Genomic DNA, 72,089 nt, shown 5'->3' with positions numbered 1-72,089 from the left:
GAAACTTACTACCAGGAATCAAATTTATAGCACAATCACAGTCCCTATGAGGAGGTAGAGAATTGAGTTTGGGCTCCTCAAATACATCCTGGTAGTCTGACAAAAATGTAGGGACTTCCGAAGGAGTGGACGAAGCAATTGACACCACAGGAGCGTCACCATGAATTCCCTGACAACCCCAACTTGACACCGACATAGCTTTCCAATCCAGGACTGGATTATGAGTCTGCAACCATGGTAGACCCAACACGACGACATCATGCAAATTATGCAGTACAAGAAAGCGAATCACCTCCTGATGAACAGGAGTCATGCACATGGTTACTTGTGTCCAGTACTGAGGTCTATTCATAGCCAATGGTGTAGAATCAATTCCCCTTAATGGAATAGGGAATTTTAAAGGCTCCAAATCAAAACCACAGCGCCTGGCAAATGACCAATCCATCAGACTCAGGGCGGCACCTGAATCTACAAAAGCATTAACCGGGTAAGATGACAGGGAACAAATCAGGGTAACAGACAAAATGAACTTAGGCTGTAAAGTACCAATGGTGACAGATTTATCAACCTTTTTTTTGCGCTTAGAGCATGCTGAGATAACATGAGCTGAGTCACCACAGTAAAAGCACAACCCATTTTGCCGTCTATAATTTTGCCGTTCACTTCTGGTCAGAATTCTGTCACATTGCATAGATTCAGGTGTCTGTTCAGAAGACACCGCCAAATGGTGCACAGGTTTGCACTCCCGCAAACGCCGATCAATCTGAATGGCCAGAGTCATTGACTCATTCAGACCTGCAGGCGTAGGGAACCCCACCATGACATTCTCAATGGCTTCAGAAAGACCTTCTCTGAAATTTGCAGCCAGGGCACACTCATTCCACTGAGTAAGCACCGACCATTTTCAAAATTTCTGGCAGTACACCTCTGCTTCATCTTGCCCCTGTGAGAGGGCCAATAACGTTTTTTCAGCCTGGTTCTCAAGATTAGGTTCCTCATAGAGCAATCCAAGGGCTAGAAAAAACGCATCTACACTAAGCAATGCAGGATCCCCTGGCGCCAATGCGAAGGCCCAATCTTGAGGGTCACCACGCAAAAAGGAAATGATAATCTTAACTTGCTGAACGGCATCACCAGAGGAACGAGGTTTCAAAGAAAGAAACAACTTACAGTTGTTCCTAAAATTCAGGAACCTAGATCTATCTCCAGAAAACAACTCCGGAATAGGTATTCTAGGCTCTGACATAGGACTGTGAACAACAAAATCCTGAATACTTTGAACCCTAGCAGCAAGATGATCCAGACTGGAAGCCAAGCTCTGGACATCCATGTCAGCAGCTGAACTCAGAGCCACACCAAGATTAAGAGGAGGAGAGAAGCTAGCCACAGCAGCTAGACACACGGCAACAACAACAACAAAAAAAATTCTCAAGGCTTCTTTTCTCCTGCTTCTGCCATGCAATTAACACTTTATAGGCCGGCTGTACTGTTATGATCCTTAGTGGCTGAGGATCACGAATAGACCAGCAAGTGAATAAACTAAGGACAAGCTCTAGGGAGATGGTAACTGGACTGATCGCAAATCTGAACCTATCCAACACAAATAGAGGTAGCCGGTGAACGTGCCTAAAAAATTCCTAGACGTCTCGAGCCAGCCTGAGGAACTAGCTACCCCTAAAGAGAAAGAAAGACCTCGCTTGCCTCCAGAGAAATAATCCCCAAAGATATAGAAGCCCCCAACAAATATTAACGGTGAAGTAAGAAGAAGGCACATACGTAGGGATGAAATCAGATTCAGCAAAAGAGGCCCACTAGTACTAGAAAGCAGAAAATAGAGCAGGGGTCTATGCGATCAATAAAAAACCCTTACAAAATATCCATCCTGAGATTTCAAGAACCCACGCACCAACTAATGGTGTGTGGGGAGAAACTCAGTCCACTAGAGCATCCAGCAAGCAAGGAAATCACATTTTAGCAAGCTGGACAAGAAAACATGATAAACACTGCTGATCAAAAAATGAGCAAACAAAACTTAGCTTGTCCTGGATGGACTGGGAGCAAGGTAGTCAGAAGGAATCTGAGTAGCACTGATTACATCGACAGCCGGCAACAAGTGGAAGTAAAACAGAGCTATATAGGAACCTCCCAAAGGATAACGAACCAGCTGATAGCCAGAGACCAGCAGGACAACAAACAAAGCCACCAGGGGGAGCCCAAAGCAAAAGTCACACCATACCACCAGTGACCACAAGAGGGAGCCTGAAAACAGAGTCCACAACAGAGCACTATTTGAATTTTGGAGTGCCATTTTGGCTGGAATAGATGTCATGTCACATTTGAGGACCCCATATCAAAACAACAGAAACCCCAACAAATGACCCCATTTTGGAAACTACCCTTCGAGGAATTCATCTAGATGTGTAGTGAGCATTTTTAACACTAAGGCAGTTCACATAATGGGCTGGGTAAATCCAAAATTACCATTTTTTTCCCCAAAATGTTATTTTGACCCAGAGCTTTTAATTTTCAAAAGGGGTAGTAGAAGAAATTGAAAGGTACAATAAGTTACACAATTTCTCCGGAGTACGCCAATACCTCATATATGGTATAAAACTACCTTTGAGGCACAGTGCAAAGCTTACAAGAAAAGGAGCCCCATCTGGGAGTGCAAATTTTGCTGGAATGGTTTGAGGGTGCCACAGATCACATCAGCAGAGCCCCGAATATGCTTGAAAAGCAGGGCCCCATTAAGTGACCTCATTTTACACACTACCACACTACACCCCTCTATGAATTCATATAGGACTGCAATCATATTTTTTTTAATTTTTATAATGGTTAATAGGAAAAATGGACCCCACAGGTTGTTGTGCAATTTCTCGTGAGTGTGCCAATACCCTACATGTAATCGGGACATACTTTTCAGGCACAGTGTAAAGCTCAGAAGGGAAAACACATAATATTATATTGTAGATTTTGCTGGAATGGTTTGTGGGGACCATGTCACATTGGCAGAGTCCTTAAGGTGCCAGAAAAGCAGAGCCTCCCATAAGTAACCACAAAAAAATTTTTTTTAGCCCCCATATATTTCATTTTTACATTGGGAAATGGGTAAAAATGTGTCACATTTCTGTTGAATGTGGCAAAACTTTATATGTTGCTGTACAGTACTGCTTTGCAGCACAACAAAGACTCAGTAGGGAAAGAGAGTTATTTGACTCTTGGAAAACAAATTTTCATAGAATAGTTTATGGATTCCATTTACAGAGCTTCTAAGTGCCAGAAGAGCAGAATCTCCCTTCAAGTGACCACATTTTGAAAATGACACCCCTCTGGGAATTTATCTACAGGTATAGTGACAATTTTTATTCCATGGGTATTTTCCAAAAACTATCAGCAATGGATGTTTCTGTGCAAAAATTGCAAATCAGCCATTTTAGAGCCCAATATGTTGTATTGCCCAGCTCATTGTAGTGCCTAGTACATCATAGTACCAGTACATTGTACTGCCCACTACGTTGTAGTGCCCATACATTTTGCCCACCTCGTGCTTCTGGAGACATGCACCCCGTAAATTAAACTGACTGATCACAACAGAAATTCCAAATGTCACGATTCTACCCCTCAGTGTGTCTGGAATGCAGTTACTGATGGCTCAGCCGTCCAACCTGGTACAGGGACATGCTGATGCAGTCAGTAGTTTGATTGACAGCTCAAAGTCCAGTCTGTTGCAGTAGCATGCTGAGCTGACGGCATTTTGATTGACAGCTTTGCCGTCCAATCTGAGACTGGGATGTGCTGGCGGTTTCCAATTCTTCATTGTCACAGGTATTGCTCTGCTACTTAGCTGGGCTGTGAGTTCCAGATATCACTAGACATACATTCAGCACTGTGTGGTTTGTCTTTTTGTGCCTTGTGTTCTGCTTGTTAATCTTTTGCTGCTTGACCTTGGACCTCGTTCTGACCATCTGTTTAACCGCTATGCTCTGATCCACCATCTTCCTGGTATTTTGACCTTGGACTGTTACCTGACTACACCTTTGTCTCTTCCCTCTGTTTATGATGTTCCCTCCTGGCTTTTTACCTTCGACTTCTTCACTATCCCAATCCAACTCTTGTCTGTGAGAAATGACTCAGCATCAAACCATACATGTGGACACTAAATGTGGTTTAGTCACACTAGGGCTTAGAATGGAGGAAGACATTTAGATTTGGGAGTGCAAGTGTTAGGGGTAGAGTTCTCGCCTCTGCACAGGGGGAATCTCGTGCCATCTCCGCTGCGGTCTCCCATTCTTCTCCTGCCGCAGTGGAGCCTGCTCAGCGGAGACGTCAGTCCCAGCGTCTTGCTCAGTCTGACTCTGTACAAAGGGTTACTGCTGCTTTTCCAGCTTCTGCTATTGACGTCAGTGCTGGGCAGCGGCGAGCAGACGCTTCTGGGACTGAGTCCTGCTTTTCTCATTCTGAGCATGCCCAGAGTAAGATCTCTCAGTGGAGATCGAGGGTCACATGTTCAGATACTGCAGCTAAATCCATTGGTCCTCCAGGAAGGTCCTGAAGGTGCTCAGGCTCTGTAGCAGCCTCTCATTGGTCCTTGTAGGAAGGTCCTGTACTTGCTGCAGCTATTTAAGGCTCTCATGACCACACGGCCATGCGCTAGTTTTGAATCTGTTACGTGCATGCGCCAGTGTGGTCATTTATGTGTGTTCAGGGACTCGGCTGAAATAAGCCCCTAGAATGCTGGCACCTCCGGCGAGGAGATTGTGTGCGTGGATTTAGGGCCCCAGCTGAAATAAGCCCCTAGAATACCGGCTCCTCCGGTGAGGAGATTGTATGTTTGCATGACCACTGACTGCTCTCTGATGGGCAGTTAACCTGTGCTCCTGTGAAGTCTATCAGGGTGCAGAGCTTTCCTTTCTTGGCTACTCTGTGAGGTAACAGAGCTAGTCTATACCGCCAAATAGTGCCACCATTTACTAGCAGCAGGTTCCCCTGCCTGGTGGACCCCAGGCTGCGAACGCATCAATAATAATAAACATCTATATTTACTCAGTGCGCTACGCTAGCACTAACAGCAAGTTTGCTGGATTTCTTTTCAAAGGGGACCTGATGTGCTTTTCCAGATCCTTTGTGCTACCAGTATTAGGCCAGGGTCACACTTGCAGAATACTAGCGTCAGGTTCTGGCTGGTAAATGGTGGACATACAGCAGTCCTTGCGGTACATCCAGCAGCTGGAGGGTAGGTTGGCGGCTCTTGAGAGCACAACCTCAGCTGTGGATGTTACCGCAGTTGCTGTACAGGCTGCTAGCGTGGCTGCAGCAACCTTGTCCATTGCCACCCCTGTTCCGACATTATCTCACCTCCTGCTGCCAGAAAAATTTTCTGGAGATAGTAAATCTTGTAGGGGTTTCGTGAGTCAGTGCTCTATATATCTCGAGCTTCTGGCTGCACGTTTTCCCACAGAGTGGGCAAAGGTGGGATTTATTGTGTCTCTCTTGTCGGACAGGGCGCTGGAATGGGCTACGCCGCTGTGGGAGCGTGGCGATCATGTGCTGCAGAGTGCTCCACTGTTCCTGAGCACTCTGAAACAGGTCTTTTTAGGACCTTGAGTCACCCATGACATGGTGCTCCAACTGCTGGCATTGACTCAGGGTTCGTCCTTGGTCAGCCATTTTGCCATTCACTTCCGCACCCTAGCATCTGAGCTGGAGTGGTCGGATAAATCCCCATATTTTGGAGGGGGCTGGCTGACCACGTGAAGGACGCTCTGGCCACTAGGGAGATTCCCACCACACTGGAGGAGTTAATAGCTGTCTCCACTCGTATTGACCTCCGTTTTAACGAGCGGAGGTTAGAGCGAGCCCAGTGTAGGCAGAGGTTTTTGCTGGCTCCCACCTTCCCCAGTAGTGTATCATCGGGTGGTTTCGTCAAACTCAATTTGACAGGTGCCCCGCCCCTATCAAAATGTATCAAAATGGTGTAACCCCTCCTCCCCTCCCTGTCAGCCAGCTGTCCCTCCGGCTGGCTGACATTCCCTTTTGATATAGTTGGATATTGTTAATTTGCTCCAGTGATTATTATCCCAGTATTTGTTTTATATTAGATTTTCATATGTAGTTGTTGTGTGACTGCATTCTGTAATCAGGGGGCAGTGTGTTTTATTACCAATGGTATGTCTCTATCAAAAAGACTACTTGGGTCATTGTATGTTGTATTAAGTTTACTCTTATTTGCAAGTGCTGTGAGATTAACACAGGCCATAATGCTCAACATGTGGTTATGTTATGTTATCTCATCTAAACAGACTATCTGTCTATGCCCGCCGAAGCAGCAAAAGCAAATACAGCTGTAGAACTGTACAGAGAGCAGTTTAAAATATTTATTGCCAAACACCACAACTACACAAAGATAAAGAATACATTCTAGCTAGCTAAGTGAGTTGATTAAGTCTGATACTATAACTGCTGACAGTTGCTAAAATGTGGCTCTACTGACCATTAACTAGGCAACCAGAGTTTCTGTATTGGAGATAGAATTTATTGCTGTAAAATAAATACAACTCAAAGACATTTCAATACTATACATTAACTACATGCTAGAGTTTCTGTAACAGAAACTAGTGACCATTAACTAGATGCTAGCAGATGTTAGCGAGCAGTGTGAAGCTGATAGACAAGAACATTTTTTATTAAATTGAGAATTTATTGTTGTAAAATAAATACAGCTCAAAGACATTTCAATACTGTACCATTAACTAAATGCTAGAGTTTCTGTAACAGAAACTAGTGACCATTAACTAGATGCTAGCAGATGTTAGCTAGCAGTGTGAAGCTGATAGACAAGAACATTTTTGATTAAATTGATAAAGCGATAATGTCAGGTGTTGGACATGCATTTATCAGTCTTTCATACGTATCACTGTGTTGATCCTTTTCAGCTCATCACCCTGGCCTCGGTGTGTATGGCAATGTACCTGGTTTATAACACATTCTCACGGGTATATTATGTATATTTTGTGTTTTGCACCATTATTTGATACTGTAATTCTCATTTTATATGAGATTTATAACGCATTCTCATTTTTATATGAGTTTTATAACATTCTCACGGGTATATTATGTATATTTTGTGTTACACATTCTCACGGGTATATTATGTATATTTTGTGTTTTGCATCATTATTTGATACTGTAATTCTCATTTTATATGAGATTTATAACACATTCTCATTTTTATATGAGTTTTATAACACATTCTAACGGGTATATTATGTATATTTTGTGTTTTACATAATTATTTGATACTGTAATTCTCATTTTATATGAGATTTATAACACATTCTCATTTTTATATGAGTTTTATAACACATCACACGCATTTTACGGGCATATTATGTTTATTCTGTGTTTTTGCAGCATTATTTGTTTCAAATTTACAAATCTAAAATGGTCTGTATGTATATGCGCGTTGAAATTGCGGGGCGGCCTTTGATGATGATAAAAATGCTGTAAAACATCTGAACGATCTACGACATTTCATTATTAGTTAATTTTTCAACCAATGGCCAACCAGGCTTAGTCATGTGGATTTAGATTTATTTAACTTCACAGGTGGGGGTGTATGTACACATGCATGATTTAGTTTAAAAGCATATACAGGTAGTTCAGCGATAATGTCAGGAGTTGGATAGGCATTTATCAGTCTTTCATACGTATCACAGAAAGATTCTACTCTTGCAGGATCTTCTAGCGATTTTGAAAACTCTAGCATTTAGTTAATGTATAGTATTGAAATGTCTTTGAGCTGTATTTATTTTACAGCAATAAATTCTCAATTTAATAAAAAATGTTCTTGTCTATCAGCTTCACACTGCTCGCTAACATCTGGTGATCCCTAATAGCATGTCACGGCCGGTACAAATTTTATAGTATTGAAATGTCTTTGAGATGTATTTATTTTATTACATTAAAATCTTTAAAATTTACAATACCGTGTCTTTGCTTTTTAGAAATGTATATTTTATCTGCAATTTTGTACTGTATGATTATCATTATTATTATTATTATTATTATTATTATTATTATATGTGAATACCGACTCTGATAAAAATCAAGAGATCGCTGAAATTGTGGAACATATACCGTCAGGTTATCCCTACTAGCATGTCACGGCCGGTAAGAATTTTATAGTATTGAAATGTCTTTGAGATGTATCTATTTTATTACATTAAAATCTTTAAAATTTACAATACCGTGTCTTTGCTTTTTAGAAATGTATATTTTATCTGTTAACCAGTGTGACTGTGGTTAGCTGGCTGCGCTTTGCATGGACATTATCTGTACAGGGTGGGGCGTTATCACACCTAACACAACCCTGGACACGCTGATTCTAAATATGTAGCGGTCAGCAGAATTGACAACGAAACTCAGCTACACAGAGAACACTGCTTCTAAAATACAGATTACAGAGTTGTTTGTGTTAATCTTGCAGCACTTGCAAATAAGAGTAAACTTAATACAATACATATTACAGAAGCCACAAACAACTGTTTGTATTAATCTCGCAGCTCTTGCAGGGCTACAGCTGTTTGTAGTTAAGTAAGGAATAGATAAGGACTCTGTGTCAATGAGATAATGTGCCCATATGGTGAGACTGTTGTTATAAAAGAAACACGACATACCATTGGTAATAAAACACAGTGCCCTGATTACAGAATGCAATCACACAACAACTACATATGAAAATCTAATATAAAAACAATACTGGGATAATAAGCACTGTATCAAACTATATCAAAGTGTATCAAAAGCTGGCAGCCAGACAAGGAGGGACAGCTGGCTGACAGGGAGGGGAGGAGGGGTTACACCCTTTTTATACACTCTGATAGGGGCGGGTCCACCTGTCAGATTTGAGTTTGACGAAACCACCTGATGATACACTACTTTCGCCAAACCTCTGGAATCTCCGGTCCTGGTCCCGGAGTCACATGATGTAATAATTATAGGGGATAACTCAGGAGACTCTTTTCATGGAACAAGACAACTACAGGACACAGTTTTATAAGTGGTAAAGTCTATACTATCACACGGTGATTCAAACAGCTGCAGAGGGAAACTCAACTTGGTGCAAATAATAAATGCAGCTTAGCAGTCTATAAGAAACTTCAGAGCAAAATGCAATCAAGCAGAAAGTCTATGAAGCACAGTTATTCTTGAGGATACTTGACACGAATAAACACCTTGTCTTAGTCCAGACACAGATAGATATGCTTATAGGCAGTTCAAATCATATCTTAGCTCAACCAGGGAGGCCTGGTTAATAGTCTCAGGTTAATGCAAAGCAGCAGCAGCTTACATGTCCAGCAAATGCAGGTGGAAGTAAACACGAGCAGCAGATGAAGGAGGATTACTGGAATCTTGTGAATGCAGCAGGAACTCAGAGCAGAGTAGCAGGATCACCACACAGGTTCACAGGAGCAGGTGTATAGTCAGGGAGTAATCAGAGGTCAGGAGCTGGATGCATGGCAGAATACTCTAGCACAGACTGAAGGCTGGAGTGGGGTTTTATAGCAGGAAGACACAGTGCACATGAGACCAAGGACGCCATCTTGGAAAAGGGCAGTAATGCACAAAAGGTAAAAAATGTTCAGAGTCCTGACACATGAGGCCATGGAAGTGTCACGAGCGGGATCTAAGTCCCGGACCACTTGTGCACACAAGGTCTGTCATGTTTGCCAGCAGTCAGGACATCTTGCCACCAGATGTTCCCAGCGGTCTAGTGGTAGTAGGTGGAGGTACACTAGACACGGCGACGTTTGCCTCCAAATTGTCCTTTAAGGGGACAATTGCTATAGGCTCATCCACCCACTCGGTGGAGCTCTGCGTGGATTCTGGGGCGGAGGGCAATTTTAATGTCTTCTGCCTTCGCTCAATGTTACGCAATACCCCTGGTGATGCTAACTCAGCCAGTGACGGTACGAGTGGTGAATGGGTCGACACTGCTCTCACAGATAACACACCAGACCATCCCTTTTACTCTGTCCATGTCGCCATCCCATCAGGAGATTATATCTCTGCTCATCATTCCTGAGGGAATTGATGTGGTCCTGTTGGGGATACTTTGGCTATGTTACCACTCTCCTCATATCGAGTGGTCCTCAGGCAGAATTCTGGGATGGGGTGAATCTTGTGGGGGTAGATGTCAGAGGGAATGCGTTCAGGTTGCTACTACTGAGGTACCCGAAGATCTCTCCCCAAGCAATATTGGCCCTATGCGGACTTGTTCTCCAAAAAGGCGGTGGAGACCCTTCCGCCCCACCACCCCTATGACTGTCCTATTGATCTCTTGCCTGGTGCTGAGCCTCCCTGGGGTCGAGTATATCCGTTATCTCTCCCGGAGATGGAGGCAATGTCTCAGTACATTCAAGAGAATCTGGCAAGAGGGTTCATCAGGAAGTCAGTGTCACCTGCAGGGGCTGGGTTCTTCTTTGTACAGAAGAAGAATGGGGAACTACGTCCATGCATCGATTACAGGGGTCTTAACGCCATCACCGTTAAGAATAAGTATCCTCTGCCCCTGATATCGGAGCTCTTTGATAGGCTTCGGGGAGCAAGGGTATTCACAAAATTAGATCTGCGGGGTGCTTACAACCTGATTCGCATCCATGAGGGGGACGAATAAAAGACGGTTTTTAACACCAGGGATGGGCACTATGAATATCTGGTGATGCCCTTCGGGCTCTGTAATGCCCCAGCCGTTTTCCAAGACTTTGTTAACGATATCTTCTGGGATATGCTCTCCAATTAGGTTATTGTCTATTTGGATGATATTCTCATCTACTCTCCAGATATTGACTCCCACCGGAGAGATGTTGGCGGAGTCTTCGACCTGTTACGGGCAAATTCCCTCTATGCAAAGTTGGAGAAGTGTATGTTTGAGCAGGAGTCTTTACCTTTCCTAGGCTATATCATCTCTGCCCAGGGATTAGCTATGGATCCTGCCAAACTACAGGTTGTGATGGACTGGCAAGAACCCCATTCTCTTAAAGCGGTGCAGCGCTTTATGGGGTTCATTAATTACTATCGCCAGTTCATTCCCCACTCCTCCACTTTGGTAGCTCCCTTGGTAGCCCTCACCAAGAAGGGAGCAAATCCCAAATTGTGGTCTGAAGAGGTCTCCAAGGCCTTCTCTTCTACTAAGTTGCCTTTTGCTAGCACTCCCATCCTACATTGCCCCGATGTAGATAAGCGATTTATCATGGAGGTGGATGCCTCATCCGTTGGTGCTGGAGCAGTCCTTTTCCAAAAGCACAGCGCTGCTGAGGTTTAAGTGTATAGCAACATACAGCGTCTGCATTTCTCCGGGGTCTCGGCTACCAGGAGTAGCTGAGACCCCAGAACACATAATTCAGGTCCGTTTTTACTGACCACAGAGTTATGATGGCTGTTATTAACGGTATAACGGCGACTGCAAAAAAAGGTCAGATTTTCCATTTAATTTCTCTCTCCTCTGATGTGATCGCACATCAGAGGAGAGAGAAATAGGGTCCTCCGGTCCTCTGATCATCAACCCCGGTACCTGTGGTGTCCAGAAATCCCCCCATGAAGTCCCCTGGGCCACCGGCATCTTCTTCGGGTAGAAAATGGCAGGCACATGCACAGTGCGCCCGCCGAGATGTGCCGGCCGGCACCAGGAAACAATAGGAAATTTTTCTCATTCGTTCATTTTGATCACTGTGATAGAACATATCACAGTGATCAAAATATAAAAAATTGTAAATAACCCCCCTTAATCACCCCTTTAGTTAGAGAAAAATAATAAAATTAATTATTTGTTTCCATTTTTCAATTAGGGTTAGAATTGGGCTAAAGTGAGTTGGGCTAAAGTGAGTTGGGCTAAAGTTGGGGTTAGGGTTGGGCTAAAGTGAGTTGAGCTAAAGTTAGGGTTAGGGCTAGGGTTGGGGTTAGGATTAAGGTTAGGGCTAGGGTTAGGGTTAGGATTACAATTATGGTTGGAATTAGGGTTAGGAGTGTGTTAGGGTTAGGTTTATAGTAAGGGTTATGCTTAGGGTTGGGATTAGGGTTAGGGGTGTGTTGGGGTTAGGGTTGTGGTTAGGGTTATGGTTAGGGTTGGGATTATAGTTAGGGGTGTGTTGGTTTTAGGATTGGAGTTAGAATTGGCAGGTTCCACTGTTTAGATATATCAGGGGATCTCCAAATGCGACATGGCGCAACCATTGATTCCAGCCAATTTTGCGTTCAAAAAGTCAAACAGTGCTCCCTCCCTTCTGAACCCTGCCATGCACCCAAACAGTGGCTTTCCCCACATTTGGGGTCTCGGCGTACTCAGGAGAAATTGGACAACAAATTTTGTGGTCCATTTTTTCCTGATACCCTTGAGAAAATAAAAAAAAATGGTTCCAAATTAAATTTTTTGTGAAGAAAGTAAAATGTTCATTTTTTCCTTTCACATTTCTTAAGTTCTCAGGAAGCATCTGAAGGGTTAATAAACTTCTTGAATGTGGTTTTACACACCTTGAAGGATGCAGCTTTTAGAATGGTGTCACTTTTGGGTATTGTCTGTTATATTGACCCACCAAACTCACTTCAAATGTGAGGTGGTCCCTAAAAAAATGGTTTTGTAAATTTTAGTGGAAAAAGGAGAAATTGCTGGTCACCTTTTAACCCTTATAACGTCTTAAAAAAAAATTGCTTCCAAAATTGTGCTGATGTAAAGTAGACATGCGGGAAAAGTTATGTTTTAAGTATTTTATGTGTCAACACTCTCTGATTTAAGGGCATAAAAATTCAAAGTTTGAAAATTGTTACATTTTCAAATTTTTCACCATATTTTCATTTTTTTCATAAATAAACGCATGTCATATCGAAGAAATTTTACCACTAACATGAAGTACAATATGTCACGCAAAAACAGTCTCAGAATTAGTATGTCTTCCAATATATACACCACCAAGAGTCCATACTTTCTAGGCTTAACCAAACACAGAGCGAGACACACAGAAAGACAGACCGACTGACACTCACACAAGTCAATCATTGGGCTATTTGTGGCACATAGGACGGGTCCTCCAGAGAGAAATGCTTTTTGTAACCACTTATACTCTCTGACCAAGAGAACAAGATTCTGAACACAGGACTCCTTATTTTATATTAATTAAGAAATATCTAAAAATGTTTAATAAAATAGGTTTCACAAACTGGAGAGTCAGTGAAAAGAACAGTTTTATAGGATTATCTATTTAAATGTGTACCAAGCATTACTGCAATCTTTAGAAGGCAGAATGAACAATTCAGCAGCAGATCAAAGAATTTGTCTTATTTATTTTTACGCCATTCCTCAAGCTGTATAAGTGATGAGGCGACTTCATCCTTTGGGTCGGTGCAATTACAGCGATACCAGATTTATATCAGTTTTCTATGTTTGGCTACTCTTAGACACTATATGCTATATTCTGAGAACTATAGCATTTTTATTTCTCAGCTTATGGAGCGGCAATGGGGGCTTTGATTTTGCAAGACAACATGACGCTTTCAGCTTTTTTTTTTTTTTTAAGTTTACATTTGAGTTTTTGATTATGTTTTATTCCACTATTTGTGGTATGGTGAAAAAGCATAGCTTTTTGCCACTTTTTCATGGTGTTCACTGAAGTGATTGACTAGTGTGACAGTTTCACAGGTTGAGTCATTCTGGACACGGCAACACCAAATAAGCTTTTTTGTTTATCAATAAATACATTTATTGGTAAAATATTTTTTGTTTTTTAATTTTATGATTTTTTTCTATATTTTTACAATTTTAATAAACTTTATTTTACTTAATTACTTTAAGACTTTAACTTTTATTACAAGCCTTGCGATACATTATACCTGTCAGTGCTACTTGCATGGTCTAATAGGCTACCGTAGTTAGCAGATCTGTTGTGAATTAGACTTTTTTGGCTCCCTCTTGTGGTCACTAGTGATATGACTCTGGGATTGTCTTTCCTCAGTTTGGCACCCACCTGGGTCGTTAGTCCAGGGGTGTTGCTATATGAACTTCCTGAATTCTCAGTCTGGTGCCTGGCATCGTTGTAATCAGTCCTTTCTGTTTGCTCCTGTCTGCTGGCCCTGGTTCTTGCAAAATTAAGCTAAGTCCTGCTTTCTTGTTTTTTGGTTATTTGTATTGCTCTTATTTTTGTCCAGCTTGTACTAAATGTGATTCCTGATTTTGCTGGAAGCTCTAGGGGGCTGGTATTCTCCCCCCGGGCCGTTAGACGGTTCGGGGGTTCTTGAATATCCAGCGTGGAAATTTTGATAGGGTTTTTGCTGACCGTATAAGTCATCTTACTATATTCTGCTATTAGTCAGTGGGCCTCTCTTTGCTAAATATCTAGTTCATTCTTACGTTTGTCTTTTCTTCTTACCTCACCGTTATTATTTGTTGGGGGCTTGTATCCAACTTTTGGGGTCTTTTCTTTGGAGGCAAGAAAGGTCTATCTTTTCCCTTCTAGGGTTAGTTAGTTCTCCGGCTGGCGCGAGACGTCTAGAACCAACGTAGGCACGTTCCCCGGCTGCTGCTATTTGTGGTGCTAGGATTAGATATACGGTCAGCCCAGTTACCACTGCCCTATGAGCTGTTTTTTTGTGTTTGCAGACTTGGTATTTATTTCTGAGACCCTCTGCCATTGGGGTCATAACACAGATCCGTAGCTCATCATTTGTCCTCTGGTTGCTATTACTGCCTTTGGGCCCTCGTGATCACATGGCAGGAGTGCCGATCAGGTGGGAGACTCCCTCTCCTAGTCTTCTAAATGTTGCTATTGCTATTGATCAGAGAGTTAAACAGCCGCGGACTGTGCAGCCACTGCCCCTGATTGTGACAGCTGGAGTTCGGTTATCGGTTAAGCCGAACTCCCAGCGGCCTTAGTGTGGGCATAGCTCCTGTGCCCACATGATCGCTAGGACGTGTCAGTACGTCCATTTGTGTGAATGCACTGCAAAATAGGACATACCAGTTTGTCCAATATCGGGAAGGGGTTAACAGAAAGATACCAACAATTTCCATGTATGTATATATTCGTAATACTATTCTAATAACTGAAAGTTTATGTCCAGTCTGGGCCGTCTTCTCTGAGTTAAACATAACAGTAGGATAAATCTCTTCTGTTTAGAGGATTTGCAACAATGTCATATTGGGAATATTTGGGCCCAACAGAGTTAATAATGCTGAGGTCTAATCCAATATCTATCTGCTCTTATTTAACAGAGAATTGTGTAAATTAAAACCAATCATAGCACACCTAGAGCTCTGAGATATATTCTGTTGGTTTTAGTTCACAGTATAAAAATATAAGTATTTTTTCACTGAAAGAACGGATGAGAAATGTAAAAGATAAAGTGTGCATAGAATAAGTTATAAGAATTTTAATTTGAAAAGAAAGTTTTGTTTGCTCTTAATGTTAAAACCCTTCTCGACATTTTGCATTTGTTCAGCTATCCTTCTTAATTCCCCATCTTTAAGACCATTACCTTTTTTTAATTTTTCCTTCCTCAAAACCATTTGAGGGCTTGTTTTTTTACAGGACGAGTTTTAGTTTTAAATGATACCATTCCTTTCACCATTTAATATGCTGAAAATTTCCATGTGCAGTGAAATTGCATCAAGAAAAGCAATTTTGAAATTGTTATTTGGATTTTGTTTTACGATGTTCAGTGCAATGTAAACATGACCTGGCAACATAATCATCCATATTATATGATAACAGTAATGCCAAATTTATAAAGTTTTCTTAATAGAAATTTGGAAACTCTTAAAAAAATAAAAATAAAAAATGACTTGTGTTGCCATGCTCAGAGACTGGTAAAACTTTAATTTTTCCATCAATTGAACTGTGTGAGAACTTGCTTTGCTAGGCAATTTGAAGTTTTATTTATATAATTTTGGGGTAGATACAATATTCTGATTGCTTTTTCTTTTTTTTTTTGTAATTGCAGCTACCAAAAAAATGGAATTCTCTCATTTTTGTTTTTTCTCTTTATGGAGTTTACCAATTGGGTTATTTAGTTTTATACAGACATGGCCAAAAGTATTGGCACCCTTGAAATTGTTCCAGAAAATGAAGTACTTCTCCCAGAAAATTACATAAATTGGTCAATGTATATGAGCCCAACTGCCATAATCAACCTTATAGTTGGGTCCCTGTTCTGGTAAGACGCTCTCTTCGACTAAAAAGCCTACAATTTACAATTTATGGGGCAGGAAGGAACTATGGTAGCTGATCAAAACCATCTGAGGCTGATGGGAGTAGGAATGCACGTGTCACAGGAGTTTGCTACAAACAGAAAAACTGACCAGCACATCCAAACTGGTGTGAACAGGTGCAAGCTAACACAACAATTTGAAGAAAAATAAGGCTGCACTCTGGAATGTTAAGAATGGGAAATGCTCAAAATTGGAACTGCATTACTGCCATAGAAAAAAAATAAGTGCTACATTATGTACATATGGAATTTTGGAAAATTGGAACTGCAATATTGCTATAGGAAAATTTAAACAGGAAAAAGAAAGGTACTTAGCACTAGTGTTGAGCGATACTTTCCGATATCGGAAAGTATCGGTATCGGAAAGTATCGGCCGATACCGTCAAAATATCGGATCTAATCCGATACCGATACCCGATCCCAATGCAAGTCAATGGGACGAAAATATCGGAATTAAAATAAACCCTTTCTTTCCTTGTAGGTTCATTCTACATGAAGGAAAACAACTAAGAATAATGTAGGATGTATTGGGGGACGTGGCGGAGACATTAAAGGCACAGAGGTTTAGCCCAATGTAATAGAATAGCAGGTTTTTTTATTTTTTTATGACGTTCGGCGGTAGAAAGATTTTGACTATGTTAATTTTTTTTTATTTTGTCAGATATTGATGTTTCACTACTTCCACGCCCTTCACCTTCTTTTTTACTTCTCCCACACTTTCTTCTTCATTATCCTCATCATCAGCTTCTTTGACATCAACTTCTTCACCTTATTCATCTTCTTCTTCATCTTCTACCTATTATTTTTTTTATTACATTGTTCATATTCTTTTTATTTTACTATTATCTTCATCATATTCTACTTCTTCATCATATTCTTATTTGTGACAGGCATTCCCGTAGTTGTTATCTATAAAAGTTTGAAGATTACACCTTCCGTTCTGCCTGTCACAAAAGAGTTACATTTGTCCGCGTTCAGTTTGGCCTGCAGCATCAGGCTTTATCCAGGGGCACCACGAGGAGGAACGGACTCACCCCCATACACTGCTTAGTCTTCTTCTGCTTATAATTTAGATAATATTTTTTGCTCTGATATTTAGTGTTATGCGTAATGTTCTTCTGCTCTTTGTTCTGCAGCCTCTTGTTCTTCTGCTTCTCGGTCTTCCAGGTCATCGTCGTCTCCAGGGTTGTCGTCTCCGGGGTCGTCGTCATCGGGGTGGTCTTCAGGGTCGTCGTCTCCGGGGTCGTCGTCATCGGGGTGGTCTTCGGGGTCATCGTCTCCAGGGTCGTCGTCATCACGGTGGTTGTCGTCTCTGGTGTCGTCGTCATCTTAGGGGTGGTCTTCCGGGTCATCGTGTTTAGTCTCTTGAACTTGGAAATGTAGCAGAAGGTACAAGAAGGCTGAGAAAATGCCGAGAACCAGCTGATGGAACTGGAACTCGGATGGCTACCCGAAGGTCCAAGAGCCAATGGAACTACCGAGGACCAGCTGACGTTACTGGAACCCGGTTACTAAGCAGGAGGTACCCGTGCCTGAAAGCACTACCAAGGACCACCTGACGTTGGTGGAACTCGGATACCCAGAGGGAGGCACCTAAGCCAAAGGCTCTGCCCGGAACCAGCTGACGGTACTGGAACCAGGATGGGGAGCAGAAGGTACAAGAGCAAAAGACACTGCCGAGAACCAGCTGACGGTGTTGGAACCCGGATGGGTAGCCGAAGGTCCAAGAGCCAATGGAACTACCGAAGACCAGTTGACGTTACTGGAACCCGGTTACTAAGCAGGAGGTACCCGTGCCTGAAAGCACTACCAAGGACCACCTGACGTTGGTGGAACTCGGATACCCAGAGGGAGGCACCTAAGCCAAAGGCTCTGCCCGGAACCAGCTGATGGTACTGGAACCAGGATGGGGAGCAGAAGGTACAGGAGCAAAAGACACTGCCGAGAACCAGCTGACGGTGCTGGAACCCGGATGGGTAGCCGAAGGTCCAAGAGCCAATGGAACTACCGAAGACCAGCTGACGTTACTGGAACCCGGTTACTAAGCAGGAGGTACCCGTGCCTGAAAGCACTACCAAGGACCACCTGACGTTGGTGGAACTCGGATACCCAGAGGGAGGCACCTAAGCCAAAGGCTCTGCCCGGAACCAGCTGACAGTACTGGAACCAGGATGGGGAGCAGAAGGTACAAGAGCAAGTGTCTGCGTGGCTTTTGCAGGACACGATGCCGGCTGCACAGCAGGGGAACAGCTGGCGGTGCTGAACCCCACTGACACATTGGCTGGTGTTTTTCTCTGTGCAGCTAGCAGTACCGGGCCCCAACTGGCGGTGTTAGAGCCCGGGGTCAGCAGGAAGAGGAGATGGAGCAGAGTGTAGGCCGAAGCCTGCACTGGCGGCAGCTTTGGGTCTGTTGTGCCTGCGTGGCTGTTGCAGGACACGTTGCCGGCTGCACAGCAGGGGAACAGCTGGCGGTGCTGAACCCCACTGACACATTGGCTGGTGTTTGGCTCTGTGCAGCTAGCAGTACCGGGCCCCAACTGGCGGTGTTGGAGCCCGGGCTCTGCAGGGGGAGCAGAGTGTAGGCCGAAGCCTACTTGAACCAATTTCAAAGGTAACCTTTAACCCCCCCTCAGGGGTTACAAAGTAGAAGAGCCACAGCTTATGCAGCAGTAGTGCTGCACAAGTCAAAGGTTGCTCTTTTAATTTTGCTCCTTGCACACGCTGAATGAAACACGTATAACATTTAGCCCTTTATACAGTCAAACTGTGTTGGAGGCGCGAGTTCCCTTTGTAATGAGACGCAGCACAAATGTCAAGAATCACACCTTGGTGCTGGGTGCAGCCTCCTGAGCGTTGTTATTTGCTGTACAGGAGTCTGCGCTGTCGTGTTATCCCCTGGCCTAGCGCTGTTAGCGCTGCCCATCTTCTGACCTCATTTAATGTCGGCCGCTGCGGTTCGCGATGACCATGAATCCCAGCCCCGCGGTGTCTTAACATTGTTAAAACACTGCGGGGCTGTGATTCATGGCCTGGCGCAGCACATATGTTCGCCTCTCGCACTCGGGTCCTTACACCCGCTGCAGACTGTGCGGCGTCAGCTGATCCCTTATCGCATGCCACGGCCATGAAGCCGCACAGTCTGAAGAAGGCGGAAGGAGATGAGGGACAGGCGAACTGATGCACTGCTCATGCCCATCAATCACACCCTCGCAGTCCCAAGAAATAAGACACCGAGGGGCGTTGTGTGGGTCAGGGCGGCCGCAGAGGCGCAGGCAGCCAAACAATGATGCCAGAAGACGGGCAGCGCTACCAAGGGGGTTGCAGCGTGTCATTACAAAGGAAAGTCACACCCCCGGGACGGTTAAATGGTCACACAGAGGACACATTTCAGACGTGTTTTCAGGTCCACATGTGCGAGGAGAATACGTTTATGAGCCACCTTGCACACATGCAGCATTACCGCTGTACAAGGTGGCCTTAAAAACGTACAAACGCCTGGGGGAGGGGGGACAGGTTCCCTTCAATTTCAGTTCTTGTGTCTGCGTGGCTTTTGCAGGACACGATGCCGGCTGCACAGCAGGGGAACAGCTGGCAGTGCTGAACCCCACTGACACATTGGCTGGTGTTTTTCTCTGTGCAGCTAGCAGTACCGGGCCCCAACTGGCGGTGTTAGAGCCCGGGGTCAGCAGGAGGAGGAGATGGAGCAGAGTGTAGGCCGAAGCCTGCACTGGCGGCAGCTTTGGGTCTGTTGTGCCTGCGTGGCTGTTGCAGGACACGTTGCCGGCTGCACAGCAGGGGAACAGCTGGCGGTGCTGAACCCCACTGACACATTGGCTGGTGTTTGGCTCTGTGCAGCTAGCAGTACCGGGCCCCAACTGGCGGTGTTGGAGCCCGGGCTCTGCAGGGGGAGCAGAGTGTAGGCCGAAGCCTACTTGAACCAATTTCAAAGGTAACCTTTAACCCCCCCTCAGGGGTTACAAAGTAGAAGAGCCACAGCTTATGCAGCAGTAGTGCTGCACAAGTCAAAGGTTGCTCTTTTAATTTTGCTCCTTGCACACGCTGAATGAAACACGTATAACATTTAGCCCTTTATACAGTCAAACTGTGTTGGAGGCGCGAGTTCCCTTTGTAATGAGACGCAGCACACATGTCAAGAATCCCACCTTGGTGCTGGGTGCAGCCTCCTGAGCGTTGTTATTTGCTGTACAGGAGTCTGCGCTGTCGTGTTATCCCCTGGCCTAGCGCTGTTAGCGCTGCCCATCTTCTGACCTCATTTAATGTCGGCCGCTGCGGTTCGCGATGACCATGAATCCCAGCCCCGCGGTGTCTTAACATTGTTAAAACACTGCAGGGCTGTGATTCATGGCCTGGCGCAGCACATATGTTCGCCTCTCGCACTCGGGTCCTTACACCCGCTGCAGACTGTGCGGCGTCAGCTGATCCCTTATCGCATGCCACGGCCATGAAGCCGCACAGTCTGAAGAAGGCGGAAGGAGATGAGGGACAGGCGAACTGATGCACTGCTCATGCCCATCAATCACACCCTCGCAGTCCCAAGAAATAAGACACCGAGGGGCGTTGTGTGGGTCAGGGCGGCCGCAGAGGCGCAGGCAGCCAAACAATGATGCCAGAAGACGGGCAGCGCTACCAAGGGGGTTGCAGCGTGTCATTACAAAGGAAAGTCACACCCCCGGGACGGTTAAATGGTCACACAGAGGACACATTTCAGACGTGTTTTCAGTTCCACATGTGCGAGGAGAATACGTTTATGAGCCACCTTGCACACATGCAGCATTACCGCTGTACAAGGTGGCCTTAAAAACGTACAAACGCCTGGGGGAGGGGGGACAGGTTCCCTTCAATTTCAGTTCTTGTGTCTGCGTGGCTTTTGCAGGACACGATGCCGGCTGCACAGCAGGGGAACAGCTGGCGGTGCTGAACCCCACTGACACATTGGCTGGTGTTTTTCTCTGTGCAGCTAGCAGTACCGGGCCCCAACTGGCGGTGTTAGAGCCCGGGGTCAGCAGGAGGAGGAGATGGAGCAGAGTGTAGGCCGAAGCCTGCACTGGCGGCAGCTTTGGGTCTGTTGTGCCTGCGTGGCTGTTGCAGGACACGTTGCCGGCTGCACAGCAGGGGAACAGCTGGCGGTGCTGAACCCCACTGACACATTGGCTGGTGTTTGGCTCTGTGCAGCTAGCAGTACCGGGCCCCAACTGGCGGTGTTGGAGCCCGGGCTCTGCAGGGGGAGCAGAGTGTAGGCCGAAGCCTACTTGAACCAATTTCAAAGGTAACCTTTAACCCCCCCTCAGGGGTTACAAAGTAGAAGAGCCACAGCTTATGCAGCAGTAGTGCTGCACAAGTCAAAGGTTGCTCTTTTAATTTTGCTCCTTGCACACGCTGAATGAAACACGTATAACATTTAGCCCTTTATACAGTCAAACTGTGTTGGAGGCGCGAGTTCCCTTTGTAATGAGACGCAGCACAGATGTCAAGAATCCCACCTTGGTGCTGGGTGCAGCCTCCTGAGCGTTGTTATTTGCTGTACAGGAGTCTGCGCTGTCGTGTTATCCCCTGGCCTAGCGCTGTTAGCGCTGCCCATCTTCTGACCTCATTTAATGTCGGCCGCTGCGGTTCGCGATGACCATGAATCCCAGCCCCGTGGTGTCTTAACATTGTTAAAACACTGCGGGGCTGTGATTCATGGCCTGGCGCAGCACATATGTTCGCCTCTCGCACTCGGGTCCTTACACCCGCTGCAGACTGTGCGGCGTCAGCTGATCCCTTATCGCATGCCACGGCCATGAAGCCGCACAGTCTGAAGAAGGCAGAAGGAGATGAGGGACAGGCGAACTGATGCACTGCTCATGCCCATCAATCACACCCTCGCAGTCCCAAGAAATAAGACACCGAGGGGCGTTGTGTGGGTCAGGGCGGCCGCAGAGGCGCAGGCAGCCAAACAATGATGCCAGAAGACGGGCAGCGCTACCAAGGGGGTTGCAGCGTGTCATTACAAAGGAAAGTCACACCCCCGGGACGGTTAAATGGTCACACAGAGGACACATTTCAGACGTGTTTTCAGTTCCACATGTGCGAGGAGAATACGTTTATGAGCCACCTTGCACACATGCAGCATTACCGCTGTACAAGGTGGCCTTAAAAACGTACAAACGCCTGGGGGAGGGGGGACAGGTTCCCTTCAATTTCAGTTCTTGTGTCTGCGTGGCTTTTGCAGGACACGATGCCGGCTGCACAGCAGGGGAACAGCTGGCGGTGCTGAACCCCACTGACACATTGGCTGGTGTTTTTCTCTGTGCAGCTAGCAGTACCGGGCCCCAACTGGCGGTGTTAGAGCCCGGGGTCAGCAGGAGGAGGAGATGGAGCAGAGTGTAGGCCGAAGCCTGCACTGGCGGCAGCTTTGGGTCTGTTGTGCCTGCGTGGCTGTTGCAGGACACGTTGCTGGCTGCACAGCAGGGGAACAGCTGGCGGTGCTGAACCCCACTGACACATTGGCTGGTGTTTGGCTCTGTGCAGCTAGCAGTACCGGGCCCCAACTGGCGGTGTTGGAGCCCGGGCTCTGCAGGGGGAGCAGAGTGTAGGCCGAAGCCTACTTGAACCACTTTCAAAGGTAACCTTTAACCCCCCCTCAGGGGTTACAAAGTAGAAGAGCCACAGCTTATGCAGCAGTAGTGCTGCACAAGTCAAAGGTTGCTCTTTTAATTTTGCTCCTTGCAGACGCTGAATGAAACACGTATAACATTTAGCCCTTTATACAGTCAAACTGTGTTGGAGGCGCGAGTTCCCTTTGTAATGAGACGCAGCACAGATGTCAAGAATCCCACCTTGGTGCTGGGTGCAGCCTCCTGAGCGTTGTTATTTGCTGTACAGGAGTCTGCGCTGTCGTGTTATCCCCTGGCCTAGCGCTGTTAGCGCTGCCCATCTTCTGACCTCATTTAATGTCGGCCGCTGCGGTTCGCGATGACCATGAATCCCAGCCCCGCGGTGTCTTAACATTGTTAAAACACTGCGGGGCTGTGATTCATGGCCTGGCGCAGCACATATGTTCGCCTCTCGCACTCGGGTCCTTACACCCGCTGCAGACTGTGCGGCGTCAGCTGATCCCTTATCGCATGCCACGGCCATGAAGCCGCACAGTCTGAAGAAGGCAGAAGGAGATGAGGGACAGGCGAACTGATGCACTGCTCATGCCCATCAATCACACCCTCGCAGTCCCAAGAAATAAGACACCGAGGGGCGTTGTGTGGGTCAGGGCGGCCGCAGAGGCGCAGGCAGCCAAACAATGATGCCAGAAGACGGGCAGCGCTACCAAGGGGGTTGCAGCGTGTCATTACAAAGGAAAGTCACACCCCCGGGACGGTTAAATGGTCACACAGAGGACACATTTCAGACGTGTTTTCAGTTCCACATGTGCGAGGAGAATACGTTTATGAGCCACCTTGCACACATGCAGCATTACCGCTGTACAAGGTGGCCTTAAAAACGTACAAACGCCTGGGGGAGGGGGGACAGGTTCCCTTCAATTTCAGTTCTTGTGTCTGCGTGGCTTTTGCAGGACACGATGCCGGCTGCACAGCAGGGGAACAGCTGGCGGTGCTGAACCCCACTGACACATTGGCTGGTGTTTTTCTCTGTGCAGCTAGCAGTACCGGGCCCCAACTGGCGGTGTTAGAGCCCGGGGTCAGCAGGAGGAGGAGATGGAGCAGAGTGTAGGCCGAAGCCTGCACTGGCGGCAGCTTTGGGTCTGTTGTGCCTGCGTGGCTGTTGCAGGACACGTTGCCGGCTGCACAGCAGGGGAACAGCTGGCGGTGCTGAACCCCACTGACACATTGGCTGGTGTTTGGCTCTGTGCAGCTAGCAGTACCGGGCCCCAACTGGCGGTGTTGGAGCCCGGGCTCTGCAGGGGGAGCAGAGTGTAGGCCGAAGCCTACTTGAACCAATTTCAAAGGTAACCTTTAACCCCCCCTCAGGGGTTACAAAGTAGAAGAGCCACAGCTTATGCAGCAGTAGTGCTGCACAAGTCAAAGGTTGCTCTTTTAATTTTGCTCCTTGCACACGCTGAATGAAACACGTATAACATTTAGCCCTTTATACAGTCAAACTGTGTTGGAGGCGCGAGTTCCCTTTGTAATGAGACGCAGCACAGATGTCAAGAATCCCACCTTGGTGCTGGGTGCAGCCTCCTGAGCGTTGTTATTTGCTGTACAGGAGTCTGCGCTGTCGTGTTATCCCCTGGCCTAGCGCTGTTAGCGCTGCCCATCTTCTGACCTCATTTAATGTCGGCCGCTGCGGTTCGCGATGACCATGAATCCCAGCCCCGCGGTGTCTTAACATTGTTAAAACACTGCGGGGCTGTGATTCATGGCCTGGCGCAGCACATATGTTCGCCTCTCGCACTCGGGTCCTTACACCCGCTGCAGACTGTGCGGCGTCAGCTGATCCCTTATCGCATGCCACGGCCATGAAGCCGCACAGTCTGAAGAAGGCGGAAGGAGATGAGGGACAGGCGAACTGATGCACTGCTCATGCCCATCAATCACACCCTCGCAGTCCCAAGAAATAAGACACCGAGGGGCGTTGTGTGGGTCAGGGCGGCCGCAGAGGCGCAGGCAGCCAAACAATGATGCCAGAAGACGGGCAGCGCTACCAAGGAGCTTGTTGCGTGTCAATACAAAGGAAAATCACACCTGAGGGACGTTTTAGTGGTCGCAGAGGACTCATTTTTAGACGTGTTCACTTCAACATGGGCAAGGAGATTAAGTTTCTGAGCCACCTTGCACACATGCAGCATTACTGTCGTACAAGGTGGCTGTAAAACGTAAAAACGCCTGGGGGAGGGGGGACAGGTTTCCTTCAATTTCAGTTCTTGTGTCTGCGTGGCTGTTGCAGGACACGTTGCCGGCTACACAGCAGGGGAACAGCTGGCGGTGCTGAACCCCACTGACACATTGGCTGGTGTTTGGCTCTGTGCAGCTAGCACATCTGGACCCCAACTGGCGGTGTTAGAGCCCAGGGTCAGCAGGAGGAGGAGAGGGAGCAGAGTGTAGGCCGAAGCCTGCACTGGAGCAAGTTGAAAGGGAAACTTTAACCCCCCAGGCATTTGTAGCTGAAAGAGCCATCGTGTACAGCACTAATGCTGGAAAAGGTAAACTTAGCTCTTTTAATTATGGTCCTTGCACATGCTGAACCTAACACTTATAAAAAGTGTCCCCTCCTACCGTGATACCGTCCGGTAGGTGGAACTTTCCTTTGTGATGTGACGCAGCACAGCCGTCATTCTTACCCCCTTGGCGCCGTGCGCCGCCTCCTCAGCGTTGTTTGAATCAGTTCCGGAGCCTGCGCTGTTAGGTTAGCCCTTGGCCATGCACACATTTTGCGCTGCCCGTCTTCTGACATCATTTGGTGTCAGGCTGGCTGCGCCTGTGCGGCCGCGCTGGCCGAGAGCCCGCCTCGTACTGTCTTCTGATTTAATCCCACTGGGGGCCAGAGATCCATGGACATGCGCAGTGCATATCTGAACCTCCACCTCTCACTCATCTCCCTATGGCTTCTTCTGACTGTGCGGTGTCACGGCCGTGGCATGCTATTAGGGACCAGCTGACACCGCACAGTTTGAATAAGCCGTAGGGAGATGAGTGAGAGGTGGAGGTTCAGATATGCACTGCGCATGTCCATGGATCTCTGGCCCCCAGTGGGATTAAATCAGAAGACAGTACGAGGCGGGCTCTCGGCCAGCGCGGCCGCACAGGCGCAGCCAGCCTGACACCAAATGATGTCAGAAGACGGGCAGCGCAAAATGTGTGCATGGCCAAGGGCTAACCTAACAGCGCAGGCTCTGGGACTGATTCAAACAACGCTGAGGAGGCGGCGCACGGCGCCAAGGGGGTAAGAATGACGGCTGTGCTGCGTCACATCACAAAGGAAAGTTCCACCTACCGGACGGTATCACGGTAGGAGGGGACACTTTTCATAAGTGTTAGGATCAGCATGTGCAAGGAGCACCACGAAAAGAGGCACTTTTTACCTTTGCATCATTACTGCTGCACAAGGTGGCTCCTTCAGTAACAAACGCCTGGGGGGGGACAGGTTCCCTTAAATTTAACTTGTTGTGCCTGCGTGGCGGTCGCAGTACACGTTGCCGGCTGCACAGCAGGGGAACAGCTGGCGGTGCTGAACCCCACTAACACATTGGCGAGGTGTTTGGCTCTGTGCGGACAGCACTTCTGGACGGCAACTGGCGGTGTTGGAGCCCAGGGACAGGTGGAGGAGGAGGAGGTAGGAGGAGGTAGGAGGGATTGCCACACACACAGCAGGGGAACAGCTGACGTTACTGAACCCCAATAACAGAGGAGGGACTGTTGACTGTGCGTACAGCACTTCTGGACGGCAACTGGCGGTGTTGGAGCCCAGGGACAGGTGGAGGAGGAGGAGGTAGGAGGGATTGCCACACACACAGCAGGGGAACAGCTGACGTTACTGAACCCCAATAACAGAGGAGGGACTGGTGACTGTGCGTACAGTACTTCTGGACGGCAACTGGCGGTGTTGGAGCCCAGGGACAGGTGGAGGAGGAGGAGGTAGGAGGAGGTAGGAGGGATTGCCACACACACAGCAGGGGAACAGCTGACGTTACTGGACCCCAATAACAGAGGAGGGACTGTTGACTCTGCGTACAGCACTTCTGGACGGCAACTGGCGGTGTTGGAGCCCAGGGACAGGTGGAGGAGGAGGAGGTGGAGGAGGTAGGAGGGATTGCCACACACACAGCAGGGGAACAGCTGACGTTACTGAACCCCAATAACAGAGGAGGGACTGTTGACTGTGCGTACAGCACTTCTGGACGGCAACTGGCGGTGTTGGAGCCCAGGGGCAGGTGGAGGAGGAGGAGGTGGAGGAGGTAGGAGGGATTGCCACACACACAGCAGGGGAACAGCTGACGTTACTGAACCCCAATAACAGAGGAGGGACTGTTGACTGTGCGTACAGCACTTCTGGACGGCAACTGGCGGTGTTGGAGCCCAGGGTCAGGTGGAGGAGGAGGAGGTGGAGGAGGTAGGAGGGATTGCCACACACACAGCAGGGGAACAGCTGACGTTACTGAACCCCAATAACAGAGGAGGGACTGTTGACTGTGCGTACAGCACTTCTGGACAGCAACTGGCGGTGTTGGAGCCCAGGGACAGGTGGAGGAGGAGGAGGTGGAGGAGGTAGGAGGGATTGCCACACACACAGCAGGGGAACAGCTGACGTTACTGAACCCCAATAACAGAGGAGGGACTGTTGACTGTGCGTACAGCACTTCTTGACAGCAACTGGCGGTGTTGGAGCCCAGGGACAGGTGGAGGAGGAGGAGGTAGGAGGAGGTAGGAGGGATTGCCACACACACAGCAGGGGAACAGCTGACGTTACTGAACCCCAATAACAGAGGAGGGACTGTTGACTGTGCGTACAGCACTTCTGGACGGCAACTGGCGGTGTTGGAGCCCAGGGTCAGGTGGAGGAGGAGGAGGTGGAGGAGGTAGGACGGATTGCCACACACACAGCAGGGGAACAGCTGACGTTACTGAACCCCAATAACAGAGGAGGGACTGTTGACTGTGCGTACAGCACTTATGGACGGCAACTGGCGGTGTTGGAGCCCAGGGACAGGTGGAGGAGGAGGAGGTGGAGGAGGTAGGAGGGATTGCCACACACACAGCAGGGGAACAGCTGACGTTACTGAACCCCAATAACAGAGGAGGGACTGTTGACTGTGCGTGCAGCACTTCTGGACGGCAACTGGCGGTGTTGGAGCCCAGGGGCAGGTGGAGGAGGAGGAGGTGGAGGAGGTAGGAGGGATTGCCACGCACACAGCAGGGGAACAGCTGACGTTACTGAACCCCAATAACAGAGGAGGGACTGTTGACTGTGCGTACAGCACTTCTGGACGGCAACTGGCGGTGTTGGAGCCCAGGGACAGGTGGAGGAGGAGGAGGTAGGAGGAGGTAGGAGGGATTGCCACACACACAGCAGGGGAACAGCTGACGTTACTGAACCCCAATAACAGAGGAGGGACTGTTGACTGTGCGTACAGCACTTCTGGACGGCAACTGGCGGTGTTGGAGCCCAGGGACAGGTGGAGGAGGAGGAGGTAGGAGGAGGTAGGAGGGATTGCCACACACACAGCAGGGGAACAGCTGACGTTGCTGAACCCCAATAACAGAGGAGGGACTGTTGACTGTGTGTACAGCACTTCTGGACGGCAACTGGCGGTGTTGGAGCCCAGGGTCAGGTGGAGGAGGAGGAGGTGGAGGAGGTAGGAGGGATTGCCACACACACAGCAGGGGAACAGCTGACGTTACTGAACCCCAATAACAGAGGAGGGACTGTTGACTGTGCGTACAGCACTTCTGGACAGCAACTGGCGGTGTTGGAGCCCAGGGACAGGTGGAGGAGGAGGAGGTAGGAGGAGGTAGGAGGGATTGCCACACACACAGCAGGGGAACAGCTGACGTTACTGAACCCCAATAACAGAGGAGGGACTGTTGACTGTGCGTACAGCACTTCTGGACGGCAACTGGCGGTGTTGGAGCCCAGGGACAGGTGGAGGAGGAGGAGGTAGGAGGAGGTAGGAGGGATTGCCACACACACAGCAGGGGAACAGCTGACGTTGCTGAACCCCAATAACAGAGGAGGGACTGTTGACTGTGTGTACAGCACTTCTGGACGGCAACTGGCGGTGTTGGAGCCCAGGGTCAGGTGGAGGAGGAGGAGGTGGAGGAGGTAGGAGGGATTGCCACACACACAGCAGGGGAACAGCTGACGTTACTGAACCCCAATAACAGAGGAGGGACTGTTGACTGTGCGTACAGCACTTCTGGACAGCAACTGGCGGTGTTGGAGCCCAGGGACAGGTGGAGGAGGAGGAGGTAGGAGGAGGTAGGAGGGATTGCCACACACACAGCAGGGGAACAGCTGACGTTACTGAACCCCAATAACAGAGGAGGGACTGTTGACTGTGTGTACAGCACTTCTGGACGGCAACTGGCGGTGTTGGAGCCCAGGGACAGGTGGAGGAGGAGGAGGTAGGAGGAGGTAGGAGGGATTGCCACACACACAGCAGGGGAACAGCTGACGTTACTGAACCCCAATAACAGAGGAGGGACTGTTGACTGTGCGTACAGCACTTCTGGACGGCAACTGGCGGTGTTGGAGCCCAGGGACAGGTGGAGGAGGAGGAGGTAGGAGGAGGTAGGAGGGATTGCCACACACACAGCAGGGGAACAGCTGACGTTACTGAACCCCAATAACAGAGGAGCGACTGTTGGGACTGTGCGGACAGCACTTTTGGACAGCAACTAGCGGTGTTGGAGCCCAGGGACAGGTGGAAAAGCAGAGGAACACAATGTAGGCCGAAGCCTGAGAAAGTCGAAAGGGAACCTTTAACCCCCCCAAGGCGTTTGTAGCTGAAAGAGCCAGCTTGTGCAGCACAAAAGATGCAAAAGGAAAAGGTGGCTCTTTTCATCACGCTCCTTGCAAACACAGAACTAAACACTTATAAAATGTGTCCCCTGAAACCGTGAAACCGTCCCGGAGGTGGGACTTTCCTTCGTAATATGACGCAGCACAGCCGTCATTCCTACCCCCCCGGCGCCGTGCCCCGGCTCCTCAGCGTTGTTTGATTCCGTCCCGGAGCCTGCGCTGTTAAGTTATCCCTTGGCCAGGCACACTTAGCGCTGCCCATCTTCTGACATCATTTGGTGTCAGGCTGGCTGCGCCTGTGCGGCCGCGCTGCACGAGAGCCCGCCTCGCAGTGTCTTCTGATTTTATCCCACTGGGGGCCTGGGATCCATGGCCATGCGCAGTGCATATCCTCGCCCCTCACTCCCCTCCCTACGGCTTCTTAAGACTGTGCGGTGTCACGACCGTGGCATGCTATTAGGGACCAGCTGACACCGAACAGTCTGAAGAAGCCATAGGGAGATGAGTGAGAGGTGGAGGTTCAGATATGCAATGCGCATGTCCATGGATCCCAGGCCCCCAGTGGGATTAAATCAGAAGACACTGCGAGGCGGGCTCTCGACCAGCGCGGCCGCACAGGCGCAGCCATCCTGACACCAAATGATGCCAGAAGACGGGCAGCGCTAAGTGTGCCTGGCCACGGGATAACATAACAGCGCAGGCTCCGGGACGGAATCAAACAACGCTGAGAAGCCGGGGCGCAGCGCCGGGGGGGTAGGAATGACGGCTGTGCTGCGTCATATTACGAAGGAAAGTCCCACCTCCGGGACGGTTTTACGGTATCAGTGGACACATTTTATAAGTGTTAAGTTCTGCGTGTGCAAGGAGCTAAACCAAAATAGCTACCTTTTCCTTGTGCAGCATTACTGCTGCACAAGGTGGCTCTTTCAGTAACAAACGCCTTGGGGGGGGGACAGATTCCCTTACATTTCAGTTGTTGTATCAGCGTGGCGGTCGCATGACACATTGCCGGCTACACAGCTGGGGATCAGCTGACGTTACTGAAACCCAATAACACTGGGTCGTATGTTTTGACTGTGCAGATGGCACTTCTGAGCCTCAACTGGCGGTGTTGGAGCCCAGGAATTTAAGTTCAGGTGGTAGAAAGATGAACACAACAGGAGACCTGGATAACGTATACAGTGACCTAATTATTTAATCAGGAGGAGGAGTGGCAAATTCCTGCGAGATCCAGGCCTTGTTCATTTTCAGGAAAGTAAGCCGGTCAACGTTATCGGAGGATAGTCGCATGCGACGGTCAGTTAGTACACCACCTGCAGCACTAAAGACACGTTCCGATAATACACTGGCCGCAGGGCAAGACAGCACCTCCAATGCATACTGGCTTAGCTCTGGCCATGTATCCAGCTTTGAGACCCAAAACTTGAAAGGGGAAGAGCCGTCTGGGAGTACAGCAAGAGGGCAAGACATGTAGTCTGTCACCATCTGACGGAACCGTTGCCTCCTGCTGACTGGAGCCGTCTGTGATGGTGTAGACTTTTGTGGGGGGCACAGAAAACTGTGCCACAGTTGGGCCATACTGGTCTTGCCTTGGGCAGAGGCACTGCTTCTGCTCCCTCTTTGTGCAGAGCCTCCACCACTGCCTGGACACACTGAGCTGCTTTGGAATGCACTAGCAGCACTTCTCTCAGTTGGAATGGAGAAGATGATGGAATTGACCAGTGTGTCTTGGTACTCCCGCATTTTTCGCTCCCGGTTCAACGGTGTGATGAGGCTTTCTACGTTGTCCCGGTAGCGAGGATCGAGGAGGGTGAACACCCAATAATCAGACATGTTGAGAATGTGGGCGATGCGGCGGTCGTTTCTCAGGCACTGCAGCATGTAATCCACCATGTGCTGCAGACTGCCAACTGCCCAAGAAACGCTGTCCACTGCTGGAGGCGTGGTCTCTGCCCGCTCGTCATCACCCCACCCTCGCTGTACACACTGAGTACTGGACAATTCGGTAACTCCCTCCTCTGGACGGATGTCTTCCTCCTCCATTGACTCCTCCTTATCCTCCTCACAAACTGTCCCCTGCCTTTGTGAGGAACCACGTGGCGCTGACTGTCCAGAAGATGATGGAAATGGTGAATCCTCATCCTCCACCTCTTCCACAACATCATCCCTTAGCGCTTGCAGTGATTTTTCAAGCAGGCAGATAAGGGGGACAGTCATGCTGACTAGTGCATCATCTGCACTCGCCATCCGCGTGGAATAATCAAAGGGACGCAAAACCTGGCAGACGTCATTCATAGTGGCCCACTCTGTGGTTGTGAAGTCTGTACGGCGCTGACTGCGACTTCTTTGCGCCTGAAGCAGCTGGTACTCCATTACAGCTTGCTGCTGCTCACACAACCGCTCCAACATATGTAACGTGGAATTCCACCTGGTAGGTAGGTCACATATGATGCGATGTTCCGGCAGGCGGTGTCGGCGCTGCAGAGCCGCAATGCGCGCTTTTGCCGTGCTGGAACGCCGCAAGTGAGCACACTCTAGGCGGACCTTGTGCAGCAGTGCATCAAGATCCGGATAGTCCCTCAAAAAGCTCTGCACGACCAAATTGAGCACATGTGCCAGACATGGGATGTGAGTGAGGTTGCCGAGGCCCAGAGCTGCCACCAGATTTCGGCCATTATCACACACTACCATGCCTGGCTGGAGATTCGCTGGCACAAACCACACATCGCTCTCCTGCTTGATGGCATTCCAGAGCTCCTGCGCTGTGTGGCTACGATTCCCCAAAAAAATTAATTTCAACACGGCCTGTTGACGTTTGGCCACGGCTGTGCTCATGTCGGTCGTAACAGGTACACGTTCATCACGGGTCCATGTGGAGGTGGACTGTGACGGCTCCTGCAGCGATGATTCTGAGGAACTGGTGTAAGAGGAGGAGTCAATGCGTACAGAATGGATTCCTGCAATCCTTGGAGTGGGCAGGACACGTCCTGCGCCACTCGCACGGTCTGTACCCGGCTCAACGACATTAACCCAATGGGCAGTGAGGGAAAGGTATCGCCCCTGTCCATGTTGACTGGTCCACGCATCGGTGGTGAGGTGGACCTTGCTACTGACGGCGTTCAGTAGCGCGTGTTTTATGTGTCCCTCCACATGCTTGTGCAGGGCAGGGACGGCTTGCCTGCTGAAGTAAAAGCGGCTGGGCACATTGTACTGTGGGACTGCCAATGACATCAAGTCACGGAAGCTGTCAGTCTCCACCAGCCTGAATGACAGCATTTCCAGTGAAAGAAGTTTGGCAATGCCTGCAGTCAGAGCCTGTGCTCGTGGGTGGTTTGACGAGAAAGGCCGCCTTTTCTCCCATGCCTGTACTACCGATGGCTGTAGAGTGGGCTGGGAGTGTGTGGATGACTGGGAAAGTGGTGCTGCGGGTGGAATTACAGCGGGTCTCTGGACAACAGGGCCAGAGGTTCTTCCACGGCGATCCTGGGAGGAAGCCGAACCAGCTGCGTGTGAGCTAGAGGAAGAGGCAACACGAGCTGAAGAGGTGGTAGCTGCCGCTGTTGGTTGGCCTAGCTCTTCAGTGTGTTTTTCTAACTCCGCTGGGTGCCTGTTGCGCACATGTTTCCACATGTTGGAGGTATTGAGGTTGCTGACATTTTTCCCTCTTTTGACTTTTTGATGACACACCTTGCATCTGACATAGCAAATGTCATCTGCAACTGTGTCAAAAAAGGACCAGGCACTGCAAGTCTTGGGAGCGCCCTTTTTGGCTTTTGGAAGAGACATGCTCCTAACGGGTGCCAAAGCGGAGGCTGCAGGATCCGCAGTCTTCCCCCTCCCTCTCCCTCTTTGGGCCGTACGGGGAATCTCTTCCTCAGAGCTGCTCCCACCACCTTCCTGTCCCTCACGCCAAGATGGGTCAAGGACCTCATCATCTACACTACCCTCTGCCCCCAACTGCTCCTCCTGGGTAGTCTCAGCAGCAGAGCACGCACCAGTAAGTGGCACCTGAGTGTCATCATCAGCTGATGCGGCCTGCGATGTGGTAACCGGAGCCACTGGCCCACCCGCCTCTTCAGAGGAAGAGAGAAAAAGCTGTTGGGCATCACTGCACCCTGCCTCTTCTTCCATTTCTCCAATGCTGCTTGGCTGGCCCCCTGTTTCCAAGCCAAGAGATTCAGAGAACAGAAGTAGAGACGGCTCCTGTCCTGGGCTCTCTGTCTGCCTGGGCAATTTGGCAGGTGGTGAAGAGACAGATGGCTGCTCTCCAGTGCTCTGTGTCTGAGAGGATGTGGCACTAATTGAAGTTGATGCATTAGCTGCCATCCATCCGACAACGGCTTCAATTTGTTCTTCACGCAGCAGCGGTGTACGGCGCTCTGACACAAAGCTGCGCATGAACGACTGTTGCCTGGTGAATGTGGGTGCTGATGAGTCACCGGTGCCCGCAGCAGGCACAGAATCCCCACGTCCCCTCCCTGCTCCGCGCCCACGCCCACGCCCACGTGCCTTACTCACTGCCTTCTTCATCTTGGTTGACTGATAAAGATAAGCAGAAAAGTACTAACGGCTTTGTGTGCTTATTCCTGAGCAACTCCTCCTAACAGGTATAAGAAACACTAATTTTCTAAAGTGTGGACTAGACTTTAATATGAGCTAATGTGGCCTACACAAATGTAAAGTGGTGTAACTGGTGTGTTTGGTGAACTTTATTATTTATTTATTTTTTGGGGGCTGAACTGACAACGGATAGAGCTGCAGTCACACGGAGACCGTGCAGACAGACGTAAACGGCGCTGCAAGGCCCAAAAACCCTCCTCTACGTTATCCTATGTAGTGTTTTTCCACAAGTTAGCTGGAGACGGGTGGAAAGACACTAATAGGAATTTTTTGAAAAAATGTGCAGCAGCCTGCACTACTTAAAACAAAATGAAAATTGATTTGGCGGTATGACGCAGTGAACAACCCTGAGCTGGAGACAACCAGGCTACGGCTGCTCACAGACTACAGGGCGAGCTGCAGTCACACGGAGACCGTGCAGACAGCCGTAAACGGCGCTGCAAGGCCCAAAAACCCTCCTCTACGTTATCCTATGTAGTGTTTTTCCACAAATTAGCTGGAGACGGGTGGAAAGACACTAATAGGATTTTTTTGAATAAATTAGCAGCAGACTACACTACTTGAAAAAAAAAAAAAAAGAACAGTATGAGGCAATGAACCACCCTCCCTGAACTGAATACAACCAGCTATGGATGGCCTATGTGGCTGCACTCAGACTAGAGAGTGGGCTGCACTCACACACACACACACACACAGACCTTGCAGATCGCTGTGAAAACAGCGCTACAAGGCAAAAGCAAGGTGAATAGTAGGTGAACACAGCGGTTGCTAAATTAGCCTTTGGAAAGCACAAAGAAGCAAATCGCTATCTCTAAACTGTCCCTCAGTCAGCAAACAGCGTCCTGTCACTAACTGAATTCACAGCAGAGTGATCGCAAAATGGCGCCAGCGACTTTTAAACTGCATCATGACATCATTTCAGCAGCCAATCACAGCCTTGCCAGTAGTTTCATGCCCTCCATGCTAAACAGGATGTGCCCACACTTGGAATCATTCTCATTGGCTGAATTTCTGCATTTTGAATCTTGGAACTTCCGATTCCGGTATCCGATACGCGGCAAGTATCGGAATCCCGGTATCGGAATTCCGATACCGCAAGTATCGGCCGATACCCGATACTTGCGGTATCGGAATGCTCAACACTACTTAGCACATAACTTGGCCAATGTATATGAGCCCAACTGTCACCATCAAGGCATACCTAATAATTTTTCTGTTTGAAGAAAACTCCTGTGATATGTATAGTAATGCAGTTCCAATGCATTTGCCCATAGCAACCAGTCTTAGTTGTGGTTCTCTGCACATGGCCTGTGCAGACTCTTCTCGGGTGGAGTCTTTGGCCTGTGTCTCTGTTTAGCTCCAAGACACATCCAGTCTGCTCTGCTTTTCAGCAGTGTGACTAAGGTGAACACCTAGTCTGCTCATGTGCAGAGCTCTCCAGGTGTCCTAATTAAAACCTCTTCAGCCAGGATTATATCCTGCTAAAGCCTGAAGGGACTGTACAGATTCCTGAGACTTAGATCATTTAAGATGAGGTGTATAAAGGGGCTATTAAACCTCTGTTCCAAAATACTACATGGTAGTCTAGATGTTAAAGGATGTGTACCATCATATTCCTGTTCACATGAGACACCAACATTTCTGAGGATAGTTCTCAGCATAAAATGAAAAATTAGGCTTTCAGTTTGGGTCTTTCACTTCAGTTTTCAATGGGCCCTTAAGGCTTTATGGAGATCATAGTAGTATAGTATCTCAACGATGGAACGGAGAAGCATTGTTGATACCTTACCTTGCCGATTTATGGATTATGAGCTGATACGTGTAGCGCTGCAGAACTCAGTTGGCAGAGATAGGATAATCTTGACAGAGAATCTAGGAGTGCAGGTCTTCCCTTGTCTCCTCATAAACTCAGTGAGTCAAAGTTGTTGCCTCCCAAGGGAGAATAAGGCATCCTGCTAAGTGTCAAAATTAATAAGCAGCCTGGCCACACTTCTAAGGAAGGCAATATTGTTGTTGGATACTCTAACCTCCTGCATTCTTACATCAGCATGGACACACCAATATGTTGCAATGAAAGATCCAGTGCCTCTAACCCAAAGTAGCTTGAGGCAGTATATAACAAAGCTCCCTTCATCAATAACAAGGTCACCATGTAAAGGTCTCGTCATACAACAGGGTAACTGTAGCATACAAAAGACATTGGGGGGTTTCCGGCCAAGATCCCTAATAACACTGTCTGATCAGATTTTCAGATGGCGAAGTCTCACCTTTTATCTTTTGCAGCACCTTGCGTAAAGGTGGAAGAGAAATGCAAGCAGACCTTTTTAGCCACATACAACTGAACAGTGTCCAACCTGCATTTAATAAGCATGGAATTTGAAAGTGAGCTTTGGATCTAGGCCCGTTTCTAGTTCAAAAATGGCTGTTTGTCAGTTAATCCTCTGTTTACACAGATCCTATTAGATAGAATAGTTCTCGAACTGTCCTATCATCCCAAAGTGGCTTCCAATTTCCAAAGAAGTAAGGAGATTGTGCACCCTTCTTTCTGTGCTAATCCAAGGAATCCAAGGAAGAACAATAAGAAAGTGGATGTCTCCATCAAGCAACATGTAAGGTTGCAATACGATCTTCACCTTGCACCTTCTATAGACACTGTAGGCTTGATCTGTGATCTTCTACTGTCCTGTCCTTTAGGAGAAGGGATCTATAGGCTTTGGTCCTGCCCTAAGTTTAAAGTTTCCCTGTAAATCCTCTTATGTTCTGTAAACAACTGAGGTGGGGGAGAGGCGGCCACCCTTTTTGTTCTGTAGGTTTCCTGTCCTAGAAGGGTGGATCCCCTCTCTCAGGTGGTGCTGTCATGGGTTCTGGAAAATCACATTACCAGTAAGTGTTGGAGCCAACAAGGATGATTTATGTATTATAAGAGCAATGAACATTCCATGAACTCTACATAACAGCTAAAGCCTACATCAAAGGAATTGACCATTAGCTGTAAATTGTGGTCACACAAGTTCATGGGGTGTGAAGTTCTATGTTCTTTTAATGGAATAAAGAGAATCTACACAGATGGACATTGTGTCTCCAACCTATTGGAGGACACATAACCCCTGTGGTGTTGGGAGTATAAGCTATTGCTCCTGAACTGAACATCTTATCTGTGACACACATTCCATGTGGAGGTGAACTACAAGCCATTGTTATTCAGATGGCCATCTAGTCTCTGGCCTAAAGGAATGCCTGCAGGCCTTTTGACACCAGGACTTCATCCTAAATCCAAGGACGCCATCCAGGGGAAAAGGATGACACCCTGCAACCACAATTTCTCATATTACCAGAAGATGATTGGACATTTGCCACGCAAGATACCAGAACAAGGGTGGAGTCATGGCTTGTATGTGGGTGTGGATGTGTATTGGTTTAATATATACAGGTCCTTCTCAAAAAATTAGCATATAGTGTTAAATTTCATTATTTACTAGTGTTGAGCGATACCGTCCGATACTTGAAAGTATCGGTATCGGAAAGTATCGGCCGATACCGGCAAAGTATCGGATCCAATCCGATACCGATACCCGATACCAATACAAGTCAATGGGACTCATGTATCGGACGGTATTCCTGATGGTTCCCAGGGTCTGAAGGAGAGGAAACTCTCCTTCAGGCCCTGGGAACCATATTAATGTGTAAAATAAAGAATTAAAATAAAAAATATTGCTATACTCACCTCTCCGACGCAGCCTGCACCTTACCGAGGGAACCGGCAGCGTTGTTTGCTTAAAATTCGCGCTTTAACTTCCTTACGCGAAGTCCCGGCTTGTGATTGGTCGCGCGCCGCCCATGTGGCCGGGACGCAACCAATCACAGCAAGCCGTGACGTAATTTCAGGTCCTTCAGGATTTTAAAATTACGTTCCGGCGTTGTGATTGGTTGCGTCGCGGTCACATGGGCGACGCAACCAATCACAAGCCGTGACGTCACGGGAGGCAGGAGACGCGTGCATTTTAAAATGCGCGCGTGTCCAGCCTCCCGTGACGTCACGGCTTGTGATTGGTTGCGTCGCCCATGTGACCGCGACGCAACCAATCACAACGCCGGAACGTAATTTTAAAATCCTGAAGGACCTGAAATTACGTCACGGCTTGCTGTGATTGGTTGCGTCCCGGCCACATGGGCGGCGCGCGACCAATCACAAGCCGGGACTTCGCGTAAGGAAGTTAAAGCGCGAATTTTAAGCAAACAACGCTGCCGGTTCCCTCGGTAAGGTGCAGGCTGCGTCGGAGAGGTGAGTATAGCAATATTTTTTATTTTAATTCTTTATTTTACACATTAATGTTGTTTCGATACCGATACCCGATACCACAAAAGTATCGGAATACCGGTATCGGAATTCTGATACAGCAAATATCGGCCGATACCCGATACTTGCGGTATCGGAATGCTCAACACTATTATTTACCATAATGTAATGATTACAATTAAACTTTCATATATTATAGATTCATTATCCACCAACTGAAATTTGTCAGGTCTTTTATTGTTTTAATACTGATGATTTTGGCATACAACTCCTGATAACCCAAAAAACCTGTCTCAATAAATTAGCATATCAAGAAAAGGTTCTCTAAACGACCTATTACCCTAATCTTCTGAATCAACTAATTAACTCTAAACACATGCAATAGATACCTGAGGCTTTTAAAAACTCCCTGCCTGGTTCATTACTCAAAACCCCCATCATGGGTAAGACTAGCGACCTGACAGATGTCAAGAAGGCCATCATTGACACCCTCAAGCAAGAGGGTAAGACCCAGAAAGAAATTTCTCAACAAATAGGCTGTTCCCAGAGTGCTGTATCAAGGCACCTCAATGGTAAGTCTGTTGGAAGGAAACAATGTGGCAGAAAACGCTGTACAACGAGAAGAGGTGACCGGACCCTGAGGAAGATTGTGGAGAAGGACCGATTCCAGACCTTGGGGAACCTGAGGAAGCAGTGGACTGAGTCTGGTGTGGAAACATCCAGAGCCACCGTGCACAGGCGTGTGCAGGAAATGGGCTACAGGTGCCGCATTCCCCAGGTAAAGCCACTTTTGAACCATAAACAGCGGCAGAAGCGCCTGACCTGGGCTACAGAGAAGCAGCACTGGACTGTTGCTAAGTGGTCCCAAGTACTTTTTTCTGATGAAAGCAAATTTTGCATGTCATTCGGAAATCAAGGTGCCAGAGTCTGGAGGAAGACTGGGGAGAAGGAAATGCCAAAATGCCTGAAGTCCAGTGTCAAGTACCCACAGTGAGTGATGGTGTGGGGTGCCATGTCAGCTGCTGGTGTTGGTCCACTGTGTTTCATCAAGGGCAGGGTCAATGCAGCTAGCTATCAGGAGATTTTGGAGCACTTCATGCTTCCATCGGCTGAAATGCTTTATGGAGATGAAGATTTCATTTTTCAGCACGACCTGGCACCTGCTCACAGTGCCAAAACCACTGGTAAATGGTTTACTGACCATGGTATTACTGTGCTCAATTGGCCTGCCAACTCTCCTGACCTGAACCCCATAGAGAATCTGTGGGATATTGTGAAGAGAAAGTTGAGAGACGCAAGACCCAACACTCTGGATGAGCTTAAGGCCGCTATTGAAGCATCCTGGGCCTCCATAACATCTCAGCAGTGTCACAGGCTGATTGCCTCCATGCCACGCCGCATTGAAGCAGTCATTTCTGCCAAAGGATTCCCGACCAAGTATTGAGTGCATAACTGAACATTATTATTTGATGGTTTTTTTGTTTGTTATTAAAAAACACTTTTATTTGATTGGATGGGTGAAATATGCTAATTTATTGAGACAGGTTTTTGGGTTATCAGGAGTTGTATGCCAAAATCATCAGTATTAAAACAATAAAAGACCTGACAAATTTTAGTTGGTGGATAATGAATCTATAATATATGAAAGTTTAATTGTAATCATTACATTATGGTAAATAATGAAATGTAACACTATATGCTAATTTTTTGAGAAGGACCTGTATATGTAAGGATCAATTGTATATCTCTTCCTTCCCACATCCCTGTTTCCACTACCCTCTCCTATTACCTCTTCCCTTTAATTGTACCCTTGTCCCTTAGTTAGACTTCCCTTATGTATGTCATTGTAAATACCTTGTTTGTAATAAATCCCCTTTTAAAGATCCAGTAGTTCTTGTTAATTAGTATTAACTGGCACCCCAAAACTCAGATTCTACAGTAAGTAATTGTTTCATCTTATTTATTAACCATATTCTTCTCTTGAAGTGACAATTATTGTATCTGTTTTTTAAACCATCAAAGCTATGGTCAATTTAATTGCAAATCAGAAATTCTTTATTGAAATGTGTTTTGGTTATTATTTTTTATTTGATATGAGAGACGCAGTTATGACACATTGACAAAACAAGTATGACCCCAAAAATATCTAACATTTAATATGTGTGTTATATATCATTTCACACTTCCGATTTTACATTAATTAATCTGATTAATGTGTTTTGTCTCTAATCATTCTTTCGCACCATTCATTTTAGTGAACAAACTGTCTGCACTGACAATTCACAAGCTTAACTGGGTCCCAATTCATTCAATAGCTTTTACCTGCAACATTACTATTATACTGAAATGTGGGAAGGGAAGCGATTATTTTTCTTAAATAGGTTGTGTGAATGCGCTTTCTGTTTATTCATTAAGCAGTGGTTTTGTGTCATGTCATGTGTAATTAGCCCAACTGAATATCTTTGTTAGTTCAGGAAGCAATCCCACGGACTAAACAAATGTATGCGGAAAAAAAAGAAGAAAAACACACAAGTACTTTTATACCACCTGAAAGCAGCAACAATTTCTAATTATAGCTTGGGCGCACTTGGTTAAAGTTGAACACTGTTTGGTAACCCCTTTCTTTCTGCTAGTATATCTATACACCAGGGTTAAGTACGGTTAATTACTTATTTACTTTCACTGTGTTTTACAGAAAGATTTAGTTTGACGAAGTCAAGATAAATAATTCATGGTAACAATATCAGAGTGGTTTTACATGGCATTTTGCAGTATCTGTTTGCCTTATGCATAGGAAGGCTCTCTGCTAATACATCAAACTTTTCCATAGTCTCACATTCATCCAACAGAGGTATAGATTTTTTTACAATGGTAACCTATTGATGATATATGCCTGTTATGACTGCCAAAGCACATTCACATGTGTAACGTACAAACCAGGAAGACAAATACCTGAACCTGACAAGCCCCTGTTCAGACTAGGAAATGCCTTTCTTTGACCCTGGTCTGACTTTGCCTGGCCACAGAGATTGAAACCCTTAGGTAACATAATAGTGCCCCCATTCAAAGGCAGCTTATCCTGAATGTCCTTAGTAACTCCTAGGATCGCTAGAGTAGCAGTTCCCTAAGGAGAAAAGGAATCACATTCAAAGCAACTGCATTCAACACAAAGTACAGCACAGTGAATCCAACATTGTCTATCACCAGCAGGAAACACCTGTAAGGGAAGATATTTAAATCTGCATCCGAAAGGTGATTGTCATGGTTAGGACATGGTTAATGTCCTGTTCTTTCAAGGTTAATGTTGTTGGCCTCTCTTTCAAGGTGGGAGGGGTATTTATACTCAATCCAAACTGGGTTACTCTGTCAGCTATACGTTCTGCTTTAGTCTGTGTGCTTGACCCCTGGAGTGTGTGCTCGGCTTGCATTGTGTTTCTCTTGCTCTTCGTGCTTTACTCTGCTTGTTCTTCTGGATTACTGACCTCTGGCTTCACTTCTGACAATCCCCTATCTCTCCCCTTTGGTACCTTGTGATCTCCTGGCTCCGATCTTTGCTTGTTTGATAACTCTCTAGTGTTTATCCCTTCTCTGTACCCCTGCAGCTGGCTCTGCCCCCTGACCTCCTCCCACTCTGTCTCCTGTTTTGGCTTCTGTTGGTTACCAGGTTAGTAACCCAGCATTTAGCTCAGCTCCTTTTCTGCAGTGTGCAGCTCTCCCCGCAGCATTAATACCCAGGAGCCGTGACAGTGATAGAATAGACAAACAGAGTAAATGAAAAACATTTGTTACTCATAACCGTCAGAAACAAATATAACAGAACTAAAGCACCCAAAGAAAAGGTGCATCAGTTATGGCTCAGAGGAAAGAGACGCCGACCACAGGTCACAAAATCAAGGGTTCAAAGGAGGGACCACTGAACCCACCGAGATCCTCAACTAGGCGACAGCATGAAGTTTAATAGTATCCACCCAGGAGTTATCCTCTGGCCCGAAACTCTTCCCCTTAACAATTAAGTGAAGTCTTCATATAGTACCCTGAGGATAGGGAATATAAAAGGGACAGCACCACGCAGGATCTAAGCGCAATATTAAAAATATCACAAATAAAAGTGCAAAGCTGATGCACTCACCAAACTGAGGTTGAAGGAACAGCATATTGGCCCTGGGGGAGTGTCCCAAACCAAGGTCCTAGTTACTCAGTCTGCTGCATGGAGTAAGCAAATTAAGTGAAGGATTGGTGCTAGTAACAAACACCCCTCCCTTTCCATTTGTAAAAAGGTTTTATAAAGACATGGTTATTGTTCCAGTTTGGATGTATATTTTACCTGATGAAGGCTTTTTTTTAAGCCAAAACGCGTTGTTTTTACTTGGTACATTTCAGAATAAATTTTTTTAAATAAGACGATCTATCACACGTTACAATTTTCCAGGAGAGCCGGCACCAGATTGGATTTCTGTTTCTTTTAATTAGGTGAAATTGTCATAATAAAACATCTGCAATATAAGACTAGAGATGAGTGAAATTCTTCGGTAAACATTTGCAAAAAAAAATAAATGGCTGAGTGTGGCCAGAAAAAAAAATTGGAGGTGTTGCATGAGGTATCAGGGCTCCCAGCTAAAAATGCTTACACCACTCCTATAACCACCAGGTCCTCATGGAAACTTCAATTCCAAGCTGTAAATGCTGGGCCAGATCCTGATACTTCATGCATGGCCCATGGCTGACTGCGTTGCCATTATAAAAGATTCTACTGTGGGTCAATTGATCAGTCGACAATCTTTGTTACTTTCCTTACATTTTTCTATCAATAGTACTATATGAAATTGATGCTTGTGCCTCCTGAGTGTGGCTGGAATAAAAAAAAATTGTAGGTATCAGGTCTCCCGCACTCATAATCACCAGGTCCTCATTGAAACTTCAATTCCAAGCTGTAAATGCTGGGTCAGACACTTATACATCGTGCATGGCCCATGGGTGACTGCTGCTGTGCCATTTCCAAATTTCTACAGTGGGCCAATTGATGCCACTTTTCATGGTGTCTGCCTCTATTTTAGCTGTTTGGGAAGCTTTTTGTCACCCCTTAAGGTGTTGTGTATACGTTTGGTTTGACCTCCCATTGAATTTATTGGGGTTCGGTTACATTCTTCGAACCGTTCGGTGAACATGTTCGGTGAACATCTAAACATTCGGTGAATCGAAGGGAACCGAACCTTGAAAGGTGAATAAAATCTGAAAGAAGAGATTTCATGGATGCCAGATATTTAAAAAAAAACAATTGGAGATACAAAAGTTCCCCCAAAATTTAAACTCTCCCCATTAATAGAAGGATTTTATTTCACCAACAAGGGCATACCTAGCTCAACTTTAGCTGGTAATGAAGGAAAGACCATGAAAGACATAGATTCTGTGTGTAACATTCCCACCTTCATTCACACTTTCTCAACTTTAGAAATAAAAGAAGGGAGAATTATTAATTACTGAAATTGCTTGCATAGGAAGACTGAGAGTTGACACTGTATACCCACACTCGATAACAAAATCACTGTCAATGAAATTTAAGGTGGAACCTGAATCAACAAATACAATTCTCTTTACCTTTAAGAATTTCGTTGTTGCATTTGAAACACTGAACCATTGCATGACCCATTCAATTGCATCGTATAAACAGAAACGAGCAGGGTGTTTAACGTACAGCTCCCTCCTTGGACTCTGTGCAACCCCAATTTGCATAGTGCATCAAAAAATGAAAAAATACTGCCTAGAATAATGGCAGCACTTCAAAACTAGAGGCCATTGGGCCTCTAGCTGAGCTAATCTTTTTCTCCAGTTTCCTCCCCGGGTGTCTATGGGTATCAATGCCGATCACAGATAACAGCATGGCGTCAAAACATTATATTTCTTAAAGTGCCTTGGTATAGGCTTCAGGAGTGACATGTCATCCACATCAAGTGCATTCATAATATCTCGGAAATGTTCCCTTGTCCTAACTTTAAGGGGCCTAGATGTAAGTCCTAATAACAACTTAGGACATGTACAAGACGCAAGATAAACCACCCCTATGGTATTGCACGTGATGTGTTGTGTGATGGTAAACATTTTCTTACCGTCACTAGATTTGAATTCAGTTGCACGCAGTATATTGGGAGAAGCAACACAGTCACCACAGGGGTAACAGCCCCATTTGCGACCTTTTAAAGTGAAGGCATTTCCCAGTTGCGCACCTTGATAGTAGCTGTGAACGAGTTGGTCCTTCAAATTGGGTGATCAGGAAAAGCCCCTTATAAAATGCTTCATCCAGGATGTCCTGCAATTCCTGCTGATATTTGGATGAAGGATTGAATGTTAATCTTTTATAGCAGGTTACATCCCGCAACTGCCTAAAAGCTTCCCTTTCGTACATATGGGTTGGCCAGACCACTACATTCCCCCCTTTGTCGGCGGGCTTAATCACGACTCCCTTTATGCTTTTGAGCTCCTTTAATGCTGCCCTATGGGTACTGGAAAGATTATGATTGGAGGTGGATGTGCCAATTTTTTCAAATTCTTTCGTAACCAATTTAACAAACATTTCTATATCAGGGTAGAGATTAAGGGGTGGAATTTTTTTTGGATTAGGAAGAGGGAATTTACCTGCATTGCTTTATGATTTTGTAGTTGCTGCTCACCCCCTAATTCCTCCAGAATGGCTATGGCTTGCAAGTCCGCATCAGTCCAATCTTCACCTGCTGGTTTGTCATGCAGTTTCTTAAGTACAAGCTTGCGAGAAAAAAGTTGCAGATCTTTTATTGCTAAAAAAGAATTGAAGGGTGAGGTGGGTGAAAAAGATAAACCTAAGCTTAGAACTTCTAATTGTGGCACCGTAAGTTCACAATTAGACAAATTGATCACCTGTAGTTTGGAGGTTGAAGCACTTCCATTATGCCTCCCGTATCTTCTAGGGGTGTCATTCTTCCTCCTGTAATTAGTTTTGCGAAGATTGTATAGACGCTTATGAGTTTCTTCCCCCTCTCTAGAGGATGTAGATGAAAGGGAGGATGATCGAGATGTACTAGGTTCACCAATAATAGTGGACTGCCATTTGTAAATTGCGCCACTTTTGAAGTCATGCAAATCCCTTTGAAATTTTTTGGCCTTGGGTTCTTTTATTTTTTTTTTCCAAAGTGTTAAATTGGGTTTCAATTTCTTTATTCAGACCGTCCATCTCAGATGTGGATAGGCTTTCAGTCAGTTTTTTTGGGGTGTCCTCTATATCAGCATCCAATTTGTCCAAACTCTTTTTGTTATTACCTATAAGAAGCTCCATCAGGGCCTTAGAGCAAGTGGAACACACTTCCTCCCATCTTGCTCTAAAAGTCTTATCCTCAATTGAGAACGAAGGCATTATGCGTACTCATAAGCCCCTCGGAATGAGGCCTTTCGCTAAATAATTCTCCAGGGATGCTTTGTTCCACCAGGTTCGAGTTCTTTTCCTTAAATAATATTTCATGGAATTTTTCAATTCCAACTTGTGTCCATTTTCTGTAGAAACATTCTGCATAGTATCCCCACTGAAAACAGTATCAATACATTTAAGCCAGTTCCTATCCCTGGCTTTTAGATCCATCCTGGCAGAGAGACGTGAAAGACTGTAAACAAGTACAGCACAGTAATACAATGCATCAAAAAACTAAAAAATACTGCCTAGAATAATGGCAACACTTCAAAACAATAGATACATCAAAAGGAGGACATTGAAGCAAATGGCCATAAAACTACATTTTATTAGAACATTTAAAAAAAATATAATAGTAGTACATACAGTAATAAATGTAAAAAAGTGGGGAAAAACTATGCAGTAGACGCAAACCACCGCATAGGCAATACAAGCAGTTTTTGCTGTCAAAATCTCAAAAATAGTAAATTCCTATAATAGGTATATGTCACTGTAGATGAAATACAATTCACAGAGTTCAAAAAAGAGCTTCTTACTGCATGACTAGTGTCAAAAGGTGACAAAAAATATATATACAAAATATAAATAGCAAAGTAATAATGTATGCATGGAATTTCAGATGCTCACCAAAAATTCATGTGTCCTTGAAAAAAGAGTGATGTACTAATGCCCATGGGGAGTGAAAAAATATAGGTAAAGTGCAAGAGGTAATAACATAGTATGCTATCCTCTTAATGCTGTCCTGAGCAACCTTCATATGTGCATCATCCCATATACAGGCTGTTAAATACCCAGGGTATTATCCGTTTATTTGAACCACAGGGTTATATCTTATTCAACACATAGGGTCACTTCCCCTTATCCTTGTTTATTAGCCTGTAGGCTCTTTACCTATATTTTTTCACTCCCCATGGGCATTAGTACATCACTCTTTTTTCAAGGACACATGCATTTTTTGGTGAGCATCTGAAATTCCATGCGTACATTATTACTTTGCTATTTATATTTTGTACATATATTTTTTGTCACCTTTTGACACTAGTCATGCAGTAAGAAGCTCTTTTTTTGAGCTCTGTGAATTGTATTTCATCTACAGTGACATATACCTATTATAGGAATTTACTATTTTTGAGATTTTGACAGCAAAAACTCTTTGTATTGCCTATGCGGTGGTTGGCGTCTTCTGCATAGTTTTTCCCCACTTTTTTACATTTATTACTGTATGTACTACTATTATATTTTTTAAAAATGTTCTAATAACATTTTGTAGCTTTATGGCCATTTGCTTCAATGTCCTCCTTTTGATGTACCCAATTTGCATAGGTTCACTTGTCTCAATAGGATGAGAGGGAGTAAACATAGAAACAGTGTGTTCTTATCCCTAAGTCATGGCCTCATCTAGGGACCATGGAGAAAGACTATAAATCATCAAATCACATATTTTACTAGAGAGGCCCTGGCAGAATTGACTGAGGAGAGCTGAATCATTCCAGGAGGTCTCCATTGCCCAGCGCCTCATTTGAGAGCAGTAGTCCTCCACTTTACGATTTCCCTTAACCAACCTACTGGATCATTGATTCAGCAACTGCAGTTTTACCTGGCTTGTCATAAATAAGCACCACAGCATAGAAAAATGGATCAACAGGGAAAAACACTAGAGAATCCTCAAGAAAAAAATATCCAAGCCTGAGGGTGTCCACGAAGCCACAACAAAACAATACCCACCTGTTGACTCTCTCCCTCGGAGGGCGGAAGCGAAAACACAATTTACATGAAGCTACAAAGGTGGAAAACTTACTTCAGTCTCTGTTGAAATAGTCCGATTATTTTACTTTAGTCTCAGATAACTGATTAGAGTGGTGGTCAACCTGCGGAGCGGTGGAAAATGCAAGCTGTTGTTGCTGCTTGATGTCTGCCACTTCCAAAGACAAAGTCCGCAATTGCCTGGTCAAGGCATCCATGCTGAATTCTTGGCACACAAAAAAAGGTGTGGGCTGGTAATAATGTTATGACAAAGCACATTCACCTCAGTAATGTACAAACTAGGAAGACAAATACCTAAACCTGATAGGTCCCTGGTCAGGCTAAGAAAATGCATTATCTGACCCTGGTCTGTCTCTTCCTGACCGCAGAGGTTGACACCAGCTCCTAGGATCGCTAGAGTGACAGTTGCCTAAGGAGAAAAGGAACCACAAACAAAACAACTGCAACCAACGCAAAATACAGAACAGTGAATGAATCCAACAAGTCTATCACCATCAGAAAATACCAGTAGGGGAAGGTATTTTAGGCTGCAATCACCATATTATCCTTTGTACTTTATAATGCATAAAATATAACCTTTATTAATATTAATAATAAAATGTGACATGGACCACAAACAATAAAAGAACCACCATCACCCTTTAAAATTAGAAACCAGGGGTGTGCCTGGTCCTAAGTGATTGCTACACTTGTTCTGCCTTGCCGCAGAGGTTGGCACCCTTATACCATTGGCGCCCCCGATCGTCGATGGCCATACCTTCTGACCCTACATTACCCTATTGGGATCAGGAGGGACAGAAAAGACAAGACTAAATGTGAAAATGATATAATCTCTGGTCTATAGGTTAAAGAATGTCTATGAATACAATAGACTTATATGGGTGTCAGCGCAATCGTTAATATTGCACTGAAATATAGATAAAGTGCATATATGCTTAGGGTGTGACTGGCAGGAAAATAAATGGGAGGGGCAGATTAACCCTAGATGTGCCCTGCTTGTCAGTGGGGGTTGGTGCCCTCTAAACCTGCGCACATTGGCGCCCCCGCTATCGATGGCTGTCCCTTGTATCCCTATTGATACTACACCTTATAAGAAAATTCTATTATACCAGATGTCAACAACAAAAAAAGGGGCGGGAGAAGGGAAAAAGTGCAACCTTTACATATATCATAATCAGCAGTACTACATAGAGTGATGAATATACCGACACGTTTCCTCTATACCAGGTTCATCAGGAGTGGATATAATAAGAGTAGCACTGATAGCAAGAAAAAAGACAGAAAACAGAATCAAGGTTTCGAATCCAGAAGCATGACAATCCCACTTTATGCCTTTATAGTGCCAGCTGTCATAGGAAGGGATGAGCTGTAAACTGTAAAATACTGAACACTGACTATTAACAGGATATCCGGTTTCTTTTTCGGATGCCTAATAAAATTTGTTGAAAGCCAATCAACAAGTTTTTAGGCTGTGGGCACTTCCAGAGCCATCACAGCCATGCCAAGTATTGGCATGACTGATAATAATAATAATAATTTTATTTATATATAACGCCAACATATTCCACAGCACTTTACAAATTATATAGGGGATTTGTACAGACAATAGACATTACAGCATAACAGAAATCACAGTTCAAAATAGATACCAAGAGGAGTGAGGGCCCTGCTCGCAAGCTTACAAACTATGAGGAAAAAGGGGAGACACGAGAGGTGGATGGTAACAATTGCTTTAGTTATTTGGACCAGCCATAGTGTAAGGCTCGGGTGTTCATGTAAAGCTGCATGAACCAGTTAACAGCCAAAGTATGTAGCAGTACAGACACAGAGTGCTATTAACTGCATAAATTGTACGACTGATTTACCGGTACAGCATGGGACCCTACCTGCATAAATGCCGGATCACTAGTGCCCATGCCATTCTGTTGTCATTAGTATAGGGACAAGGTGCAGCTGGAATGAGAGACAGAATTAGACTTTGCTCTCTGCCAAAAATCCTCTGTTTGTATTCTGCCCGTGTCTGAGTGGGAGTACAGTGCCAAAAATCCGCTGTATGTACTCTGCACCCATGCCTATAGGAGTACTTTGCCTTTAAGCTTCTGTGTGTACTGTGGAACCCTGCCCGTTGGAGTACTGTGCCTTTTAAGCCTGTGTGTGTACTCTTCAACCCTGCTTGTGGGAGTACTGTGCCTTTAAGCCTCTGTGTGTACTCTGCAAACCCACCTATAGCAGTACTGAGCCTTTAAGCTTTTTTGTGTACTCTGCAACCTCGGCTGTAGGAGTACTTTGCCGTTAAGCCTCTGTGTGTACTCTGCACCCTCGATCATGGCATTACTGTGCCTTACAGCCTCTGTGTGCTCTGCAGCCATGTCTGTACAAGTACCATGCCAAACATTTTGGGCATATATATATATAGCTCTTATATTGCTATTCTCTATACTCTCTAATACCAGTAGGTGGTATTATTGTACTTTTATATTACTGTATTTTTGAGTATCAAAGTTGGTTATATGTTTACATAGACGTGTCTGCACTGCACATGGATCGGTTTATTTTCTACACTCCTAACATTTCATGCTAAATGTATTATTGACTTGTTTGACTGTTTTTCATTCTGTAGCACATCTCCTTTTGAATTGTTCTTCTTACTATTTTTTTAAATAAAGATATATGATTATCATTTTGTGTCTCATGAGAGTATTCTCTGTAAGTTTTTTTTTAGCCATTTCTGTACAAGAAGCATGCCAAACAGTTTTCCAACTCTGCAGCCATCTTTTTGTGAGTAGTGTGTCTAACTAAAAATTCTGGTATGCAGCCGTCTTTTTCCCATTGTCTGTGTCAAAAAGCCTCTGTTTGCACTATACCAAAAAGTCTATGGGAGTACTGTGTCAAAAAGCCACTGTTTGTACTGTACCAAAAAGTCTATTGGAGTACTGTGCCCAAAAGCTTCTGTGCACACTGCAGCCATGTCTACAGTGAGTACGGAAAGTATTCATACCCCTTTAAATTTTCCACTCTTTGTTTCATTGCAACCATTTGGTAAATTCAAAAAACGTTCTTTTTTTCTCATTAATGTACACTCTGCACCCCATCTTGACTGAAAGAAAACAGAAACGTAGTAATTTTTGCAAATTTATTAAAAAATAAAAACTGAAATATCCCGTGGTCATAAGTATTCAGACCCTTTGCTCAGACACTCATATTTAAGTCACATGCTGTCCGTTTCCTTGTGATCCTCCTTGAGATGGTTCTACTCCTTCATTGGAGTCCAGCCTTGTTTAATTAAACTGATAGGACTTGATTTGGAAAGGCGCACACCTGTCTATATAAGACCTCACAGCTCACAGTGCATGTCAGACTAAATGAGTCTGCGCAGTTGCAGCTCTTGGTTATCTTCTCCAGCAAAATGGCACCACCTATGTATATACTGTATAGACACTATATGGCCTGAACAGTTGTGTAGGTAGCTTATTGGCTTCTTCTGCCAACGCATTTCACACTCTTTTAGTAATTCAGGGTTTCATTAGGAAATTCCTTTAATCAGGACAAGAAAATGAGAGCTTAAGCTGTACTGTAATGAGGATAACACCTCATAGGCTCAGGCAATATGTCCCCATATAGCCCTCTACATAGAATTTCAGCCCCCACACAGCCCCGTTCATACAGTATGAATCCACACACAGCCCCCTACATACAATATGAGTACACACAAAGCCCCCTACATACAATGAGTCCATACACAGCCCCTGCATACAGTACGAGCCCTCACATAGCTACCTATAAACAGTGTGAGCCTCCATATAGCAACCTAGACACAGTATGAACACTCACATAACTTCCTATATACAGTATAAGCCCCGCACAGCTCCCTATACACGGTATGAGCCCTTATATAGACTACTGTATACAGTATGAACCCCATATAGCCTCCTATGTACAGTATGAGCCTGCACATAACCTCCTATATAGAGTATGAGGCCCGACATAGCCTCCTGTATACAGTATGAGCCCCGTATATCCCTCTATATACAATATGAACTTGCCACATAGACTTCTATATACAATATGAGCCTGCACATATCCTCCTATATACATTATGAGCCTTCACATAGCTTTCCATATACAGTATAAGTCCACACATAGATCCATATAAACAGAATGAGCCCCTCTATAGCTTCTTATATACAGTATAAGCCCCATATAGCCTCCTATATACAGTTTGAGCCCCCATATAGCCTCCTGTTGTGAAATTGGATTCTGGGCTCCCCCGGTGGCCACTTGTGGAATTGAACTTGTGTGCATCATCCCCTCTGTTCACCTGCTCCTATCAGGATGTGGGAGTCGCTATATAACCTTGCTCCTCTGTCAGTTTCTTGCCGGTCAACAATGTAATCAGAAGCCTTCTGTGCTTGTTCCTGCTACTAGACAACTCCCAGCTAAGTTGGACTTTTGTCCTTGTGTGTTTTTGCATTTTGTTCCTGTTCACAGCTGCTGTTTCGTTACTGTGTCTGGAAAGCTCTTGTGATCGGAAATTGCCACTCTGGTGTTATGAGTTAATGCTAGAGTCTTAAAGGAATTTCTGGATGGTGTTTTGATAGGGTTTTCTGCTGACCATGAAAGTGTCCTTTCTGTCTTCCTGCTATCTAGAAAGCGGACCTCGATTTTGCTAAACCTATTTTCATACTACGTTTGTCATTTCATCTAAAATCACCGCCAATATATGTGGGGGCCTCTGTCTGCCTTTTGGGAAAATTTCTCTAGAGGTGAGCCAGGACTGTCTTTTCCTCTGCTAGGATTAGGTAGTTCTCCGGCTGGCGCTGGGCATCTAGGGTTAAAAAACGTAGGCATGCTACCCGGCCACTTCTAGTTGTGCAGCAGGTTTAGTTCATGGTCAGTATAGTTTCCATCTTCCAAGAGCTAGTTCTCATATATGCTGGGCTATGTTCTCTCGCCATTGAGAATCATGACAGTTTGACCGGCCAAAAAAAAGGGTTAAATTACTGGCTGAGAAAGGAGAGAAAAAAGAAGTCTGCTACAATTTTTTTTTTTTTTTTTTCTTTTCCCTCTAGTTCTGAGTGTGCTCTTAATTGAATCACTTGCTAGTCTGCCTATACTGCAGCCTTCCTCTCTTTCTCTCCTTCTAATCCTTGAATGGCTCTGTGTTCACCTGTTTCAAATGGATCTTCAGAGTGTAGCTACAGGTTTGAATAATCTCGCCACAAAGGTACAAAATTTGCAAGATTTTGTTGTTCATGCACCTATGTCTGAGCCTAGAATTCCTTTGCCTGAATTCTTCTCGGGGAATAGATCTCACTTTCAAAATTTTAAAAATAATTGCAAATTGTTTTTGTCCCTGAAGTCTCGCTCTGCCGGAGACCCTGCACAGCAGGTCAGGATTGTAATTTCCTTGCTCCGGGGCGACCCTCAAGACTGGGCTTTTGCATTGGCACCAGGGGATCCTGCGTTGCTCAATGTGGATGCGTTTTTTCTGGCCTTGGGGTTGCTTTATGAGGAACCTCATTTAGAGCTTCAGGCGGAAAAGGCCTTGATGTCCTTGTCTCAGGGGCAAGATGAAGCTGAAATATACTGCCAAAAATTCCGCAAATGGTCTGTGCTTACTCAGTGGAATGAGTGCGCCCTGGCGGCGATTTTCAGAGAAGGTCTCTCTGATGCCATTAAGGATGTTATGGTGGGGTTCCCTGTGCCTGCGAGTCTGAATGAGTCCATGACGATGGCTATTCAGATCGATAGGCGTCTGCGGGAGCGCAAACCTGTGCACCATTTAGCGGTGTCTACTGAGAAAACGCCAGAAAATATGCAATGTGATAGAATTCTGTCCAGAAGCGAGCGGCAGAATTTTAGACGAAAAAATGGGTTGTGCTTCTATTGTGGTGATTCAACTCATGTTATATCAGCATGCTTTAAGCGTACTAAGAAGCCTGACAAGTCCGTTTCAATTAGCACTTTACAGTCTAAGTTTATTCTATCTGTGACCCTGATTTGTTCTTTGTCATCTATTACCGCGGACGCCTATGTCGACTCTGGCGCTGCTTTGAGTCTTATGGATTGGTCCTTTGCCAAACGCTGTGGGTATGATTTGGAGCCACTGGAGGCTCCGATACCTCTGAAAGGGATTGACTCCACCCCATTGGCTAGTAATAAACCACAATACTGGACACAAGTGACTATGCGTGTTAATCCGGATCACCAGGAGGTTATTCGCTTTCTGGTGCTGTATAATCTACATGATGTTTTGGTGCTGGGATTGCCATGGCTGCAATCTCATAACCCAGTCCTCGACTGGAGAGCTATGTCTGTGTTAAGCTGGGGATGTAAAGGAACTCATGGGGACGTACCTTTGGTTTCCATTTCATCATCTATTCCCTCTGAGATTCCTGAATTCTTGTCTGACTTTCGTGACGTTTTTGAAAAACCCAAGGTTGGTTCACTACCTCCGCACCGGGAGTGCGATTGTGCCATAGACTTGATTCCGGGTAGTAAATACCCTAAGGGTCGTTTATTTAATCTGTCTGTGCCTGAACACGCTGCTATGCGAGAATATATAAAGGAGTCCTTGGAAAAGGGACATATTCGTCCTTCGTCATCTCCCTTAGGAGCCGGTTTTTTCTTTGTGTCTAAGAAAGACGGCTCTTTGAGGCCGTGTATTGATTATCGACTTTTGAATAAAATCACGGTTAAATATCAATATCCGTTACCACTGCTTACTGATTTGTTTGCTCGTATAAAGGGGGCCAAGTGGTTCTCTAAGATTGATCTCCGTGGGGCGTATAATTTGGTGCGAATCAAGCAGGGGGATGAGTGGAAAACCGCATTTAATACGCCCGAGGGCCATTTTGAGTATTTGGTGATGCCTTTTGGTCTTTCAAATGCCCCTTCAGTCTTCCAGTCCTTTATGCATGACATTTTCCGCGATTATTTGGATAAATTTATGATTGTGTATCTGGATGATATTCTGATTTTTTCGGATGACTGGGACTCTCATGTCCAGCAGGTCAGGAGGGTTTTTCAGGTTTTGCGGTCTAATTCCTTGTGTGTGAAGGGTTCTAAGTGTGTTTTTGGGGTTCAAAAGATTTCTTTCTTGGGATACATTTTTTCCCCCTCTTCCATCGAGATGGATCCTGTCAAGGTTCAGGCTATTGGTGATTGGACGCAACCCTCTTCTCTTAAGAGTCTTCAGAAATTTTTGGGCTTTGCTAACTTTTATCGTCGATTTATTGCTGGTTTTTCTGATGTTGTAAAACCATTGACTGATTTGACTAAGAAGGGTGCTGATGTTGCTGATTGGTCCCCTGATGCTGTGGAGGCCTTTCGGGAGCTCAAGCGCCGCTTTTCTTCCGCCCCAGTGTTGCGACAGCCTGATGTTGCTCTTCCTTTTCAGGTTGAGGTCGACGCTTCTGAAATCGGAGCTGGGGCGGTGTTGTCGCAGAGAAGTTCCGACTGCTCCGTGATGAGACCTTGTGCTTTTTTCCCGTAAATTTTCGCCCGCCGAGCGGAATTATGATATTGGGAATCGGGAGCTTTTGGCCATGAAGTGGGCTTTTGAGGAGTGGCGTCACTGGCTTGAGGGGGCCAGACATCAGGTGGTGGTATTGACTGACCACAAAAATTTAATTTACCTTGAGTCTGCCAGGCGCCTGAATCCTAGACAGGCGCGCTGGTCGTTGTTTTTCTCTCGGTTTAATTTTGTGGTGTCGTACCTACCGGGTTCTAAGAATGTTAAGGCGGATGCCCTTTCTAGGAGTTTTGAGCCTGACTCCCCTGGTAATTCTGAGCCCACAGGTATCCTTAAAGATGGAGTGATATTGTCTGCCGTTTCTCCAGACCTGCGGCGGGCCTTGCAGGAGTTTCAGGCGGATAGACCTGATCGTTGCCCACCTGGTAGACTGTTTGTTCCTGAGGATTGGACCAGTAGAGTCATCTCTGAGGTTCATTCTTCTGCGTTGGCAGGTCATCCTGGAATCTTTGGTACCAGGGATTTGGTGGCAAGGTCCTTCTGGTGGCCTTCCCTGTCACGAGATGTGCGAGGCTTTGTGCAGTCTTGTGACGTTTGTGCTCGGGCCAAGCCTTGTTGTTCTCGGGCTAGTGGATTGTTGTTGCCCTTGCCTATCCCGAAGAGGCCTTGGACGCACATCTCGATGGATTTTATTTCGGATCTGCCTGTTTCTCAGAAGATGTCTGTCATCTGGGTGGTGTGTGACCGTTTCTCTAAGATGGTCCATCTGGTTCCCTTGCCTAAGTTGCCTTCTTCTTCCGAGTTGGTTCCTCTGTTTTTTCAAAATGTTGTTCGTTTGCATGGTATTCCTGAGAATATCGTTTCTGACAGAGGGACCCAATTCGTGTCTAGATTTTGGCGGGCATTCTGTGCTAGGATGGGCATAGATTTGTCTTTTTCATCTGCTTTCCATCCTCAGACTAATGGCCAGACCGAGCGGACTAATCAGACCTTGGAGACATATTTGAGGTGTTTTGTGTCTGCGGATCAGGATGATTGGGTTGCTTTTTTGCCTTTGGCGGAGTTCGCCCTCAATAATCGGGCCAGCTCTGCCACCTTGGTGTCCCCGTTTTTCTGTAATTTGGGGTTTCATCCTCGATTTTCCTCCGGTCAAGTGGAATCTTCGGATTGTCCTGGAGTGGATGCTGTGGTGGAGAGGTTGCATCAGATTTGGGGGCAGGTGGTGGACAATTTGAAGTTGTCCCAGGAGAAGACTCAGCTTTTTGCCAACCGCCGTCGTCGTGTTGGTCCTCGGCTTTGTGTTGGGGACTTGGTGTGGTTGTCTTCTCGTTTTGTCCCTATGAGGGTTTCTTCTCCTAAGTTTAAGCCTCGGTTCATCGGCCCGTACAAGATATTGGAGATTCTTAACCCTGTGTCCTTCCGTTTGGACCTCCCTGCATCCTTTTCGATTCATAATGTTTTTCATCGGTCATTGTTGCGCAGGTATGAGGTACCGGTTGTGCCTTCCGTTGAGCCTCCTGCTCCGGTGTTGGTTGAGGGTGAGTTGGAGTACGTTGTGGAAAAGATCTTAGACTCTCGTGTTTCCAGACGGAGACTCCAGTATCTGGTCAAATGGAAGGGATACGGTCAGGAGGATAATTCTTGGGTCACTGCCTCTGATGTTCATGCCTCCGATCTTGTCCGTGCCTTTCATAGGGCTCATCCTGATCGCCCTGGTGGTTCTGGTGAGGGTTCGGTGCCCCCTCCTTGAGGGGGGGGTACTGTTGTGAAATTGGATTCTGGGCTCCCCCGGTGGCCACTTGTGGAATTGAACTTGTGTGCATCATCCCCTCTGTTCACCTGCTCCTATCAGGATGTGGGAGTCGCTATATAACCTTGCTCCTCTGTCAGTTTCTTGCCGGTCAACAATGTAATCAGAAGCCTTCTGTGCTTGTTCCTGCTACTAGACAACTCCCAGCTAAGTTGGACTTTTGTCCTTGTGTGTTTTTGCATTTTGTTCCTGTTCACAGCTGCTGTTTCGTTACTGTGTCTGGAAAGCTCTTGTGATCGGAAATTGCCACTCTGGTGTTATGAGTTAATGCTAGAGTCTTAAAGGAATTTCTGGATGGTGTTTTGATAGGGTTTTCTGCTGACCATGAAAGTGTCCTTTCTGTCTTCCTGCTATCTAGAAAGCGGACCTCGATTTTGCTAAACCTATTTTCATACTACGTTTGTCATTTCATCTAAAATCACCGCCAATATATGTGGGGGCCTCTGTCTGCCTTTTGGGAAAATTTCTCTAGAGGTGAGCCAGGACTGTCTTTTCCTCTGCTAGGATTAGGTAGTTCTCCGGCTGGCGCTGGGCATCTAGGGTTAAAAAACGTAGGCATGCTACCCGGCCACTTCTAGTTGTGCGGCAGGTTTAGTTCATGGTCAGTATAGTTTCCATCTTCCAAGAGCTAGTTCTCATATATGCTGGGCTATGTTCTCTCGCCATTGAGAATCATGACAGCCTCCTATATAGAGTATGAGCCCCTACATAGCCTCCTATACATAGTTTGAACCCCATATAGACCCCTATATGCATTATGAGCCTACCCTTAGCCTCCTATATACTGTATGAACCCCCCGTATAGCCCTCTATATACATTATGAGCCTGCACATAGCCTTCTATATACATTATGAGCCTGCACATATCCTCCCATATACAGCATAAGCCTTAACATAGCTTTCTATATACAGTATGAGTTTGCACATAGATCCCTATATACAATGTGAGCCCCTCTATAGCTTCCTTTATACAGTATGAGCCCCATATAGCCTCCTATGTAGAGTATGAGCCCACACATAGCTCTCTTTATATAATATGAGTCCCGACATAGCCTCCTATATACAATATGAGCCAACACATAGCCTCTAATATACAGTATGAGCCCCCACATAGCCTTCTATACATAGTATGAACCCCATATAGCCCCTATATACATTATGAGCCTTCACATAGCCTCCTATATACAGTATGAGCCCGGTATAGCCCTCTATATACCTTATGAGCCTGTACAAATCCTCCTATATACATTATGAGCCTTCACATAGCTTCCTATATGCAATGAGTCCACACATAGATTCCTATATACAGTATGAGCCCCTATATATCGCCCACTGTATACATTATGAGCCACAGCATAGCCTCCTATAACCATTATGAGCCCCCACATAGCCTTCTATATACATTATGAGCCTGCACATAGCAACCTATATACAGTACAATCCCTCACACCCTATACACATATTAATAAAAAGAAAAAAAAGACAAATACATATACAGTATACTTATGCTGCGCCCCAGGGTCCTGGTCATTGCAGTAATATAATTTTCCTCTAGGGGAGAGTGGTGTTACGTTTGAAGGCAAAGAAGGACAACTGCATCCAAGTATCACAAACATGCAACACATTTCACACTCCAGGCCACCAGGGGAAGCTCTTGCTCCTATTTATTAGGTCACTCCCAACATTGGTAAAATTGGTCGCCTGTAAGGAAAGTTAGAGAGTTGCTGGCTGAGCTTCACTCTGGTAGTTGGTCCCTGACAGGGGTGGGATCCTGTCAGAGAATGAAGGAGAAAGTACACAGAGCTGTGCATGCCCTAAGAGCTGCAGCTCCCAGAAAGAGACATCGAAGGCAGAACTGTGTTGCAGAGAGGGTGAAGGAAGTCATAGCAAAGGAGTGGATACCAGAAGGGGACCAGCCTTACACAGGCTGCCTACTTCTGAGACGCAGAATCCCAGTAGCCAGAACACCGAGGGAGTAACGACCTTTATGCCTTGCTCCAGAGACCGGCAGGACAGCTAATTTCACGTTACCTTTCCGCCCTACACCTAGGAGGCACGGTGGCAAACTGTGGAGGCCGGGGTGTGATAGAGTCCCTATAAACAGCCTCTAGCCACCAGTCATACGGGTTTGTCTTATCCTATATGGGGGACACAGAGAGAGACATTACATATGTGAGGACCTTATGTGAAGCCTTAGGCAGTAAGGAACTGTAATACTGCAGCACAAGGGAAGGCTACTGATTTCCACCTGGACAAGGGGACTCTGGACTTGCCTCCAAACCGGCCGGACTCTGCCTGCCCTGTGATCTGGTGCTCTGGACTGTGGATGCTGGAGCCTTCAGTAAAGGTAAAGAGACTGTAACCTTGTGTCCTTGTTCTTCTCTGCACCTCTCACCATCCACCATCTACACACTGGGAAGCCCTGGGGATATACTTCACCTGTGGGAAGGTATACTATCTAGCTGCCATAACACCACCACAGCGGACCCCTTAAAGCAGCGTCAGTCACTCTGACCAAATACCACAGGTGGCGTCATGAACATTCCCCTTAAAGACCTTTCCCTTTTACACGGACATCCCAGGGCCATGGACCGGGTCAGCCACCGTGACATCCCCCTGTGAACCGAAGGACCCGGTACCGAGTACCCCACGGCCCCATGGGGGCGCTCCAAACTTTGGCGTCATGAACAGGATCTACTAAATCCTGAAAATCGGGTCATGTGCGCCTAGAGACTGTGCCAGAATTGTGCTTGAACTGTGATATATTGCAGGACTGTGTATTGCAAAAGACCGCCAAAATACCATCCAAAACCGCTGCCATTGCAGCACCATGTAGCGTGCAGGAGGAGTGGGGTGTGTCATCGTGGGCGTAGCTTGGAAGAACAGGGCGAAAGTAGAACCAGCCCCTCACAGATACTACTATGTCCGAGAGATATGCCCATCAACAATAAAAAATCCGCCTCCTGATTTGGGATGGTGGAGGGAGAAGAAGGAACCGCCCTCCAGAAGAGGAGGAGCAGAAACAATAGGAGGATGCGGAGCAGAAACTGGTTGGCAGCATGGAGAGAGGAGGTCGCCCCGGAAGAGGGGGAGAAAACCCACGGCTGTCCTGACCAATGGGAGCAGAGCAGGACCCTGCCAGACTGCACGAACCCGGAGGTTCTTGGAGCGGAATAGGTGAACCTGTGAACCGAAGGACCCGGTACCGAGTACTCCACAGCCCCATGGGGGCGCTCCACTTACCTCACTCCTGTTTTCCTGGCACTCTGGTCCAGTCTCCAAGTCTCCACTTCTAGTCTGGCCAGCATGAACATGCTAGCACGCTGACTTAATCACACCAGCTGATGATGTCATCACGCTTGCACGTCACAGCAGAGGTGACGGGAGCTTACCTGAAGCTATGATGCCATTCTGTATCATCGACAGCACACCACAAGGAAAGTCCCTTGCTATGATATGTGTGCCACAAATGGTGGCACACAAAACAATATAATGAGGGCAATCTGGTAATGAGTCCCCATGGAGTTACGGGCCCAGGCCGGTAGCCCAGATTGCCTTAACTATAATTTTCCTATGATCCCATTTTCAATATGATACATCAGCACTAAATTAGTGCACCACACATGATTGGCCTTGCCTATGTGTGACAAGTGTGGTCACATAGTGAGTTGACTGCCAGACATCTGAGGTGGGCACTGCAGGGAGACATTAACCCCGTTACCCCCAAGGGTGGTTTGCATGTTAATGACCAGGCCAATTTTTATAATTCTGACTACTGTCCCTTTATGAGGTTATAACTCTGGAACGCTTCAACGGATCCTGGTGATTCTGACATTGTTTTCTCAAGTGTACAACAACCGATACAGAGCAATGGAAAAACAGGGAACCCAAGCAAGAAAGTAGGTGAAAAAATATTTATATTTATTGGTTATAATAAACTGTGGCAAACAATATTCCATAGATAACATCATACAAACAAAGCGCACATATGCTGGATATAAAAGGTATGCCAGAAATATGTGCATAAATATTTATTTAATAGCCCCTAAAAAAGTCATTATATAGCTTAAAACCCCTATACGTTGTATAAAAAGTGAAAGTGCCGGGAAAAAAATGGGGAAATAAATAACTACATGAAGTAGTGAATTAAAGGATAATTAGATATGAAAACAGTATTAACTGTATCAAAACAGTGCAATGTGAAACAATGAAAGTAATGTGAAGGACAAGCAGTCCCAAATATAACTCAGCGCTCTCTTTATAAGCCATGAAGTGAAAATAGCAGTCCAGTATGGGGCGCGTTCATATTGGACCTATAAACCCCTAAAGGTATACTAATCTCTATTTTATACTCTGTTATATCACTTGCTCTCATTAGTCCGGTTCACTATGTAATTTCGCCGGAATTTTCTGGAGAGTTTCAAATATGTACATTTTTGGAAAGGCTATGGTATAAGCAATAAGAAAAACAATGTTTCCATTTGCCCCGAGTCCTAAGTGGCCGCCATCTTGGATTTTACAAAATGGCTGATTTACATCGATTTTCGTTAATATCTCAGCTTGTAAGTAACGTAAAACTTAAATTTTGACAGCTAAACATACATTTTGAGTACTAAGAAATGCAGTGGTATCCAAATAAATACTCTATATACGACTACAAATTGTATCGGTTTATATTTGAACAAATTTTCGAACTCGAAAAGCAGAGAGTTAATGTTTTTAACTTTTGAACAACCAGAGTGTCTTTACATATCGCCACCATCACTGTCATCATCAGTTTCATATTTGGTCTGAGTGTCCTCGTCATTCATACACTCGCTGTCACACTGACAAAGATCGGTACAGGATAAGTTATTTTTTCGGCACGAACACCTTGAAGAAGAACAGTCATGTTTGCATTGACAACTAATCATCTCGATTATTGCTTTTGGAGCTGGAAGAACATCTATCATGGTTGGTTTCAACTGTCCATCCAACCCTTTGTGATAGCCATTCTTCTCGGGATCCAGCTGAGAATCCTGCAAAGCAATGTTAGCTTGTCCCCACACTCTGGCTTGGATATGTACTCTGAGGACATGTTGTTTTAGAGCTCCGAGTGTAGGAGGTAACCTGTCACTTTCTGCCATATGCTTGCAAAATAGATGCCATCGCAGTTCGGGAATATTCTTAATAAAAATGCCTTTTGGAGAGTAAGCAAAACATACGAAGGTAGCAAGAGTTGACAACATAGTTTCGCTCACTTCTTTTTCAGTCGAAAGCATCTGCAGAGAACTGATTACATCTGGTGTTGCGTTCATGTAAGCTTGCAGCCAGATTGCTTTGCCAATTCGAGAGAACCTTCCAGTTGTGTCAGCACCAGTGAATGCATGGAAGGCTGTCAAAGCCTTTGCTCTGTCTGCCCCTATGACTCGCCTTATTGGCTCTATCTCGATCATCCCAGAGACCATTGAAATCGATGTATTCTTCAGCATGAGGTCATAGTTAGCTATGACCAACACCAGTACATCGGTATCAGGGGAGAAGAAAACCATCCTTGCATCCGGTGGGTTTCGTTGTGTTGCCAAGACAGCTTGGTAGATCAACAGTGTGTCTGCTTCTTCGTGATTGTTGTCGTCGAAAACTAAGTTTTTGTTGCTCCTGGTACACCCTGAAGAACAAGTGATGACCAGTTTTTGTGATGAACTGTTGAACTCTAGAGTCTTTGCAGCAAGATAGTTGGTCAGGTCAGCCTTTGTCTTGTCATGTGAAAGGAACCTGTTCATTGGAATATGATTAATGTTTGTTTCATCTCTGACCTGGTACTGAATTGGTGCCTTTCCTTTTCTTCTTTTATCCCTGGTAGCATCCTTGAGAGAATTTTCCCTATACGTATCAAACACAAGGATTATTTCATCGTAATTTTCTGTGAGAGACATAAGCCTGTCATTGAAGCAGTAACTGAGATCTTTGACTGTCACTAGTGTTGCCGGTTTCTTGGCCATCTTTTGCAGAAGAACCATTCCATCTACCAGGGCTATCTTGCGACTTGGAGCATCTGATCTTGTGTCCATCCTATCTTCTGGCTGCAGATCTTTCTGTGGAGTTTCTACTATAACCAACTTGTTAAGGAGACTGATCAGTTTTGATTTGTCATGGCATGGTAACATTGTACCATCTGGAGCAAAAAAGGCTCTTGGGGTCAGAGTGAATTCGTAGTTCCCAATGGCCACTTTCTGGTTTATGTCTATGTTGGACCTTGCCAAAACCATCATTCTTCCATACAAGTCCTTGGTCTCCTTAAGATCAACAGTCTTGTCTCGGAGTTTTACTGTGGTTTTCTTGTTTGCCGACATGAACATCCTGTTGTTCTCCTTCTTTACTGGTGCCCATAGGCTAACATCCCCATTGATTCGCGCCAACACATAGTCTTCATACAGCTTTTGACCTGTCTCATCTGCATTCAGGATCATTTTTACGTACTCATCAGGGATGTAGGCATGGGTGATTACATTGTGCAACTTGTCACCTACAACAGCAAATGGGTTGCCATGTTTCAAAATTGCTTCCTTAATCTTGTCAATAACATGATGACACTTCTTGACTGCACTTGGCCCAAGATCGTGATGCTCTCTGGTTTTGTCACGTTCTAAATCAAACTGTCTGGTATATTCTTTGACAACTCGGGAGAGTTCAGGTGTGGCCATGAAGAATCTCTGATGAGCATTGGCATTGTTCGAGATGCCGACTATGCCAGCATGGATTTTCATCAGCTTGTTCAGATGCTCGCATGCATAGTCCGCCCCAATGGATACAAATGGGATAGCACTTTTCGTGACTGAAATGTTACCCGCTTTCATTTCTTCCCATGTTTGAGGGTGATTTATTTTAAGGTCATGCATGTCCGTGATATACCTTGGCCACAATTGCTTGTATTTCATCCGGTCAAATGCAAAGAAGAGCTTGCTGAGCTGCTCTCCGGCTTGAAGATGAAGCTCAAGGTCTGCATTCCTGGTTGCAGCAACAAATAAAAGGATTGTTTCCACTCGCTGTAGGTAGTTCATCATTGACTTGAACATTGCATTTTTGGATCTCTGTTTCACCCATGTTTGAAAGACTGTGATTATGTCAGCAGTGGTCAAGGCCTCTAGTAGGGAAGTGCTTGCTTGTTTCACTGACTTACTTTTTGTGTTCTTGTTTTCCTCAGAACAGGCAGCTTCAATTCCCTCTGTTGCCATCAAACACACCTGTTTTAGTTCTGGATTATCAATGAAGAACTCGTCCAGCAACAGTTCATACAGAGCAACATATGTATATGTGTGAGCACGAAGAGCACGCTTGTAATGGGTACATTTCAGTATTTGCCTTGTTGTTGCAGACCCATACACATCACCTTCTATCCATGCATCATCAATACCCGAGTTCTCCGTAGAGGTACCCAGAGCGCGCAGGGCAGCCATTACAACATGTAGCTCTCCCAGTCGTGGAACAACGGTGCGTTTCAGATCAGGTCTTGCATCTAGAAGTTGGACAACCTTCTCATACAGAGCCATATCAAATGAAATAACAGTGGGATGATCTTCACCAACAGTCAACTTCCTCAGTTCACTTGCTTGCATGATCACAGTCAGCAAGGTTGACCACTCGTGTGCTAGCTCTGGTAGCAGTGGTAAGGCTCCAACGTTGGTAAATTGCTTGCTTTCGGACAACAGTGAGTTGTATCCTGACCATCCAGGAATTTTGCTCGATGCTTTCTCTAGTTGCTGCATTCTGGATACAGCAGTAGCAACAATCCATCCAAATTGTGAAAGTTGGGAAGAACCTGATATTTCCTTGTTTGTGACAAAGTGTTCTGATCTTTGGGTATGTTGTACTTTTGGCTTGTCACAGTGCAACATATGTACATGGTATGGAGTGACAGATAAAGTGTGGGCATCTGTTATCTTCAAGGGTGGTGCAACTGGTTCTCCAACAGCATCTACTTGCTGATATACAGCAGTAATAGTTCCATGTGTGGTTCCTTTCCCATCAGGGGTATCCTCTGCAAAGTCTGTGTTATCAACTGCAAAGAACACAAAGGTACCCTTCTTCAAGAATGGTGGCACGTAAAGACCTTTTAACTCTCGGGTGTTTTCTACAACAGCCTTAGCCAAAGCAGTTTCCATTCGTAGGGTACGGCCATAGGGAACACAAAACCCATGTGAACTAAGAAGATTCATTAATTTCTTATCGCGAGTGGTGTGATGAACAGTCAGAGCTAGCCCCAGGACCTGTGGGTTTTCTCGTGCGTTGGGTTGTCTGAATACTGATGATTCGGTTTTTGGCTTGTAGTTGACCTGGCGTTTTGATTTGAATTCATACATGATGTTCTGACTCATAGTGAGTGCTGCTCGGTCAACAATTTTGGTCCTTCTTTGAGTTTCAAGGCTGTTAATCGGCCCTGTTATGATCCAACGGATAGCGGAATATAATTCTGCTGGAACGTCGTGTATGTCACTAGTGACCGTTATGGTGTTTTTATCATTGACTTCCGTTGTAAAATTAGCAATGCTTTTCCTAATTAACTGTGCTGCTTTGTAGATTGTCTGCATGTTGTCTGCATCATCACTACGACATTCCATTGCAGAATTAACCATGATTTCCTCACAGGCTTCTGGTGAATAAAGAACTGCTGATTCCCTTCTGTTTTTTGAAAGACAGGATTTCAGATGTGGCAAGGCATTCATTATAATTTCTTTGAGCCACTTTCTAGTGAATGTAGGTTTGTGATTTTCCACGCCTTCTATACCAAGCATATTCAAATAAGTGGTTTCGATATCTTGTATAGATAGATATGATTGGTTCTGTGTTTGAATATCCACTAGGTTTAGCAACTCTAGCAGACTTGCACGTTGTAATAAGGGTTCTTTGTGGTCTGTTCTGTTGGTACTACGTTCTCGTTGTCCATGAAAAACATGCTTTGTCCAACAGCTTTTGTGGTACCGGACGTCAATAGAATGTGCATCCCCTGGTGCAATGCATGTGTTCAGTCTTGTTTTCAGTGTTAAATTATCTGATGTTTCAATAGCTTGTTTCAACGATTTCCCTGCGTTGACTGTCCTCACATTATAAAGCTTCTCATTCTCATCGTTCTGACAAAAGAAACATTTTTCCTTATCCAGTGGCCATGTATGTGACCTCGTGAATGGTGATGAAGAGTCAGATGTTAATGAACCTGATTCGTCCATTTCAGCACGTCCTCTTTTTAATCCTCGTTTCTTGGTAATGTGGCTACCAGTAGCTAATGCATGTGCATAACGGTCCCGGGCTCGTTGTATTTGGTCGTTGTTAATTGCATTTGTGTAACAACTTCGATGGTAGACTGCCTGATGTGTAGCGATTGTGTCTTTCCTGTTGCTAATCCGTCGATGGATATCAACATAGTTGCCATCTTCTAAACTTGCCCTCTCTGCTACTATGTCCAAAACGCGCTGGTAAGACTGTATCCGAGGATTTTGCACCAACTTCTCATTGCCATTGGAAGACTGACAGAGCATACATAGCTTCCAGTTGATAGGTGCCTCACCTTCACAAGTGACTTCAGTAGCTTGTGGTTTGTCTGTCATGTTCAACTCCTGTAATAAAAGAAAAAAAAAACATGTGATTCCTGTCATTATGTATTATTATGTCAATACTAATTAATTATAAAAAACTGCTGTAGTAAATATCTAAAACACATCTGCAACTAGTAATATTGCATTTCTTAGCCCTAAAATGTATGTTTAGCTGTCAAATTTTATTTTTATGTTATTTATAAGCTGAGATATTAACGAAAATTGGTTTTACGTCAGCCATTTTGTAAAATCCAATATGGCGGTCACGTGGGACTCGGGGCAAATGGAAACATTGTTTTTCGTATTGCTTATACTATAACCTTTCCAAAAATGTATAGTTTTCAGACTCTCCAAAAAATTCCGGCGAAGGCCTAAATCAATACATAGTGAACCGGGCTAATGCTGCACTATTTTCACTTCATGGCTTATAAAGAGAGCGGATCTCCCATAAGTGGGGGGTAAACCACTGTTTGGGCGCTTGGCAGAGCTCAGAAGGGAAGGAGTGCCGCTTTACTTTTTCAATGCAAAACTGGCTAGAATTGAGATCAGATGCCATGTCCTGTCTGGAGAGCCCCTGATGTGCCTAAACAGTGGAAATCCCCCACAAGTGACCCCATTTTGGAAACTACACCCCCCCCAAGGAACTTATGTAGATGTGTGGTGAGAACTTTGAACCCACAGGTGTTTCAATAAAGTTTATAGCGCCCGGGCGTGAAAATAAAAAAAATCATATTTTTTCCAAAAACATGATGTTTTAGTCCCCAATTTTTTTATTTTCCCAAGGGTAAGTTGTTGTCCAATTTATCCTGAGTACGCTTATACCCAATATGCAGGGGTAAACCACTGTTAGGGCAGATGGCAGAACTCGGAAGGGAAGGAGCACCGGTTGACTTTTTCAACGCAGAATTGGCTGGAATTGAGACCAGACGCCATGTCGCGTTTGGAGAGCCCCTAATGTGCCTAAACAGTGGAAGCCTCCCAATTCTAACTCCAATCCTAACCGAAACACACCCCTAATCCTAATCCCAACACTAACCATAACCCTAACCACAAACCTAACCCTAACTCACCACTAACCCTAATCCCAACCCTAACCCTAATCCCAACCCTAACCTAATTACAACCATAACTGTAATTCTATCTTTAGCCCAACCCTAACCCTAACTTTAGCCCCATTTCTAACCCTAACTTTAGCCCCAACCCTAACCCTAACATTAGCCCTAACACTAACACTAATGGGAAAATGGAAATAAATACATTTGTTTTATTTTACTATTTTTCCCTAACTAAGGGGGTGATAAAGGGGGTTTAATTTACTATTTATAGTGGGTTTTTATAGCGGGTTTTTATGTTTGGCAGCTGTCACACACTAACAGACGCTTTGTATTGCAAAAAATAGATTTTGCATCACCACATTTTGAGAGCTATAATTTTTCCCCATTTTGGCCCACAGAGTCATGTGAGGTCTTGTTTTTTGCGGGATGAGTTGATATTTTTATTGGTTCCATTTTTGGGCACATGACTTTTTTGATCGCTTTTTATTCCAATTTTTGTGAGGCAGAATGAACAAAAGCAAGCAGTTCATGAATTTCTTTTGGGGGGGCGTTTATACCATTCCACGTGTGGTAAAATTGTTAAGCAGTTTTATTCTTAGGGTCTGTATGATAATAGCGATACCTCATTAAATCATTTTTTTATGTTTTGGTGCTTTTATACAATAAAAACTACTTTATCTAAAAATTATTATTTTTGCATCACTTTATTCTGAGAGCTATAACTTTTTTATTTTTCTGATGATGAAGCTGTATTGCAGCTTGTTATTTTTGGGACAAGATGACGTTTTCAGCGGTACCACGTTTATTTATATCCGTCCTTTTGAACGCGTTATTCCAATTTTTGTTCGGCAGTATGATGATAAAGCATTGTTTTTTACCATGTCTTTTTTTTTTCCAATGGTGTTCACTAAAGGGGTTAACTAGTGGGACAGTTTTATAGGTCGGGTCGATATGGACATGGTGACACTTATTGTTTAGATTTTTTTTTAATTCAAATATTTATTTATTGATGGAATAAATATTGATTTTCTTCTTATTATTTTTTATTATTTTTTAAATTATTTTTACAGTTATTACATTTTTTTTTCTAAATTCATTCTTACTTTTACACTTTGTCCCACTATGTGACAATCATTTTTTGCAGGCTGATCGCTTCCATAGCAGCATGACAGCGTTGCAGTTTCTATTACACTGACCTGAGAGACTTCCTGGTCATGTGCATGAGAGAAGTCTCTCAGGTCTGGAGACTCGGATTTCATCATGGCAACATTGGGTCTCCAAAGCAGAGATCGGGACCCCACGTCATGCTGCGGGGCCTCCGTTACAAAGGCGGAGGGCCAGCTCCGGAATGTTGAGATCATGTTTGATCCCCCAGATGATCGGGGATATTCGGGAGAAGTCTTGGAGGCGATTGGGTGAGGAGCAAATAAGCATGGAGGAGAGAAGGAAGTCTTGGGGGGAGGAGAGAAGGAAGTCTTGGGGGGACCAGAGATTACGTGAGGGAAGATATTGAGAGATTAGTATGGAAATATCTGGAGGAGAAAGGTTATGGATGGCTTTGTAGGTCAGTGTTAGTATTTTAAACTGGATATGCTGGGAAATTGGGAGCCAGTGAAGGGATTTGCAAAGAGGGCAAGAGTAGCGAGGAGAGAGATTAATTAGTCGGGCAGCAGAATTAAGGACAGACTGGAGGGCTGTGAGAGTATTAGATGGTAGGCCATAAAGGAGGATGTTGCAGTAGTCAAGGCGAGAGATGATTAGGGCATGCACAGGCATTTTGGTAGAGTGAGGGTTGAGGAAAGGACAGATTCTGGAAATATTTTCGAGCTGGAGGCGACAGGAGGTGGCGAGAGCTTGGATGTGCAGTTTAAAGGACAGGGCAGAGTCAAGGGTTACTCCGATGCAGTAGATTACCGGGACGAGGGACAGTGTGAATTAATTTATTGTGATAGATAGATCAGGTAGGGAAGGTGTGTGAGATGGAGGAAAGATAATTAGTTCAGTTTTGTCCACATTTAAGGAAGCGAGAGGAGAAGAAGGAGGATATGGCTGATAGACACTCTGGGATTCTGGAGAGCAAAAAGGTGACATCTGGGCCAGAGAGGTAGATCTGAGTGTCATCGGCATATAGATGGTACTGGAAGCCACAGGACATTATGAGTTGTCCCAGGCCAAGGGTATAGATTGAGAAGAGAAGACGTCCTAGGACAGAGCCTTGAGGGACACCAACAGAGAGGGGGCGAGAAGAAGAGGTAGTATGGGAGTGGGAAACACTAAATATGCTGTTGGTGAGGTATGAGGAGGTCCAGGATAGGGCGAGGTCTTTGACACCAAAGGAAGAGAGGATCTGTAGTAAGAGGCAGTGGTCAACTGTGTTGAAGGCAAAGGACAGGTCTAGAAGGAGGAGTATAGAGAATTGTCCATTAGGTTTGGCTGTAAGTAAGTCATTCTTAAGTTTGGTCCGGGTAGTCTCAGTGGAATGGTGGGGACGGAAGTCAGATTGTAGGCTGTTGAAGAGAGAGTTAGATGCAAGGTGAGAGGAAAGTTCAGCGTGGACGTGCTGCTCAAGTAGTTTGGAAGCAAATGGGTGCAAAAATATGGGGCCGTAGCTGGACATGGCGCTCGGGTCAAGGGAAGGCTTTTTGAGGATAGGTGTGATTGTGGCTTGTTTGAAAGCAGTGGGGAAGGTACCATAAGTTAGTGATAGATTGAAGAGATGGGTTAGGGATGGGATTAGTGTAGTGGTGAGGTTGGGGAGGAGGTGGGATGGGATGGGATGGGGCCAAGAGCACAAGTGGTGAGGTGTGATTTGGAGAGAAGATGAGCAAGCTGTCCTTCAATGATTTTGGAGAGGGAAGTTATGGGGTTAGGGCATTGATCTGGCATACAAAGGGGTTGTGGTGGACGGACAACAAAGGCTTGCCTTGTTTGGTCTATCTTATTTTTGAAGTGTGCAGAGATTAAGGAAGTCAGAGGGAATAGTGGTGAGCGGAGGTGTTGTGAATTAGACTTTTTGGCTCCCTCTGGTGGTTACAAGTGATATGACTCTGGGATTTTCTTCCCTCAGTTTGCACCCACCTGGGTCGTTAGTCCAGGGGTGTTGCTATATAAACCTCATGGATCCTTAGTCCAGTGCCTGGCATCGTTGTAATCAGATCCTTTTTGTTTGCTCCTATCTGCTGGTCCTGGTTCGTGCAAAATTAAGCTAAGTCTTGCTTCTTCGTTTTTTCAGTTATTTGCTTGCTCTCATTTTTGTCCAGCTTGTACTAAATGTGATTCCTGACCTTGCTGGAAGCTCTAGGGGGCTGGTGTTCTCCCCCCGGGCCGTTAGACGGTTCGGGGGTTCTTGAATTTCCAGCGTGGATATTTTTGATAGGGTTTTTGCTGACCATATAAGTTATCTTACTATATTCTGCTATTAGCTAGTGGGCCTCTCTTTGCTAAATACCTAGCTCATTCCTACGTTTGTCTTTTCCTCTTATCTCACCGTTATTATTTGTTGGGGGCTTGTATCCAACTTTTGGGGTCTTTTTCTCTGGAGGCAAGAAAGGTCTTTCTTTTCCCTTCTAGGGTTAGTTAGTTCTCCGGCTGGCGCGAGACGTCTAGAATCAACGTAGGCACATTCCCCGGCTGCTGTTATTTGTGGTGCTAGGATTAGATATATGGTCAGCCCAGTTACCACTGCCCTATGAGCTGGTTTTTGTGTTTGCAGACTTGGTAACTATTTCTGAGACCCCCTGCCATTGGGGTCATAACACGGAGGAGGGAGTTAAAGGTGTTGAACAAGTGTTTGGGGTTGTGGGATAAAGAAGATATGAGGGATGTGAAATAGGCCTGTTTAGCAGAGGTGAGAGCTGATTTGAATGCGAGTGTTGCTTGTTTTAGGCAGTGAAATCATCTTGCGAATGCGTTTTCTTCCAACACCGTTCTGCAATTCTGGAAAATTGCCGAAGCTTTTTAGTGATATTATTGTGCCAGGATTGTCTATTGATTCATCGCACTCTGCTATGCATGACTGGGGCGACTGAGTTGATGGCTGATGCGAGAGTGGCATTGTAGAAACTAGTGGCAGTGTCTGTGTCATGGAGTGAAGCTATGGATGACAGTGGCTGAATAGAGTCAGAGAGTGTGCGAGGGTCTAGATGTGCGAGGTTTCTGCGGGGGTGCGCATGTTGCTTGACATGGGTGACAGGTGTGGAGGACAGTGATGAGAAAGAGAGTAGATGGTGGTTAGATAGAGAGAGAGAGGGGAGGTGGTGAAGTTAGATAGAGAGCAGAGACGGGTGAAGACCATGTCTAATGTGTGTCCGTCTGTGTGGTTGGCTGAGGAGGACC

Source organism: Ranitomeya variabilis, chromosome 2 (assembly GCF_051348905.1).
Source record: "Ranitomeya variabilis isolate aRanVar5 chromosome 2, aRanVar5.hap1, whole genome shotgun sequence".
Classification (NCBI taxonomy): Eukaryota; Metazoa; Chordata; class Amphibia; order Anura; family Dendrobatidae; genus Ranitomeya; species Ranitomeya variabilis.
Note: the sequence above shows the minus strand (reverse complement) of the source record.